The 50,618-nt window shown below is 40.3% G+C and overlaps 1 protein-coding gene across 2 annotated transcripts; it reads left to right on the top strand.

Annotated features, from left to right (window-relative positions):
• The first annotated feature begins 902 nt into the window (after window positions 1-902).
• Window positions 903-46,101, top strand: pnisr (PNN-interacting serine/arginine-rich protein). 2 transcript variants are annotated; one of them, XM_067984774.1, is made up of 12 exons: window positions 903-984; window positions 11,690-11,809; window positions 12,856-13,041; window positions 20,285-20,514; window positions 25,189-25,330; window positions 27,680-27,870; window positions 28,449-28,586; window positions 32,845-32,944; window positions 35,841-35,894; window positions 38,125-38,304; window positions 44,432-45,569; window positions 45,777-46,101. In XM_067984774.1, the coding sequence occupies exons 2-12, from the start codon at window positions 11,722-11,724 to the stop codon at window positions 45,805-45,807; spliced, it is 2,478 nt and encodes an 825-aa protein (XP_067840875.1). In that variant the 5' UTR covers window positions 903-984; window positions 11,690-11,721; the 3' UTR covers window positions 45,808-46,101. The 2 variants fall into 2 exon arrangements, with proteins under 2 accessions (XP_067840875.1, XP_067840876.1); XM_067984775.1 differs by lacking the exons at window positions 903-984; window positions 35,841-35,894; window positions 38,125-38,304; window positions 44,432-45,569; window positions 45,777-46,101 and adding exons at window positions 2,289-2,397; window positions 35,752-35,832.
• Window positions 46,102-50,618: the final 4,517 nt, after the last annotated feature.

The raw sequence follows: 50,618 nt of genomic DNA, 5'->3' as shown, positions 1-50,618 counted from the left end.
CATCCAGTGAGTCTGTTTACACTGCATTTTTGTACTCAAGGGTCATATAGGCTCAAAACAAGGAGTCAGAGGAATTCTGCCAGCAATCTTTTGCATCTGGACCAATAGAAATGATAAGGTAACAGTTATTGGGACCAAAATTCCTTAAACCCGTTCCCCACTATCATAAATGCAGTGCAGTGGGAATCACAATACACTCATGATCTATCCTCATGACTCTGTTGAAAACTAATGAGTGCCAGGTGCTATAACCATCACATGATCAAACCTCCAGGAATATATTCAACCAGAGATGGCAATCCTATCTGGACAGTAGAAATGGGGGAGAGAAGGGTTAGGCATAGAGAAATGGGAATGCAGCAGGGTGCATGCTCCCCCCAAGTGTTTTTTCTGCCTCACTGAGTGGGGGGTGGGAGGGGGAGTGAGTGAACAAAAAGTCTAGTCCTTAATGTGCAGTTTGCATTTGGGAATTGTTCTGTTGGCTAACTCAAAACACTTGACTCCAAACTTTCCGGTGGTAACCCAAAGTGAGAACCACGAGCCCGGAGAGTTGGAATAATGCAAGACCACCATTAACTTGAATTATTTGCACCGCTAAAGAGAATGGTTGTAAAAGTACAGTTGGACCAAATCTTTTTTAGATCTGCGTTTGCTGATGGAGCCCCTCCCCCCGCCCCTGTTGTTCCTCCGATGGGAGGGATCTCACGATTCTCGCGTTGTATCGCGAGACCATTTAGTTATATAAAATCCGCCTCAAAATGTTTATTTAACGCGTTGAAAACCGCGCAGCTTCGGTTCGAGTGACGGTCCCCGGGCCGGGTCGGGCCGCCCCCGCCCCTGTTTGCAGACACTCAGGCGGCTTCACCCCGAGCCGAGCCGAGCCGAGCGGGTCGTGTCGGGAGGTTTGTTTCCGGGTCGGGGGTGACGGCGCCATATTGTTCGGCTCGGGAGCTGGGAGCGGGCGGCCGGCCGGGCGGGCGGGAGGTGAGTGAAAAGAATCCGATTAACTCGGGGCCTGGCCCCAACCCGCGGGGACCGGCGGGGGCGGGGGCACCGAGCTCGGCCACGGCGGCACCCGTGCTCGGCTCCGCAGGAGGAGGCCGCCCCGAGCCTCGAACTGGATATGGCGTCAGGAGCCGGGGCCTCGCCTGGTCCCCGGAGGGAGGGAGGGAGGGAGAGGGGGGGGAATGTGTCTGGGAGTCGGGCTGAGACCCCGGGAGGGACCCGGACCCGGGTCCGGGCTCTCGGCGCCAGTCGGTTGCGATGTTTAAGCCTTTTGATCCCGGCGGGCGGGCGGGCGGGGGAGGTCCCTGTACCGGGTGCTGAGAGCTGGCGGCCGCCGTTGGGGGCGGCTCGGCTCGGCTCAGCTCCGGCTCCTGTTCGTGCCTCTCAATGGGTTTGATCTTCGGCGAGGGGCAGAGATCAGAAATGCGGCTCCCGCTTAAAAATAAACTTCCGCCGGGGAGAGTCGATTCTAATCGGTCTAAATATAAATCCCCGCATCCGTCGTGTCAAAGTAACCAGAGAATTAATCTTCGAAAATATAATCTCACTTGTGACATGGTATCTGAAATTGAAGAATTTATTATTAAATGCAATCCCATTACTTTATCTGTAGTAAAAATCCTGATCTAAACATTCGTCCAGAAGTACATTGACGGTGAAATTATTAGTTTAATAAATGAGCAGTTGTTGAGATTAGGAACCATTGAAATAGTTGATTTTTTAAAAAAAAATCTTTGGGTATATCTATATTGTAAGTGCACCTCAATATACCATTTGATAATTGTCAATTAATGAATGAGAGGAAGCTGCAAATGTGGTATTTTACCATATTTGAATTTGTTAAAACTATATTGTATCAATTGGATATTGTACCTTATACTGAGTTGGCCTTTTTTTTGTCAGCTCAAGTGTCTGATGTGTGGAAAACCATCATCTTGTTTGGGAGTCCCCAAATCAAGTTTCTGAAAAATCCACTTGGGTAGAGTTTCTGTTTTTCCAATGCAGAATGTGGTCCATGTAGTTATTAAAACTGGTTATTTCACCTAGTCAACGATCAATAAATAAACTACTTTTTGCAAGAAACCTGTACTCCCAGTAACTCTGTTCATAGAGCTTACTGCTACTTGCATTTGTATAAATGTAAGTTGGCAGAAGCCCAGGTTTAGGTACCTCCAAGTGTACACAGGACTACTGCTGGAGTTTAAAGAGCAACAACGAAGCAGCTTACCAGCACAGCGCTTATATACTTTCTGTCACTCGCCCTTTTAGGATCACTCTGCCTGTTCAGATGTTGACTTGCAGGGTTATTTGGAGCTGACTGGAAAGAATCCCTGGCCCCAGTGATGGGTTTAACCTTCCAGGCCCCATTAACAAACTTGGCAGATACTACAGGTATGCGTGGCTCAGGTTACAGATTAGAGTTTATCACACAAGGTTGACTCTGTTCCAATTCCATGTCACTTTGGAGTCATCTTGACTTACAAGACCCTGCTTTCCACCATTGAGTTCCCTTTTTGCCACAAATCCATCTTGCAACTTGGCCCTGGGCACTTTACATTGGACAAAGAAAGCCCTTCTAGGATGTGCCTTAAACGTCATTGGAAGTTTGCTATTGAAGAAAAATAAGAAGCACTAAAGTGCCTTTTTCCCCTGCACACAGTCCCAACAAATTGTGTTGGAACCTATTATAATTTCCAGGTACTGATGTGCATCAACAATTGTGACAGATGTCTCTTGTATTTTCTGATCAATACCTCTTGAGGTTCCCCTCTTGAGCTGTGAATACATAATACACTTGGGGCCACCCAGCACTATATCCCAAAACAGTATCAACTGCAACTTAAGAATACTACCCAACACATCATGGAAAACTTTAAATGAGTGTCAGTAGCAAATGTGAACAAGTTAACCTTAAATCCAAAGATTTGTTTTGCTGTTAATGACCTGAAATATCTGCATTCAAATTGGCATCTGGGTCTGCATGGTCCACAGCAAAAGTAGGTCTAATCCTGGGACTCATTTGGATGCAGACTGTAAAGTGAAGTGACTGTCACTCCTGTTGTATTCATTGAGTTATATTTATTGGTTCTTTTATGCCAACTACACTCAAATTAAAAATAAGATACAAAGTACTTAAATTTGCATAAGTGCCTCCTTTCATTTACTTCAAATTTTTAACTTGCAGAAGCAACATAAAGATATGGGGTGGGGGAGGTGATAAGTTAGTGTTTTTTGGGAATAACATACCTCTTTCCAAATGGCAGTGCTCTATAGCTAAATCAAGAGGTAATTGATTTAAAGTTCAGCTATAATGTTTTAACAAAAAACAATGCAAGCTATATGTATTTCATTAAAGCTGCTCAAATGGTTAACATTTTCTGAGGTAGTTTAGTCTCTACTTGATATTTGTACATAAGTAATTTTCAGTTTCCATCAACTTCACTTTGCCTCTGATTAGGCTGCACCATTAAGAATATAGTTTTGTACCTTACGTTTCTTCAGTTTTAAAAGAAATGAAAAATACTTGCTTTTTGATTGTTATACATTGTTACTTGAACGGCTGACCAGAAGACATCCACTTTAATCCCGAAGAACTCCAGCAGACCGCCTGACGACTTCATGAGATGTAGTGAAGGGAATCCTTAAAGGGTTTTTTTTTGTCCTCCAGACTAATCAGGCAACTTCTTGCAATAAAATAATAGGAACTGAAATTTGAAAATAAAAATGTCCCAAAACAACTTTGAAATCGTCAGTGTTGAGATATAAGTTCTGCAGGGTTTCCCATTGATGTCACTGGAGCATGTCTCTGATTTTATGAATATCTTTTATGAGAACTTATTGCAAAGTGTAAACACACCGTTCAGAGTTAAGGCCTACCTGTTTCACTTACCAGATGATGGTACTTGTGCTTAAAATTGGTGTTATTGGAAAGCGTTATTAAAACTAGTTCTAATAAATGGACTAACACAGCTCAAACATAGATGAAATAAATGTATATTTTAGGTGACATGGAGGGATTCCACAATTTTGTCAACTTATTCTGTTTTAACATAAAATAGAAAATGTTGAAAAAATAGCCAATCAGTATCACAGACAGTTGCTGTTTTGGATTTGATTCTTTCATAAGTGAAAAATAAAAGAGTCTAAACATACAGGAGTGGGATAACAGGGAGGGGAAGAAGACATATATTTTTAAAAAGAGTATTATGGAAATGAGTGCTCGGTGATGTCACAGACCATCTCAGTCAAGTAACAAAGAAGCATTAAAGAAACAATGGATGTGTTAAAATTGTTTACAATTGTCAACCCCAGTCCATCACCGGCATCTCCACATCATGTGTTAATAGTGAGAGACCAATGGAATGTATGGGAAAGTGGGAGAGGTGGAAAATGCAGAAAATTTGGGGAACAGGTTTGAAATTTAAATAGAAGATGCTGGCAAAGTACAGTGTATCCACCAGCTCCAAAAAGAGAAAAAGAACAGGTCAACAAGGAGGTACAGACTCCCTGCTAGCGCCATGTTTTGACAACCAGTCTCTCTCTATTCAAAACAGCCTCCAATCTCCCCCACCCCCTTCCTGGACACTGACAGACTCTCCCCACACCACTAGCAACCTCTGCTGTAAAGCAAATGGGAGGCTAAGCTCTCAAGTCACTGATCAAACAGAGGCTACAGCATGCCAAGGAGAAAGATGAGATAATCTTGAAACTTGCTTTGAGCTTTGTTGGAGCAGAAGCCAAGAACAGAGAGTGCAGAGGGAATGGTAGGGGGAGTTAGGTGGGTCTCAGGACTTCAGCTATATACTTCATTTCCTTTACAATGGACTTTTCTGGTAATGTGGGAGGTGGATCATTCTCTGGGGCAGTGGGAGGGAAATGGATTGTTGTTTTCAGTAGGGGTGAGATGCTTTTTTTAGAACACAGTGCTGGTGGGAGAGGAGGAAACTGGCCAGCCAGATAATTTTTTTGGAACTGGTGGACCTACACTATACTTTGCCAGCATCTTCTGTTTAAATTTCAAGCCTGTGTCAATTTCAAACCTGAGCCCCAGTTTTTCTGTTTTACAGATTCCACTTGTATTTTCCGTAGGCCTCCCACTTACTATAGCCAGTCATACATCATTTGTTCCTTTAATACCTCTAATACTTGACTGAAATTATTTGTTACATCATCTCACTGATACTTTTTTAAAATACTTTTCCCTTGTATCCCTCTTCTGATCATAATATGCCCATTTCTTATTTTTCAGTGCAGAAGAAAGGCATGAACCTGAAATATTCCGTTCTCCCCACAGATACGGATTGATCTGTGTGTTTTTAGCTGCTTCTGTTTTTGTATTACATTTGCCATATTTTGCTTTTTAACTCCTAAATTCACACTTGTGCCTGGATAAGATCACAGTTTGAGTATTTTACAACCTCTGAGATTATGAAGAGTTTGGGCCATGATGATGCCTGTTGTTTTCCAGTTCTGGTGTTTAAGGTGAATGCTATCTTTATTCCATGCAACTGGAGATCTTAAACTGCTATGTGTTTTGGCTTTTGAATTACAATTAATCTGCTGAAGATTCATTTTTAGCCCAAAGCTGAACTCCCGTTTTCCAGCTTCAAACAACACAAATTGTTGTGAATTTTTACTTGCTTTTTTTGAACATGGTAGTGGAAACACTGACCACCAAGACTGAAACCAAAATCTCTAAAATAACACTTTTCCTATAACTATTAATCCTGTGTTGATTGTGCAAATAAGTTTTATCAGATGCATAGTGCCTTTCGTGTCATGAGGATGTCCTAAAGTACTTTATAGCCAATGAATTACATTTGAAATGCAGTAACTTTTACTTTGTGGACAGAATTCTCCTGGCTCTGCTTTAGAACTATATTATACAATGCAGCCATATTCTACCCAGTAAAGGGGAGGAGACTAAATACGTGTTTGTGGTAGAGTTTTGTCAATGCATTTTAAGCTTAATGCAGATGTTGGTGGTTTTTCTTCAGGCAAAACATGTTTACAACAGATTCATATCAGATCTTGCACCCAAGAGTACAGAGGGAGTAAATAATGCCATGTTTCTTGCAATTCCAAAAGAAGATAAAGAATGGAATGAGAAACGGTCATTTGATCAATTTAAGACTTCCCTCTGCAGACCATGGACAATTCATACCATGAACTTTCTCCAATTTATTGAGAGAAAGTTGTGCAAAGTTGCTTCCTGCTCCCCAGAGAAAAATTTAGTAAAACTCCAGAATACCTAATCTTACAACCTCTACAATTCATCTTTCTGTCATAAGAATGACTGTTGATTTGTGCTTTTCATGGAGAAATGGATGAACAATCCCCAAACTACCACTAACACTCTAATACATATAATAAAAATGGAATTTGACTTATTTAGTCAATGTAAAGCAGTGCCCTCATTATAATGTGGAGATGCCGGTGATGGACTGGGGTTGACAATTGTAAACAATTTTACAACACCAAGTTATAGTCCAGCAATTTTATTTTAAATCCCTCATTATAATGCATTGAACATGAATGGGGGAGATCAAGCTAACTGCTACAGACCACGTTCAGTCTACCTCACTGGAGACGCAATCTCACCTGCATATCGCCTCAATTCTGCATAAATACTCCATGATCAAATGTAATGGAGCTAAATTGCAGAGTATCATCCATCTCTGATGTTTAACCCTGGTCTGTTGCCTTTTGTGGATAACCATCCTCCTCCCACCATTCCCTCCTTGGAAAAAGTTGAATTCTGTTTTTATTAATTTGATTCCAGGATTGTATTGGTGATATTCTATAATTGTCCATTTTTCTGCGGTAAACACAAATTGGTGGCTTTGATCATGTCCGGTTCATCATCTTAGTCTATACCTAGCCCTAAAATTTTCAATCCCATTCTCAATCAGGTATTTATCCAGTTCCTTTTTGAAAGAGTTAATTGGCATAGCATCAATGTTTTGCTTGGAGTCTGATCCCAATATCCACTACTTTGTAGTGCAAAAAAGTTTATCATCCTTAGTCTTCCTTGAGAAATGCCCGTTTTAAACTTGCAACACCAAGTTCTGAAGTCACAAGTGAAGTAGCCTTTTAAAATCTATGTAATCTGTTGCCTTTTGAGTAATTTGGTGATCTGAATAATGTCCTTCCTCCCCTCCACCATCTTCTCTTGTGAAATTATAACTTAAGAGCCGTAAGTCCTGCTACCATCTTGTCGTACTTTTCTGAATCCCCTCCAATACATCAGTTGTTCTGCAGGTAGGGTGCCTAAGATTGAATATAGTATTCCAAATGTGGCTTCACCAATTACTCATCTAATATCACAATTTTTTTTCCATTTACAATACAATTCCCTGGATGTATCCTAGTATTTAATTAGTTTGAGTAATGTATTCATGGTGTTAAAGTTGTGTAAGTGAGTTTTCAAATTACACTAGACAAAGCATCACCATTTTTGATAGTATGGAAGAAAAAACAATTGTTGGACTATTGTAAGTAGGGACCATCCTCGAACCCATCCTGCCCCCTTAAACTCTGCCAGCCAATCAACAATCACCGCTCCTCTTGCATTTTCCTCCAGAATGTCTGTTCATTTACAAACAAGGTTCTTGCCATCCACAACCTAATTGTGGATGTTTGCATGGCTTTGACTGAAACTTGGCTCACAGATGCTGACACCTTGCTGCTTACCAAAACCTCCTTACCTACCCCACCCAAATAGCTGCTATGGTGGTGTGGCCTTTATCACCAAATTGCATCTTGTTCTCTTCCCCCTATTCCTAAGTCACCGTTTCCTCCTTTTCCACCCTTTTACCTCCTTTAAATTCCTTGTCTATCATCTCCACCAGTCCCACACCAAGTTTATTCCTGAGATATCTTAGCTCAGCTTCTGCAGGGAATGACTCCTCATCCTCAGCAATTTCAATCTCCATTTCTGCTCTCTTTACTCTCGTCTCTGAATTTGCTGTCCTCTCTAAACCTCTCCTACCATATAAACTCTCTTACCCATATTCGTGGCCACCCTTCGACTTTGCCATCTCCCATGGCCTGTCTACTCCCATTGGCTCGAGGCCATGATGGGGCCATGTCCCATCACCCCCTTGCATCCCTCACTGCTCACTTCCCTGCCCTATGTTGCTTAGAACTACGCTTTCAAATTCCCAACTGCCTAGCCTTGAACGTATCTGGTAGACAACTGGCTTAGGCATCCATCACCAGATCTGGCTGGACCTCATCAAGTTCTACTAGTTCTTGCTCTCTGATAAAATCACTACTCTAGGATCATCCTGGAGGGCAAAGATAGCAACCAACTTTATTCCACTATCAACCACTTCCTTAAACCCCTTGCCACCGTTGGCTGTACAATTAGTGTAAGGAGCTTATGGATTTCTTTTGTCATCAAAATAGAGAACATTTCTTCAGCTGCCGGATGAGGGACTTCAGTTATGTGGAGAGGCTGGGGCTGTTCTCCTTAGAACAGAGAAGGTTAAGAGGAAATTTGATAGAAGTGTTCAAAATCATGACTGGTTTAGATAAAGTAAATAAAGAGAAACTGTACCCATTAGTGGAAGGGTCGAGACCCAGAGGCACAGATTTAGGGTGATTGGCAAAAGAATCAACGGCGACATGCGGAGAAACTTTTTTACACAGCAAGTGGTGATCTGGATTGCACTGGAAGGTTGGTGGAAGCACATTCAATTGTGGCTTTAAAAGGGGAATTGGATAAATACTTGAAGGGAAAAAATGTATAGGGTTTCAGGGAAAGAGCAGGGGGATGGGACTAATTCAGTTGCTCTTACAAGGGGCTCGATGGGCCAAATGGCTGCCATCTGTGCTGTAACAATTCTATGATTTCCACCACCTCTCTCCCCCTTGCCCAACAAGTGAAACCTCCAGCTACCCTAAGCCTGAATCCCCACACGTCTCATGCCTCGTCTATGGCTGGTCCAGTTAAGTTTCTGGTCAATGGTGATCCCCAGGATGTTGATGATGGGGGATTCGGCGATGATAATGCCGTTGAATGTCAAGGGGAGGTGGTTAGACTCTCTCTTGTTGGAGATGGTCATTGCCTGGCACTTGTCTGGTGCGAATGTTACTTGCCACTTACGAGCCCAAGCCTGGCTGTTGTCCAGGTCTTGCTGCATGCGGCACGGACTGCTTCATTATCTGAGGGGTTACGAATGGAACTGAACACTGTGCAGTCATCAGCGAACATCCCCATTTCTGACCTTATGATGGAGGGAAGGTCATTGATAAAGCAGCTGAAGATGGTTGGGCCTAGGACACTGCCCTGAGGAACTCCTGCAGTAATGTCCTGGGGCTGAGATGATTGGCTTCCAACAACCCCAACCATCTTCCTTTGTGCTAGATATGACTCCAGCCACTGGAGAGTTTTCCCCCTGATTCCCATTGACTTCAATTTTACTAGGGCTTCTTGGTGCCACACTCTGTCAAATGCTGCCTTGATGTAAAGGCAGTCACTCTCTCCTCACCTCTGGAATTCAGCTCTTTTGTCCATGTTTGGACCAAGGTTGTAATGAGGTCTGGAGCCGAGTGGTCCTGGCGGAACCCAAACTGAGCATCGGTGAGCAGGTTATTGGTGAGTAAGTGCCGCTTGATAGCACTGTTGACGACATCTTCCATCACTTTGTTGATGATTGAGAGTAGACTGATGGGGCGGTAATTGGCTGTATTGGATTTGTCCTGCTTTTTGTGGACAGGACATACCTGGGCAATTTTCCACATTGTCGGTTAGATGCCAGTGTTGTAGCTGTACTGGAACAGTTTGGCTAGAGGCGCGGCTAGTTCATCAACCCCATTCCCACTAGACTGCTAACAACACACCTTCCCTTCCTGGCCCTCATGCTAGCTAACATTGTAAATGGTTCCCTCTCCTCAGCAACGGTGCTGCCCAACTTTCAAAAATGCTCTAGTCACTTTCTCTTCAAAAATCCACCTCGGCTCCTCAGTCCTTGCAAATTATTGCCCCATCTTCAACCACTGCTTCCTCTCCAAAGCCCTTGAATGTGTTTTGCCTCCCAAGTCCATGCCTATCTCTACCACAACTCCCTGTTCAACTCCCTCAGGTTTCCAACTTTCCCATAGCATTAAAATGGGCCTAGCCGAAGTCACAAACGGCGTTCTCTGTGGCCCTGGTGCCTTTCTCCTCCTCATCTTCGATTTCTCTATCCTTTGATGTAGTCGACTACACCATCCTTCAGTACCTCTTCTCCCTTGTTCAGCTAAGTGTAACTGCCCTTAGTCTTGACTATCCTGCTGTAGCCAGATCATCTCTAGCAATTTGCTTCTCTTCCCAGCCCCACACTGTCACTTCATGAGCACCCCAAGGATCTATCCTTGGCCCTCTCTTTTCATCTAGATGCTGTCCCTCATTGACATCATCTGCAAAGATGGGGTCAACTTGCACGTGTATGTTGACGAAACCCAGCTCTGTCTCTCCACTACCTCTCTTGACCTCGCTGCTGCCTCTGTGCCATCGCACTGCTTGTCTAACATGTAGTCTTGAATTAAACTCATTTTCCTTCAGCTAAACATTGGTAAGACTGAAGCCATTGTCTTTAGCCCTGGCACAAACTCTGTGCTCATGTCATCAACTCCATCCCCATTCTCAGCAACTATCTCATGCTGAACCAGACTGTTTGCAACATCAGCGCCCGATTTGACCCTATGCTGAGTTATGACCCTATTCCTATATACTCTCCATCACAAAGACTGCCTAATTCCACCATTGCAACATCTCCTGACAACCTCAGCCCATCTGTTGCTGAAACCTTCATCCACGTCTTTGTCACCTCCAAACTTGACTGACCAGGCCAGCCTTCCTCCTCCACCCTCTGCAAACTTCATCTCATCCAAAACTCAGCTGCCCATATCCAATCCTGCACTATATCCCACTGGCCCATCACCCCTGTCATCGCTAACCAACATTGGCTTCTAGTTCCCCAAAACCATAAATTTAAAATTCTCTCCCTTTATTTAAATCTTGCCATGACCTTGCACTCCCTATCTTTGTAACCATCTCCAATGCTACAACCCCCTTAGCTATCTTCCTCTGACTTCAGCCTTTTTTACATTCCCTCTCCCTTCACCCCATCATTGGCAGCTGTGCCTTCAGTGCCCTGGGCCCCATTTTTTATAGAATTCCTTCCCTAATCCCTGCCATCTCTCCACCTCCCCATTTTCCTTTAAGACGACTTGAAACCCATCTCATTGACCAAACTTTTGATCGCCCCTTCGAATATATCCTCATTTGGCTCAGTGTCTATTGTTTTCCCCTTGCGCCTCTGAAGTATTTTGGGACATTTTCCCACATTAAAGGTAACAAGTTATTATTAAAATTGATGGTCACAGGTTGGGTATCCATTTCATCCTCCTGTATTGTAATTGTCTTCACAACTATTTTATAGAAATGTAAGTTTTAAAAAAAATACACTGCTGCTGAACAATACTTCACTTATGTTAGTATTTTTAACAGGTGCCCCTTGCCAGTGTACTTTTAAGAAGTGTCGCTTAGTCAGTTGAAAACACTAAGGAATTATACCTTTTTTATATTCCAAGTTATATTTTTTAAACTGATCAGCTTTATGCATCTGCTCATCTGTTGAGGCAGTGTGGAAAATGTTACAAACACAGCCTAGCATGTATTTTTTTCTGTTTGTAGTTTTTAAAACATTTGAAGTTGAACAGTTGAAGATGTGGGATCAAGGTGGCCAACCTTGGCAGCAGTGGCCTTTAAGCCAGCAACAGTGGATGCAGTCATTTCAGCAGCAACAGGATCCAAGTAAGTTTCCATAACTGAAATTGGCACAATACTTAAAATATTTAATTTGTAAAAAAATGCATACAGATATTACTGATGTGGGTATAACATTGTCGAGAACAAATAAATTATATAATTCTGTTGAATTGCTTCCTGAAATTAATTTTGAAGGAGTTCAGTAGTTGCTATATTTTCCTAGTAAACTAATATGCTTTAAAGCTCTGCCAATATGATACTGTTACTTTGTCACCAGTATTTCAGGATGCTTTATTGAAATTCTAGTGACAGCACTTGAGAGATTCTCAGTCCTAACCACTTCTTCTGAATTGCTTACCAAATGTGATAAATAGTAATTTTTTTTTAATTCATTCATGGGATATGGGCGTCGCTGGCAAGGCCAGCATTTATTGCCCATCCCTAATTGCCCTCGAGAAGGTGGTGGTGAGCCGCCGCCTTGAACCGCTGCAGTCCGTGTGATGAAGGTACTCCATCACTGCTGTTAGGTAGGGAGTTCCAGGTTTTTGACCCAGTGACGATGGAGGAACGGCGATATGATGTGTGACTTGGAGGGGAACGTGCAGGTGATGGTGTTCCCATGCGCCTGCTACCCTTGTCCTTCTAGGTGGTAGAGGTCGCGGGTTTGGGAGGTGCTGTCGAAGAAGCCTTTGCGAGTTGCTGCAGTGCATCCTGTAGATGGTACACACTGCAGCCATGATGTGCCGGTGGTGAAGGGAGTGAATGTTTAGGGTGGTGGATGGGGTGCCAATCAAGCGGGCTGCTTTGTCCTGGATGGTGTCGAGCTTCATGAGTGTTGTTGGAGCTGCACTCATCCAGGCAAGTGGAGAGTATTCCATCACACACCTGAGTTGTGCCTTGTAGATGGTGGAAAGGCTTTGGGGAGTCAGGAGGTGAGTCACGCACCACAGAATACTCAGCCTCTGATCTGCTCTTGTAGCCACTGTAATATACAGATGCAAAATTACAGCAGTTCTGCATACCAATGCAGCATTACGAATGTAACGAGTACTGTTTTATTGAATTGTCTTTGGATTGAAAACTGTTTTCAGGTCAGATTGACTGGGCAGCATTAGCACAGGCATGGATTGCACAAAGAGAGGCCTCTGAGGAATCTGTAACAGCACAACAGCCAGTCATGATACCCAATGGGCAGGCAGTACATGGCATCGAAAATAGTCAAGACAATCATGGAAATTTTCCAGGAGATCCTAATTTCAACAGAATGTGGGAACAAGGTTCGTATTTATTATTTTGCAGAGATATGTTTGTCAACTTGGAGTCAATTGGAAATATAATTGCAAATAAGGGCGATTGAAGAATTTCCTTCTGTATTGATGGTTATGTAAGTAGATAACTGTATTCCCACGTTGTCATATGATTTAGCTTTATGTAAAATACCACCAGTAAATAATATCATAGCTCTTTACTAATCCTTCTCATGCATTATATTAGTTTCTGCCCCTATAAATAAGAGCATAGAGAAGTGTGGAATGAGAATAAGCAGTTTGTACTTAAGCCATTTCTTTCCACAGACCATATACTGTCTGTCCTTTCATGGACTTTAACACATCTATTATCAGGGAAAATTCTGCAAAATTTTTCCTTCTTTCTCCAAAGGTAAATTGAGAGAAACTCCAGAATTCTTCTAACCTTACCTTTTACATTATTCATCTTGATTAGCCGCCTCCTATGATATGATCCTCTAGTCCCAGCAGGTCAGAAGCCATTATGTGTCATACAGGATTCTTTATCTGTACCTACAAGCCTCAGTCCAGTTCTTAAATAATTAGTTATGCAGATTTTTTTTTTAAAGCTGTATTAATGATCCAGAACTTGCGTGAAAAACATTGGGGTCATATCCAGGGGCTGTGGGAAAACTGCAGAAGATTGTGACAAAAAAAGTGCGGCTACTTTTCCTTATTTCTTGTGAAGAAGTTGCAAGCTATCGTGGACAATTCATGGGTACTCTCTTTTACCAAAGTTGTATTGTTTTATTGAAAGTTAAATTGCTTCAAGATTATTTAATTAAATATTAAATTGTTTCTTAAAACTTCCCATTCTTCTCCCCTCCCTCCTGGTCATGCTAGCACTTTTTTCCCCCAATCCCAGTTCTTGTTGACACTCTTCCTTCCCTCAAAGTGTCAGCCTTGCTCAGTGATAGCACTTTCGCTGGCACTTTCCCCCCCCCTCTCCCTTCCCAGTTCACGCCAGTACTCCTCTCCCCTGGGGGCCAAGAAAGGAGCTAAGTCTAAAAAAGATGTATGTACATGAACACCGGAAGCATTCAGGACAAGATGCCTCAACAGGAGGCCTTTTGTAGCACTAGTGAACAATGAGATTAAAGGTGTAACAGAAAGAATGTTGACACCAGAAGATGTTGAGTACAAAATAGAGGTACAAAGTGTTCAAAAAAGATGAGAGTAGACAGGAGAGGAGAGAGTTTAGGCCTATATACTAGGGCTTCAGCCCTATATGTTAGGGCCACCTGATTGAGTGTCATTCTCGAGGGATTGTTATCGGGGCCACTGCAGTTTCTAATTTACATTAACAACTTGGATTCAGAAACTTTAAGCAAATTGGTTAGATTTGCTGATGATATCAAACTAAGACTGACAGTTGATTCTGAGGGGACAGCATGGGAACTAAAAGATGAGGAGGAAAAAGAAGTAAAAGGGCAGACCACGAGATGAAACTTAATGCAGACAAGTGTAAATTACTGCACATTAGAAGAAAGAAAGGTTGACATAAGTATTCCAGTAATAATATCAAAATAGCTAATAGTTGAATGAAATGTAGAGGTGTTAGTTGATGCAACACTCAACATCTAGAACTAATGTGAAGCAGCAGTCAACAAAGCAAATAGAATGCTGAACTATACTGCCAAAACAGTAGAGTACAAGTCAGAGGAAGTCATCCTCAGAACTACAGTGTTCTGGTCATACTATACCCTTGTATGTGTGCTCAGCTCGCACCCGTGATATGCTCCTCCTGCACTATGTGGGAAGTCATGGACACTACCAGTGTCCCTGGCGACCATGTGTGCAGGAAGTGTGTCCAGCTGCAGCTACTAGCTAACCGTCTTTCGGAGCTGGAGCTGCGGGTGGATTCACTGTGGAGCATCCGCGATGCTGAGACTGTCATGGATAGCACGTTCAGTGAGGTGGTCACACCGCAGGTAAAGATTACGCAGGCAGAAAGGAAATGGATGACCGCCAGGCAGAGTAAAAGGACTAGGCAGGTAGAGCAGGAGTCCCCTGGGGCCATCTCCCTCTCAAACAGATATTCTGCTTTAGATACTGTTGGGGGAGATGGCTTATCAGGGGAATGCAGCAAGAGCCAGGTTCGGGGCACCACGGGTGCTTCTGCTGCACAGGAGGGGAGGAAGAAGAGTGGCAGGGCTATAGTGATAGGGGATTCAATTGTAAGGGGAACAGATAGGCGTTTCTGCGGCCGCAAACGTGACTCCAGGATGGTATGTTGCCTCCCTCGTGCTAGGGTCAAGGATGTCACGGGGCGGCTGCAGGGCATTCTGGAGGGGGAGGGTGAACAGCCAGTAGTCGTGGTCCATATTGGTACCAACGACATAGGTTAAAAAGAGGGATGAGGTCCTGCAAGGTGAATTTAAGGAGTTAGGAGATAAATTAAAAAGCAGGACTTCAAAGGTAGTGATCTCAGGATTACTAACGGTGCCACGTGCTAGTGAGTATAGGAACAGGAGAATAGACCAGATGAATGCGTGGCTGCAGGGATGGTGTAGGAGGGAGGGATTTAGATTCCTGGGACATTGGGACCAGTTCTGGGGAACGTGGGACCTGTACAAGCGTGACGGGTTACACCCGAGCAGGACCGGGACCAATGTCCTCGTGGGGGTGTTTGCGAGTGCTGTTGGGGAAGGTTTAAACTAGAGTGGCAGGGGGATGGGAACCTGAGCGGGGAGTCAGAAGGGAATAAAATTGAGAGCAGCAAGAGAGGGGAAGACCCAGGGGAAATCTACAATACAAATATTACAAACAGTTGTTCAAGAACAAGTGAGAGGGAAAAGCGTAGAGCAGCGGAAAGAAAGTGTACTTTAGGCACGACAGATTAAAATAAAAACTAGAAGGCGTAAGGCGATTAACCCAGCATCAAAGCTGTGGCAGGGGGTTGGGAACCTGAGCACGGAGGCAGAGGAAAGCGTGTCAGGAAGGGATAGAAGGTATGGAGTAAAAGGTAAAATGTTAAAAAAGGAAAAAGCAGAAACTGTCACAAAACATATTTGAAAGTTCTTTATCTGAATGCATGTAGCATTCGTAACAAAATGGACGAGTTAATGGCTCAAATAACTACGTATGGGTATGATCTTGTGGCCATTACAGAAACATGGCTGCAGAGTGACAACGACTGGGAATTAAATATGCCAGGGTATTTAACAATCAGGAAGGACAGGCAGGAAGGAAGGGGAGGTGGGGGTGGCTGTTAATAAAGGAAGGAATCACTGTAATACAGAGAAATGATATTGGGACAAAGGATCAGGACAATGAAACAGTTTGGGTAGAGATAAGGAATAATAAGGGGAAAAAAACACTCGTGGGCGTAGTATATAGGCCTCCTAATAGTTGCAACTCTGCTGGAAGAAGTATTAATCAGGAAATAGTCGGGGCCTGTAATAAGGGAACAGCTATAATTATGGGGGATTTTAACTATCATATTAACTGGACAAATCAAATTGGGCAGGGCAGCCTTGAGGAAGAGTTTATGGAATGTATTAGGGATGGATTTCTTGAGCAGTATGTAACTGATCCTACAAGGGGGCAAGCAACCTTGGACCTGGTCCTGTGTAATGAGCCAGGATTAATTAATAATGTCCTAGTTAAGGATCCCCTTGGAATGAGTGACCATAACATGGTTAAATTCCATATCCAATTGTAGGGTGAGAAGGATGGTTCTCAAACAAGCTTACTGAGCTTGAATAAAGGAGACTATGATGGTATGAGAGCGGAATTGATTAAAGTGGACTGGGAAAATAGATTAAAGGGTAAGACGATACATGAGCAGTGGTGTTCATTTAAAGAGTTATTTTACAACTTTCAAAAAAAAAATATTCCCCTGAGGAAAAAAGGGTGTAAAAGAAATGACAGCCATCCGTGGCTAAGTAAAGAAATTAAGGATAGTATCCGACTAAAAACAAGGACATCTAAGGTCGCCAAACTTAGTGGGAGGATAGAAGATTGAGAAGTCTTCAAAAGACAGCAAAAAGTAACTAAAGGATTGATTAAGAAAAGGAAGATAGATTATGAAAATAAATTAGCAAAAAATATAAAAACAGATAGCAAGAGTTTCTACAGTTATATAAAAAGTAAAAGGGTGGCTATGGCAAACGTAGGTCCCTTAGAGGATGAGACCAGGAAATTAATGGTGGGAAACATGGAGATGGCAAAAATGCTGAACAAATATTTTGTTTCAGTCTTTACGGTAGAGGACACTAAGAATATCCCAACACTGGACAAACGGGGCTCTAGTGGGGGAGGAGCTAAATACGATTAAAATCACTAAGGAATTGGTACTCAGTAAATTAATGGGACTCAAGGCGGATAAATCCCCTGGACCTGATGGCTTACATCCGAGGGTCTTGAGGGAAGTGGCAGTAGGGATTGTGGATGCTTTGGTAATAATTTTCCAAAATTCTCTGGACTCAGCAAAGGTCCTGGCAGATTGGAAAACTGCTACTGTAACACCCTTATTTAAAAAGGGTAGTGGGCAGAAGGCTGGAAATTATAGACCAGTTAGCCTAACATCTGTGGTGGGTAAAATTTTGGAGTCTATTATTAAGGAGACAGTAGCAGAACATTTGGATAAACATAATTTAGGACAAAGTCAGCGTGGCTTTACGAAGGTGAAGTCATGTCTGACAAATTTGCTTGAGTTCTTTGAGGACATAACGTACAGGGTGGATAAAGGGGAACCAGTAGATGTAGTGTATTTAGACTTCCATAAGGCATTCGACAAGGTGCCACATAAAAGATTATTGCTCAAGATAAAGAATCACTGGATTGGGGGTAATATTCTGGCATGGGTGGAGGATTGGTTATCTAACAGGAAGCAGAGAGTTGGGATAAATGGTTCATTCTCGGACTGGCAACCAGTAGCCAGTGGTGTTCCGCAGGGGTCGGTGCTGGGTCCCCAACTCTTCACAATCTATATTAACGATTTGGAGGAGGGGACTGAGTGTAACATATCAAAGTTTGCAGATGATACAAAGATGGGAGGGAAAGTGGAGAGTGAGGAGGACATAAAAAACCTATAGGGGGATATAGATAGGCTGGGTGAGTGGGCGGAGATTTGGCAGATGCAATACAATATTGGAAAATGTGAGGTTATGCACTTTGGCAGGAAAAATCAGAGAGCAAGTTATTATCTTAATGGCGAGAAACTGGAAAGTACTGCAGTACAAAGGGATCTGGGGGTCCTAGTGCAAGAAAATCAAGAAGTTAGTATGCAGGTGCAGCAGGTGATCAAGAAGGCCAACGGAATGTTGGCTTTTATTGCTAGGGAGATAGAATATAAAAACAAGGAGGTATTGCTGCAGTTATATAAGGTATTGGTGAGACCGCACCTGGAATACTGCATACAGTTTTGGTGCCCATACTTAAGAAAAGACATACTTGCTCTCGAGGCAGTATAAAGAAGGTTCACTCGGTTAATCCCGGGGATGAGGGGGCGGACATATGAGGAGAGGTTGAGTAGATTGGGACTCTACTCATTGGAGTTCAGAAGAATGAGAGGCGATCTTATTGAAACATATAAGATTGTGAAGGGGCTTGATCGGGTGGATGCGGTAAGGATGTTCCCAAGGATGGGTGAAACTAGAACTAGGGGGCATAATCTTAGAATAAGGGGCTGCTGTTTCAAAACTGAGATGAGGAGAAACTGCTTCACTCAGAGGGTAGTAGGTCTGTGGAATTTGCTGCCCCAGGAAGCTGTGGAAGCTGCATCATTAAATAAATTTAAAACAGAAATAGACAGTTTCCTAGAAGTAAAGGGAATTAGGGGTTACGGGGAGCGGGCAGGAAATTGGACATGAATTTAGATTTGAGGTTAGGATCAGATCAGCCATGATCTTATTGAATGGCGGAGCAGGCTCGAGGGGCCGATTGGCCTACTCCTGCTCCTATTTCTTATGTTCTTATGTTCTTCTCGTCACCCACATACAAGGGAGATATTCAGGTCCAGGAAGCAGTTTACAGAAGAGCCACAAGGCTGATTCCTAGTGTCAAAGATCAGACTTATGTTCAGCCTTAAGGTGGCGAATGAGATGACTTTACAGATATATCTAACAGTAACCTGTTATGGAAGGGGTAGATCCAGTAAATCACTTCTCCTTTCCCACGCCGTTCCCCACACCACCTCTGCACACACTTTCTACTAAAGACCCTTCCTAACATTTCCACCTTTGCATCGGTGTTAATTTTTTTTCTAATTATGCTTTTTGAAGCACATTGGGGCTTTTTCTTCTGTTAAAAATGCTATATCAGTGCATGTTGTTATGGTATTTACCTGGAACTGCAAATAGCTTTGCCCCTTCTAGTGTATCCTGTCTTTTTTTTAAAAAAGATAAGAAATAAACATTTGATATCTATGTTAAGGAACATATAATAACCCAAATCTCTCAAAATGGTTTTCACAGAAAAATGGTCAGTTTCTCAATTTGGTTCCAAAACATTGTTCCAGTCCCAGAACACCATGCAATAAAAAAAGACTTCACAGCTTCTCTGATGATACCTCGTCCATAACATGGCATAACCGCTCTATTGTTATAAAACAGCCTTTCTTCCTACTCGTAAACAATGCCATATGAGATCTGCTAGCTCCTGCTTCCTATACTTAGAGTTACAATTGCTTTCTCCCATCACACAGTTCCATCATGATTGGTTGTCCCCCTAAAGCATAGTATTTTTAATGCTAATCAGCCTCCTGCCGTTGACGGGCCACTCTGTGAAGTTCAGAGAGTAATGTTGTTATCACCCGTCAATGTGCCTGCCTCCAGGTTTCCAGCCAAGAGTCAGGAACAACACAACCCTCAGAATTTATCTTTGACCATCTATGGGCCTCCCTTTGCATTCCCCTCTGCAGAGGTTTGAAAGCTACAATGTTCCCAGCTCATGGCCAGGAAGAGGCTCATTTTGCCAGCTATAAGTTCAGCATTCTGTGGTTGGTAAAATATGCAGTGGAGAGAAAAATTACAATAAATTCCCAAAATTGTGTGTTTAAAAAAAAACACATTCAGTTTAAAAACATGACATTACGCTTGTAACTAAATCTAGAATGTGCTTGATCTAGAGAAGTGTACTTGGTGAGCAGTAAATATTAATACTTTCAAATAAACATCCAGATAGAAATTCAAAGTAGCAAAAATATGGTACACAATATCAACTCTTTAAGTCCATCTTGTGTAGGTTTTGAAAATCATTTGTGCTGAATTTCAATTTGTGTATTTACTAGACTGGGGAATGCAACACCATCGACCACCTCAACCACCACCAGATCAGCAGTGGATACCAACCCCAGCTCCCATGGACATAGTCCCTCCATCGGAGGACAGTAGCCAGGACAGTGGTGAGTTTGCACCAGACTCTAGGCGTATGTTCAATCAAGTCAATAACAACAATTTTGGAGGAGCACCAGAAAACTTTGGAATGGGATCTGTGCCGGTCAGCCAGTTTGATTATCAGGTAAATTTGTTTAATGCAGTTTCATTTTTGGTGTTTATTTTGTGACACTTCTATTGCAGCTGTAAGAATGCTGCATTATATTGGAGGGGGCATTAAAAATTGCAGGAATTTTAATTTTCTAATGAGTAAACTCTGATTACAATTAGCTCTGCAGTTAGGGACATCTCTCAAAACAGTGAAGAGTCCTATCCAATACATGGTCTATTTAATTTCTGCCCACTGTATTTTGTCGGTTTTTTTCTATTCCTCTTTTTATAAAAGTAGAAGGTGACGGTACTATTTAATGCATAAATTATTATGTTAATGTTATTAATTCTTCCACATAGTTTTTTAAAATAGATTTTTTTCAAATATAAGTTTACAGGTCTTGCTGTGTGAAACATGTATGCCCATTTATTTCGAAGGCCAGAGAGAATATTATGGGGTGGAATCCACCAACGATATCTCCTTGGAACATGTCCATTTTTTAATCAGTATCCATGGGAGTTGTCTTTTTTTGGTTGTCTTTCAGTTTCTGACAGATAGCTGCTAAAATGTAGCAAATGCTTAGCAAAAATTCTTGAAAATGGCCCACAATCCATTTCAACAGGCTGACGAGGTGATTTTGCTTGGAGACTTACATGATTCCCATTATATCCACTCCATTGATTGTTCCGAGGACAAAATGTCGGGTATGCACAATATTGTGATTTGGGAGACTTCTGCTTTTTAGTATTTATGACCGTAGATATACAAGGTAAATGTGATTCAGAAATAACCAGAGTTAAGATGGCTGTTAGTGTCTGCAAGTTGAAGGCAAGTTCTTTGATCTGTATATTAGCTAGGATATAGAAGCTTGGTTCTGTGTGCTGATTATATTGTTGGTCCTTTAAAGAACGATAAATATTTTATTTGTAGATTCCAAACCATACCAATCAGATGGAAATCAATTGGATAATTTCAGTTGCTGGCAAATATCAAAGTCTGTGAAGAAATAATTGCATGGTAAATGGCCAAACCATCAAGGTGGCTTTTGATCAAGAAGAGTTCAAAATATACATTTAAAGCATCAGGTCCTGAGAAACAGCTGACATGCTCATGAGAAAGAAATTGGAACATCTATCATTAACTGTCGGTAACCAAAGGACACCGATTTAAGATAATTGGCAAAAAAGCCAGAGAGGAGATGAGAATTTTTTTTTTACGCAGCGAGTTATGATCTGGAATGAACTGTCTGAAAGGGTGTTGGAAGCAGATTCAGTAGTAACTTTCAAAGGGGAATTGGATATATACTTGTAAAGGAGAAATTGCAAGGCTATGGAGAAAGAGCAAGGGAGTGGGACTAATTAGATCACTCTTCAAAGAGCCGGCACAGACACATTGGGCCAAATGACCTCCTGTGCTGTGTGATTCTATATACCATTATGTCATTGAGCTTGATTGATTGACAGCTCTTTATTTCGAAGCCCTTTCATCCGAGATATAAACTGCAGACTTTTCGTTATCTTTAGTTCAGTTTAGTTTCTGGATTCACGCTTGGTCTTCGTGGGTCAACTTAAAAATCACAACATCAATGTGCAGTATTGTGCTGAAATTCTGCAAAATTCTGTTTTATCCATGTAACAAATAATGAACTGTAAAAAGTATGTACCGTAAAAGGCCATTTCAACTCCCCGGGGACTGATTACGTCTTTATTTTTCAGTATTTATGGCTCCAAATTCCGCAACCGTTCTAGAGGGCACCTGCCATAACTTCAGGTGTCTGCTGGAATGCCTGGAATTAGTCCGGCGGCTGTAACGCTAGGTTCCAACCTTGCACCCAAACTTCCAGTCTTGCACCTGACCTTCCAGGATGGCCTTCTGGGTGGGCAGGATTGTGGGCAGCCCATCGGATAGTCAGAATTCCCACGTCCTGCATCGTCTTTGTGATTATTAAGACCAGGTCTACTGGCTGAACTATTGGTGGTGGGGCCCTAATCTAGCACCAAAGATCTAGCGCTGAATTTTATATTTTTTGCAAGGGGCCCGTGGGGACACACTTAGCCCAGCAGTCCGTTGTTGGATTTTGTGGCTTCAGCAGAGCATTTAAACTACGACTTCTCCCCGACTCAATGAACTTTGGCGTGGTTGGTAGCTGGCATGGGCATATCTTGGCACTTTGCCAAAATGCATTGGTCCGTCAATTTTCAGGGCCTGTATGCTGATTTTGTGTATGATTTTTGCAAATAATTCTGTTAGTTTTGCCCTGAACATAATGGTTTGACCCACCTGACTATTACTGTCCCTTGGGACTATTCAGGCAAATGTGATGTTCGCTGTTGCGATATAGTGATTAGGTCCGTGGTACACATAAAAGAATGCAGATTTTGGTTTACAGGAGACTGTATGTTTATAGAAACTTTTTTAGCTGTGAGGACAGGTGAAAAGTGTAGAGAGAAAACATGAATTGTGATTCAGGGGCTTCATGGTGGATGAGGTCAAGAAACATTAATATTTTAAAAGACATGTCATTTTTTTGGCTTTTCGTGCTTGATGATTTTTCTGGTTCAATGTTATTGGTCAATCCCGCGAGCGGATCTCACGTCCCCTACGATCCGGAGTGCAACTTTTTCTGCCTAATATCTATCTAAATAATAACATAACCAAGGATTATAATAGAGAACCCTTACTCCATACACCAGCTACTAGAATATACAACGTTCTGCCGTACGAATTTTCCTTTCTGTATGAATGACTGACTGGATAAATATTCTTGCCAACGTGAGACACAGGCTTCAAACCAATAAATGGTTTTGTTTATATAAGATAGATAATGAACAGTTCGTAGTTTGACTCAGTGAGATACATAGTTCCCCACATTCCTCGGTTTATATAAAACAACAAAGACGCAACTTGCTTTCTCTCTAAATATGGTTACTTACCATAGCCTCAGACTAGCCTGACTGCTTGTCTGACTGGTACAGAACTTCAAAACCAGAAAACCTGGCAGCTGGTTGTGAGCTGCAGGCTTGTTCTGACGGCCCCATGTCTTTTATTGAGAACTGCTGTTATCAATCTATTCGATGAAGTCTCTGCCCACAGAGGGCTCCAGCTAATGAAGGATGCTGCCATCTTCAAAGGAATCAGAATAACTGTCAAAGGCACAATGCCCAGGTTGGGAACCTATCCTTTTATGTGTGACTGGGGGCCTCCAGAAGTTACCTGGCTGTATGGCACGCTGCAAATTGAATAGAATGATACCTTAAATAGCAAGGTGTCACAGTGGTACTTTTTGTGGGACAGTAGGCCCATCTTTGATAGTGCAAGACATTTGAGATCCTAAATACAACTCCCTGGGTTGTGCAAGCAATTAAAATTTCAAACTATCATTGTGTGGACCATGGCAAAATTACTCCTTCCCTGGGACATTGTTGCAGGAGTTCCTCAGGGCAGTGTCCTAGGCCCAACCATCTTCAGCTGCTTCATCAATGACCTTCCCTCCATCATAAGGTCAGAAATGGGGATGTTCGCTGATGACTGCACAGTGTTCAGTTCCATTCGCAACCCCTCAGATAATGAAGCAGTCCGTGCCCGCATGCAACAAGACCTGGACATCATCCAGGCTTGGGCTGATAAGTGGCAAATAACATTCGTGCCAGGCAATGACCATCTCCAACAAGAGAGAGTCTAACCACCTCCCCTTGACATTCAATGGCATTACCATCGCCGAATACCCCACCATCAACATCCTGGGGGTCACCATTGACCAGAAATTAAACTGGACCAGCCACATAAATACTGTGGCTACAAGAGCAGGTCAGAGGCTGGGTATTCTGCGGTGAGTGACTCACCTGGCACCCCAAAGCCTTTCCACCATCTACAAGGCACAAGTCAGGAGTGTGATGGAATACTCTCCACTTGCCTGGATGAGTGCAGCTTCACCAACACTCAAGAAGCTCGACACCATCCAGGACAAAGCAGCCTGCTTGATTTGTACCCCATCCACCACCCTAAACATTCACAATCCCCTCACCACCGGTGCACCGTGGTTGCAGTGTGTACCATCCACAGGATGCACTGCAGCAACTCGCCAAGGCTTCTTCGACAGTACGTCCCAAACCCGCGACTTCTACCACCTAGAAGGACAAGGGCAGCAGGCACATGGGAACATCACCACCTGTACGTTCCCCTCCAATTCACACACCATCCCGAATAGAAATATATTGCTGTTCCTTCATTGTCGCTGGGTCAACATCCTGGAACTCCACTGGGAGATCCTTCACCACACGGACTGCAGCAGTTCAAGAAGACTGCTCACCACCACCTTCTCGAGGGCAATTAGGGATGGGCAATAAATGCTGGCCTTGCCAGCGATGCCCACATCCCATGAACGAATACAAAAAAAAAATGAGGATACTTCGTGTGATCTTAGGAGTAAACCCTTTGAGTGCTGATTCTAGCAATGCAGAAATACAAGTTTAAAAATCCCAACACGATTTTAAAAAATATATTTTGCCACAGTACCTTTTTTATTTAAAAAAAAATGCAGGTGATCTGTGTATTTACTGTTAACATTGCTTAATAGTTAAGAGTCATGGTTTCTGTGTAAGAAAGTTGGTACATTCAGTAAGAAATTAAGATGTATTAATAATAATCTGTTCAGTCAAGTCTCAGTTCAGGTAACCTTTTAAATGCATAATATTTTATACTTTACAGCATGGAGCAGCTTTTGGTCCTCCCGGAGGATTTCATCCACCTTATTGGCAACCTGGGCCACCACCTAATCGTAGAGACAGGCCCTCTTACAGAGATCGCCCACGCTCACCAATAACAGTAAAACAGGACCCTCCTGCACTCGGTGAGTTGTATTTTCTGCCAGTTTGAGCCTTTGTGACATAGTTGTCTTTTTTTCTTTTTGACTTAAGTAAAGCTTATCTTGTAATTCATTCTTATAGTTACTATTGAAATTTACTAATTATATATTACAATCTATAAATAAGCAATCTTGTTTGAGTGTTTACAAATTATTTTTTAAAACTAGCTAAGAATTGTGGACATAGATTACTTGTAGATTGTGATACTGGTGTTTTCTGGAAATTTTAACCTCTGGTATCTGGTATCTTGTTGATCATTTAACAATTGTAAACAATTTTACAACACCAACTTGGTGTTGTAAAATTGTTTACAATTGTCAACCCCAGTCCATCACCGGCATCTCCACATCATGACGATCATTTAACAGGCAGAGTGCTACCTTTTGAGAAGCTCCATGAACTTAAACCCCAGGCTTCTCTAAGAAACACAGGCTTCCAACAGGAAACATTTGTTAGAGATATTTCAAACACAAAATATTTATTGCTTTGGTAATTTTAATCTTTTTGTGTTTATTATATTACAAATCTTATTTCCAGTATTAAGTTTGTCAGCGTCGTGAGAATCCAACATAGCAATCAAAAATATTTTCAAAAGTATTTGGAGTGACTTCATTTGATCCTTCTCTGCTGCTATATGCTGACTGCCCACCTTATTAGTTTTGAACTTCATGGTAATGTTTGTTCCTGCTGTCTGTTCACTTATTGGTATGTTCTCAACCTCCTCACAAATGGGAAGTTTAGGCCAATTAGATGCAAGTGTAACACATAGTTTGCTTAACAAGTGCGCACTAAAAACAATTACATATACAGGTGCCAACTCTCCATGATTGTCCTGGAGCCTCCAGAAATTGAAGATTAATCTTCCAGACACTGCTGCAAGCAACCTGGGAGAAAAATCATGGGGATATTAAAGAAAATTGTGTATTTTTTTCATTTTCTTTGAACACTTTCTTTTATTAGTTATAAAAATATTGGAGATGGTGGGGAGGAAAGGCTGTGTGACTGGGCAGATGGTTGGAGGCAGGAGGTCATGTGATTAAAACCTTCAGAAATATGTCCAACCAGAATTGGCAACCCTAATTACGTAGAATCTACAGCACAGAAACAGACCGTTTGGCTCAACTGGTCTTTGCCCGTGTTTATATGCCACACGAGCCTCATCCTACCCTGCCTCCATATCCCTCTATTCCCTTCTCCTTCATGTATGCATCAAGGTTTCCTTAAATGTGTCAGTGCTATCTGCTTCAACCAGTCCATGTGGCAGTGAGTTCCACATTCTCACTTCTCTCTGTATAAAGAAATTCTTCCTAAATTCTTTATTTGATCTCTTGGTGGCTAGCTTATATTTATGCCCCTCCTGGCCCACCCTAACAAACTCCTTCCTAATTTTAAAGACCTCTGTCAGGTCTCTCTGTCTTTTTTTCCTGAGAAAAGAGCCCCAACCTGATCACAAGTCAGGTTTAGCACATGTTAACATATAATAATGACCCCTGACACTTTTTCATTACCCCGCCGCCCCCACCACCTTCCCAAAACACACACACAACCTAGTAAGAGCCTTAACTACTTTATCTGTGACATTTACACATCCTATACGAGCAATATTTCTGGCTTCTCAGAGTGAGACTAGCATTAGTGCTGCATTTCACGTAGTTTTGTGCTGTGAATTTGCACCCACACTGAACTGAGTTGAGAGTACCCTAAACTAATTTCACTTAGGCCCTTACAGACGGCAGAGATGTTTTTCGTCCACAAACAGCTTATTACCTGCCTAAGATGGGAATTAGCTATCCACTTCCCAGACCTCTGCCATTTTTGCTCTTTAACTTGTAGCTACAAAATATAGTAATGCTGCTTCTGGTATTTTTCCCTTTGGTTTCCCTCACTTCCTGTGGGGAAATAACTAACCTACATATTGTGCATCTCCCCTTCACATGACTGAGATTGGGAACGCTGGTCTAGAAATCACTGTTATGATATTGTGATTAAAATTACAAAATTGACTCTCCCGTGCAAGTCTGCTGGTGTTAAATGCTTACAATGCTCTTGTAACATTCCATTGTCTGCTATTTTAATAAAGGTATTAACCCATTTATAAGAATCTCGCATTAAGATTTCAAATGCTAATTTCACAAACTGTAATTTTTATAAGATTGTGGTGTGAAATATTTTCATCTATAATCCATTGAAGAAAATAAGTATGTTAAATAGTTTGTCCATAGTTTTTGTAGTGAAATCTACTAAGAGAACATGAGATTGACTGTTAAGCTTTGGACCAGGATCGTACAAGTTGTTAAATACTCCCGTCAAAACATAATACCTCAATGTTGCAGATGCAGTGAAACGCAGAACTCTGCCAGCCTGGATTCGTGAGGGTCTGGAAAAGATGGAGCGGGAAAAGCAGAAAAAACTTGAGAAAGAAAGGTTAGAAAAAGAGCGAGCTCAATCGTCAAAGCACAAAAAAGATCCAGAAGAGGTGCCTGAAGAAACTGATGGACCACGATTGCCTCACAAAAGCAAATTTGTAAGTACATGCTCATGGCATATCTCAAAATGCAGTAACTAAAGTGCTCTTAACCATGTTTTCCATTTGGGAATGTTTACAGGTATTCAGGAAAATCTGTCTAAGTAGGACTGACTTCCACTAACAAGTCTGCTAGTGAATTACAGTATCTGTGTGTAAAATCTGCATAAGCAAAAAGGCTTTTTGGGTAATGTGCTTTTTGCAGCTCAACATCTTTATCCTTTCCATTTAAAAAAAAACTTACCAGATACTGTTGTTTGTAGGACATGCTGATACATTTTATGGAGCATTCAGCTGTTTATATAGCCCAGTAGTTACATTTAGGGGAATTGAGATGTGTGTGTTTGTTTTTGTTCAGATAATAATGTACTCCTCTGTTAAGCACAAAATACATGCTTGTTTTGAGACTGTTGGTTTTCATGTTCAGCTGCTTGGTTTGGTGAGTACATATTTACAGAAATGCTTTTGAAAGGGATTGTGAAATTTAAAAAAAATCAATGGTAGTTGTTAATTGGATTCTTGCTAAACTCCATTCTGAAAATTGGGGATTGATATTATTCTGGGTTGTGCTGTTTTAGGACAGTGATGATGAAGATGAGGAGTATGAAACCACTGAAACCAAAATTAGTGACAAACCAAGTAGGAGTCCCTCGCCAGTTGCTCAGGAAGAACAGAGCGAACCAGAAATGACTGAAGAAGAAAAAGAATTTCAGATGGCATGTCACTCTATTGACCTTCTTTCACTTTGGGTTTGGAACTAAAGTTTACAAACTAGAAAACAAAATTAATCAGAAGTGTGTGAATTGTATATGTACAAAATTCTGGTAAGCATTAAGGAACAGTGCAAGTACAGAGAACTCTAGTTTGAATGTGAGTAAATGATAGCTTTTGTACAAATTTCTTACTTTTATGGACCAAGCAAAATTAATTTGTACACTTAAAGAATTTATATGTTGCCACACAACAGCTGTAAAACCATAGATGGTAAATTCTTTAAATCGTACATTAATATCTGCACCGATTGTAACGGTTACCCTATTTCTGTCACTGCTATTGCATTTCTTTTGATTTTACTTACCTCCAATCAAGTCCTTCACACTTGGTCCCCAAAGTAGGTGACGCTGTTGCCTACTTACCTTTGATATCTTCTGGGTCTGTCTCCAATGTAGGTGGCACTGTGAGCAATTATCTAAAGCTTTCACAATCTTCAAGTACATTTTTGTGCATCCAGACACCAAAGTTCCTCTACTACATTTGAAATCTTACCCCATGAGGTGTATTCCTGTACCTATTCTTCCAAAATATATTACTTAACATTTTCTTCATCGAACTGTATTGGCCGCCTATATGTCTATCCTACCTATGTCCTGCTGTGTTTTTCATAATCCTCGATGCAATTTTCTATACTCTTACCTAGTTTTATTAGCCTTTCTAAGCTCTCTTTTTGTAACTTTCCTAGGTTCTTTATAGTCCTGGCTTTCATTTTTATTTACCCTCTCAGCGCTAAATGTATTTTTTAGTTTCAAATTTAATTTCCCTATTCATCCACTGAAGTTTACAGCACAGAAAGAGGTCATTTGGTCCATTGTGTCTGTGCTTTCATAATTTAAAGAATGTCTGTAAAATCTCTTGGCCTTCTCTGCTCCTGTGAAATAGTTGCAGCAATTTTGCATCCCTGGCAACATCTTTGTGAATCCACTCTGCACACTATGGCTTTAATGTTGTTTCATTAGTGGAATACCCAAAGCTATACACCTATCTCTGACTGTAGCCTAACCAAAGTTTTGTATATGGAACACTGACCTTCAATACAACTCCTTTTTTTCATAAATTGAACATGCTTGATTTGTACCTTTTCCATCTCTTGTTTAAATATTTCCTATTCTCAATGTACCAATTTTGATAGATTTTCCTTCCTCTCCTTATCTCACTATAATTTGCTTTGTTTCTTAGTCAACTATCCTTGTCTTTGACATTTTTTCTTTTCCATTCTTTCAGTGTATCTCATTATGCTGTGGTCACTGCTTCCAATATGTTTCCCTGCTTTTAGGTCGCCTGATTGTTCTGCTTCATTACTCATAACCAAGTCAAGTAGTGCATCTGTTCGTATTTGAGTAACAACATATTGATTAAGAAATATCTTGAACATTGTGTATTCCCTCCCAAACCTTTCTTGCCACAAACATTTCCCAAAAATTAATTATTTTACATAATTAAAACCTCAATTATAACTATTGTTAACACATTTCTTTCTAACATGTGTATCAGTTTTACCCTTAAGTAGGAAAGGTTCTCCTGAAGTTGAGGTCGAGGAAAATTGTTGGACAGAATAGAGAGCGCCTTATTCTACAAGTGGCTTTGTCATATTTGAAATGGGAATGCTGAAGGTGGGTGCCGAAAGTGTTCCATTTCCCAGCACTGAAACAGTCACATTAATGAGCACAAAAATGTAATTCTAAAGACCATAGTTGCCAAAAACAATGTATTACCCAAAGGAGTTTGTAGTATAGCAATTAATTTAAAATTAAAATACATACCAAGTAGAGGTAAGAGAAAATGACTGATCACAAACTGTAAGCAACATTTTTACAGTTATTCTGGCCATATATATATAATATAAAGAACACATTAATAAAATAGAAACAGATTCAGGTGAACATAAGAAATAGGAGCAGGAGTAGGCCATACGGCCCCTCGAGCCTGCTCCGCCATTCAGTAAGATCGTGGCTGATCTTCGACCTCAACTCCAATTTCCAGCCCGATCCCCATATCCCGTGATTCTCCTAGAGTCCAAAAATCTATCTAACTCAGCCGTGAATATACTCAAGGACTGAGCATCCACAGCCCTCTGGGGTAGAGAATTCCAAAGATTCACAACCTTCTAAGTGAAGAAATCTTTCCTCATCTCAGTCTTAAATGGCCCACCCCTTATCCTGCGACTATGCCCCTGGTTCTATACTCTCCAGCCAGGGGAAACAACCTCTGTGTCCACCCTGTTAAGCCCCCTCAGAATCTTACATGTTTCAATTAGATCACCTCTCATTCTTCTAAACTCCAGAGAGTATAGGCCCATTCTAATCAATCTTTCCTCATAAGTCAACCCTGTCATCCTAGAAATCAATCTAGTGACCCTTTGTTGCACCGCCTCTAAGGCAAGTATATCCTTCCTTAGATAAGGAGACCAAAACTGTACACAGTACACCAGGTGAGGTTTCACCAAAGCCCTGTACAATTGTAGTAAGACTTCCTTACTTTTGTACTCCAACCCCCTTGCATTAAAGGCTAGCATGCCATTTGCCTTCCTAATTGATGCTGTACCTGCATGCTAACTTTTTGTGTTTCTTGTACGATGACACCCAAATCTCTGAACACCAACATTTAATAGTTTCTCGTCATTTAAAAAATATTCTGTCTTCCTACAAAGTGAATGACCGCACATTTCCCCACATTATACTCCATCTGCCACCTTCTTGCCCACTCACTTAACCTGTCCATATCCCTTTGTAGACTCTTTGTGTCCTCCTCACAGCTCACTTTCCCACCTAGCTTTGTATCGTCACCAAACTTGGATACATTGCACTTGGTCCCTTCACCTAAGTCATTAATATAGATTGTAAATAGCTGAAGCCCATGCTCCGATCCTTGTGGCACCCCACTAGTCACAGCCTGCCAACCTGAAAATGACCCGTTTATACCTACACTCTGTTTTCTGTCTGTTAACCAACCCTCTATCCCCAGTTACCCCCTATATTACCCCCAACCCCATGAGCCCTTATCTTGTGTAACAACCTTTTATCTGGCACCTTATCGAATGCCTTTTGAAAATCTAAACATACCGCATCCACTGGTTCCCCTTTATCTACCCTGCTAGTTGCATCCTCAAAAAACTCTAATAGGTTTGTCTAGCACAATTTCCCTTTCATAAAATCATGTTGACTCTGCCTAATCATATTACGGTGTTGTAAGTGCCCTGTTACCACTTCCTTAATAATGGATTCCAGCATTTTCCTGATGACTCATGTCATGTTAACTGGTCTGTAGTTCCCTGTTTTCTCTCTCCTTCCTTTCTTGAATAGCGGGGTTACATTTGCTACCTTCCAATCCGCTGGGACCATTCTAGAATCTAGGGAATTTTGGAAGATCACAACCAATGCATTCAGTATCTCAGCAGCCACCTCTTTTAGAACCCTAGGATGTAGGCCATCAGGTCTAGGGAATTTATTGGCTTTTAGTCCCATCATTTTCTCCAGTACTTTTTCCCTACTGATATTAATTACTTTAAGTTCCTCACTCTCATTATCCCTTTGGTTCCCTTCCATTTCTGGTATGCTTTTTGTGTCTTCTACTATGAAAACAGATACAAAATATTTGTTGAACATCTCTGCCATTTCCTTATTCCCCATTATAATTTCTCCTGTCTCAACCTCTAAGGGACCAACGTTTACTTTTGCTACTCTCTTCCTTTTTACATACTTGTAGAAGCTCTTACAATCTGTTTTTATATTTCTTGCAATTTACTTTCATATTCTATTTTCTCCCTTTTTTTAATCAGTTTTTTGGACATCCTTTACTGGTTTCTAAAACTCTCCCAATCCTCAGGCTTACTACTCTTCTTGGCAGCATTTTAGGCCTCTTCTTTTAATCTAGTACTGTCCTTAACTTCTTTAGTTAGCCACGGATGAATCACTTTTCCCATGGAGTTTTTATTTCTCAATGGAATGTATAGTCGTTGAGAATGTTGAAATATTTCTTTAAATCTTTGCCATTGCTTATCTACCATCATATCCTTTTAATCTAATTTCCCAGTCCCAGACTTTGTAAAACAAAAGCACTGTATTACAGTAACTGGTCAATGCTGTAAAAGTGGATATTAACTTCTAAATTATGCACGTAATTCCATTATAGTCTCCCTTTCCAAATGGTGATCACTTAAAGCTGATATTAAAATGTTTGCTGTTCTGTTCTTGATCGCAGATGATAATGATGAAAATGCTGCTTACAGAAGTCCTGTTAGAAGTGACAAATGAAGAGATCTATTATGTTGCCAGAGAAGTTCACCGTAAAGCCACTAAAGGTACAAAAGATGTTTGTGTCTTTTTTTAATTAAATAATTTGTACAGTGTAACTAAAATTGAAGCATAAAATATGGAATAGGTTTTTAATTCCTTCAGACTCAACATATTTTGGAATTTCCGATGTCTTAAAATGCCTGATAGTAAATTTAAAATGTCTATACTTTCATAAAGAAAATTGCATTTATTCCTAAGGAGAAATGGAAAAGTAAGCTACACTTGAATTTAACATTTCTCACTTGTATTGCACACTCGACAGAAAAAAGATTTTACACTTCTTGAGAGAAAAGTAATTTTGAGTAGATGGTACAGTAAAACCTCATTAAATCAAATTTTTGTGGGATATGAAAATAAGTCAAACGAGATCAGGTGAATGAATTTCACCGTGCAGTAGCAGTGACAAGCTTTCACAGACATAAAACAACTTAATTACAACTGCTCCCCAGATGAAGATAAGAGACCTACAGAATGCGTCAGGCGAGTATTTGGGAAATTGGGGAGAAGTGAGCCTGCAGATCAGTTGATGAATCACCTGTTGCAGCGTGAGCTAATCTTGCTGGCAGGAGAGTGGAGAGGGAGTTTGCAGCCAGGTGCGTTGGCAGGTTTTTTTTTGGCTTGACTGTCCCAATCTTACTTTAGAGATTATATAGGATTTACAGCAGAGAAACAGGCCATTGGGCTCCATAGATTTATGCTCCATGTGAGCCTCCTCCCACCTTACTTCATCTCACCCTATCAACATATCCTTCTATTCCTTTCTCCATGTACTTATCTAGCTTCCCTTGGAGATTAATAGTTAGTCTTAAATTGTTTTGCCATCTGATAACAGTACAGTACTCATTTCATAATATAGCTGAAATCAGAGCTTATGTCTGAAATTGACACGAGTGGAATTTTTTCAGGGGCACTTATGTAAATGTTTAAACTGTAGCTTTTCAATTATCTTTTGAAGGTGACCTACATAGCTGGCATATATTTGATATTTGCCCTTGTAGGTGGTCATCAACAGTTGAGGAGCTGCAGTTTGGGAACTGGATGGTACAGTGGGTTCAAATCCAGTCGAGACCGATAGGGTGGAAGTCACTCTTCAGTCTGCTGACTGAAAGGGTCTTGTATGAAATGAGTGAACAGTCTCATTCCAGTTCCTGGTGAGTACGGGCCTACAGCACAAAATTGTTCCTAATTTGGCTCTAATTGGTAAAATTACTTAGACAGGCCTGAGGATGGTTGCTGCTGAGAAATGTAAAAATGTAACATTGCTGCAGTAGGGAGTGCTGTTTTGAGATTAGGCAGAATATAGAGAGAGCTTTGTTCCACATCTAGCTGTGCTGTACCAGGCCCTGGGATTGCTCCAAACTGAGACCGGGTACCTCAAAGTGAAAGAGCTCCATTTGCCAGCAAGACCGGGAGAAAAAAAGAACTGCAGTTTGACAATCTATACAAATGCCTGTGTACTATACCTTTTTATATCAGATTGCAAAATTATTTGGGATTAACCACTGATCTATCTTCAATTGGTGAAGACGATAACCCGACTTTCAGGGTCCATATTAGTAAAACAGGATTTGGTGACTGACCTGTTGTGAGGTACCTGTCTCCCTTTTGATTAATTGAGAGTTTTGTATGTGAGGGGTTTGGTTGAATGGGATTTTACTGTATGCAAAATTGAAATGAAGTGTAATTCAGTTAAGAAAACTTTGATTTAATGTTTTCTCCCACAATATTTCAAATTACCAAAAACTCCCAAAATACATTTTTAAAACATCATTGACATTTTTTCTCCAAAATGGAAGTGACTGCTGAACAGGATTTCAGAAGAAAGTTGTGTTCTGGAAATTGTAGTCCACAGTAGGAATATGTGGGATCTTTGATACTTAATGACAGTTATTAAGGGTAGCCATTGTAAAAATGGGCACGGATATGTTGTGAAATCCTTCTAGTAAATGATTAATTTGAGAGCAGGTGCCATATTCTAATATAGAACATAAAGCTATGGGTAGCTATACAGGCAGCTCAGGAATTAATGCAATTTCTTTTTATTATACATTTTTTTTTCATAATGGCAATAAGAACAAAAGTGAGGGTTACATTATTTCCCTATACTTGTGAATTTAACAAATTTAGGGAGTGCAGCTTTAATATCCATTAATAGTTAGTTGGTTTTCAGTCATCACAATCATTAACGTGGACTTATGCTAGCAGTGTTCCGCAATAGTGTAATGCATTTATTGTGATCTGTCTCTACTAGTGCACAATCAAAGTGCAACAATTCAATTTTCAGCCTCACATTTGCAGCAGTCTCTGAAATCTGTGTGTTCCTTGGATTATAAATGCAGTGCACATTATTTAGATATGTACACTTAATACCTGAACTTAAGGATCAAAAATTGGGCTAAATTTGATTTAATGTAAACTCTAAAATTGATAGAATCAGCCTACCTTTTCAGATTTTACATTCGCTGCCCAGCCAGTATTAATATTTCCTGCTGAATACATACCGAGAGGTATCTCTCTAATTTTTTTTTTTAAATGTCAGCATTTCACCACAGGTTTTACTTCCCTAAATGCAGGAAAATTAGCAGAGAAGATTTTTTTTTTATAAAATGTCATATGAAACCTAAATCCTTTGCTTCTTAGTTGATAGTGCATTATTAGAGAAGGACACCTTGACATTTCATGTTAGAAGATGCTAACTGATTTTGTTTTAGGTGATATAAAGTTGTAAACAAAATGTGCCTGTTATGTGAAGCACTGTGCTCTTGAATGGATCTTTTTGTTTATAATGTTTCTTCTCTCCCTTGCAAAGCAGCTGTAGTAGTACAGTTTTGCAATGCCATAGAAACTCATGACTTTGAAAAAGTGTTAACATGTTGTTCCTGTTGTTGATGTGATACAAAGCTCCTGCAAAGCAGCTGGCACAGTCCAGTGCACTGGCTTCTCTAACTGGACTTGGTAAGTAACTTCCTTTGTAAGAAAAAAGGGGTAATGGGAGATAGGGGAATTGTTCAAAATTTAAGCTTGTACATGTGCTGTACCTATGTACTTTTTAACCGTCAACGTGTACTTTTTAAGTCAACAGGTGATAATTATGTATTTTCAGCTCACTCTTGTTTTCTTATCCAGTTGTAGATTACTACATAAACTTTATGGAAAACATTGCTTGTATAGTACTAGTGACCAAGCTATCCTGCAGACATTGCAGAACTTCATCCTTTCCCAGCCTGAACTTTCACCTCTCTGCACAGTGCAAAGTCCTCAAAAGCATTTGTTACAGTGATACAATAATGCCCGTTTCAGTGTCAAGTCAATTTTCTATTTCCAACTGGAAACTGGTGAAAGAAAATGACATCTGAGGGAACCCAGTAATTAGAAACTTACTGTCACTGTATCAGATTGAAGCAAATAATCCTCTTGTACAGACAGTTGGGAACTAATAAGCTTTGCCTCTTTTGGAAGCTGACTGCTGCATTTTTTTTTTACTTTTGGTAGCAGTGCCACTTTAATTGTAAATGCTGTCGTACCAGTGTCACTTCCACACTGTTGCTTTCATAGAACAAAGTTGTTGAGACTACTCAGTTGCTGGCTCATGTCATGGTTATCGTTTTAAATATTTGTTAAAAAAGTCAAAAAGCCTTTACCAAAGAAATGAAGCGTTTTAAGACCCAAAAATGAGATTCGGGAATCTGTTCCTGCAGTAAATCTTGCATGCTCCATTGTTGGAGATAATGAACAACAGCTGATTCACCTTGCCTGTAAACAATGTCATTTCCTACAAATATTGATTTGTTATTTTGCTTTTTATGTATGCTGTATTATGATTCTTGCCTGCAATTTCTTAGTATTTACTAAGAATGTTAGCAGGAGGGTTTCAGGTGCAGTAACTTTTCAGTATTGCAAAATGTGAAGTCTTTTGTCGTGTTGCTGAGTGGTGGTTTGTATTTGCCTTTTCTCCCTATGATTAGCAGCCATTGCCCATCTCCTCAAACTAGAGAAATTACTTGCACAAATAAAATACAGCCAGAACTTCATATCAGAAAATTTATAAATGCTGTAATAAAGTTTAAACCTATTCTACATTTAAATACAAAGCTTTAAATGCCCATTTAAGGTTTTAAAATAATTTGTTATGCTGCATTCACTTAAGTTTGTCAATAATAATATTCATCGAACCATTTCCTACTGAAATTGTTTCTCCCCAAAAACCCATCACCAATGGTAAGCTTAAAGGATCCATAACGCCACAAAGGATTACCGAAGCTATGAAGAAAAAACAGCAGTCATTTAAATGAGAAGTTGAAGTCAAACATGATTTTAAATAATTTGAAAATATTGCTTTTGGGGTTGCTGCTATGATAGCATTTTATTTTTTCAGTTGTCTTCCTTCAGGGCAGTGACTCATGCCTGGGTACAGTTCCCCAGTGACAGTCAGCCCTTTGGTACCTTGCCCAAGTTACTGTTCTCCGCGGAGCCTAAAGAGTGATCTTGGCCTCGCTTAATGCCCACATGTGCATTTTTTTCAGTTATGGGTAGTGATGGAAAGCAAAAATCTTAGCAGATCTCTTTCCACACACCCCCCCCCCCCACACCCAGGCTTGCTCCCCATCACAAAATATTGTCCAGGGACCACTGCTGCAGCTGAGGTCAGCAAACTGTATACAGACTAGGTATTGAACATGTGACTTTCCTGGTCTGTGTGGCTCAGAACCACAATATGTTGGTGAATTTACCCATCAAGCCATCAGCAATGCCCATGATAGCATATTTTAAATGTCTTCAATAAAGTCAATAAAAATACAAAACTTTCTCAATGTCAGAACTTGTTGCGCTCACAAAGAGGTCACTGTACTTTTGTTGTTTTTATTTGTCATATAGGGTTAATTTGAGAAATTTGAGTGAAATTGTCTTCAATTTAAGCTGCAATTGCACAGATTTAAATTGCTGTCAGTAGCATCGTACTGGAAGTTTATGTTCTTGAGTCCTACCTGGATAATGCTGCAGAAAGATTTTAATTTTAACATTGATATTAAAATGTTTGATATTGCAGTATGCAAATAGTTTCAGCTCTTCAAGAGTTTGGATAAACTAAAGCAAATTATCAAGTATATAATGAACTAAATTGAAAATATGCTAGAAAGCAGCATGTTCTTTCCACTGTGAAAGAAACTGGGGTTTTTATGTGCAGGTGGACTGGGCGGATATGGCTCCGACAGTGAAGATGAGAGAAGTGAGAGAGCCTCCGAATCCTCTGACACAGATGATGAAGAACTACATCGTAGAATCAGACAAAAACAGGATGCCTTTAGACGCAAAGAAAGGGAATTGCAGCTACTGCTACAACAGCAGCAGGAGAAACAAATGGAAGGTATGACTGCTGTCTGAGAGGTTATATTTTTCATTCAAATCTGGTCAATGGGGTGTTCTCCAATATTTACCTTTACCCTCCCTTTTTCCTTTCCTCCCCTGAAGATGTTTACCAATATTGGTCCATAGATGATAACACTCTGCAGTATCTGACTCATGTAGTCATTCATCTCTACTCCGTGAGCCTCAGGACACTGAGGACAGTTGTAGCACCACTGCTACCACCTGGTCGAGATCCAGCTATTTCTGGAATTGAACCTGAGACTTTCCAGGTCTGTGTGGTTCACCTGAGCCATTCACTGAGCCAAGATTTTCATCTGTCAAGATTTAAGCTTCTCCATTATCTTTAATGGACATTCTACTAGAACTACTGGAAAGGTTTTATAATATACATGCTACATATTTGGGTGGCAAATTTAATGGCCACTCTAAAGCGGAATTCTTTGCATTCCATACTTCACAGATAATTGTTTATCATAAAATAATTTGAAAATCTAAAGATTACAAACTTTCTGAGCCAGTGCTTTTTACATACTGCTAAGAAGCATTCTCGATTTCATAAATGTTTGCAATTTAAGAACATAAGAAATAGGATCAGGAATAGGCCATATGGCCCCTCGAACTTGCTCTGCCATTCAATATGATCATGGCTGATCTTTGACCTCAACTCCACTTTCCTGCCCAATCCCCATATCCCTTGATTTCCCCTAGACCCCAAAAATCTATCTATGTCAGCCTTGAATGTACTAAACGACTCAGCCCTCTGGGGTAGAGAATTCCAAAGATTCACAACCCTCTAAGTGAAGAAATGCTTCCTCATCTCAATGACCGACCCCATATCCTGCGACTATGCCCCCTACTTCTAGACTCTCCAGCCAGGGGAAACAACCTCTCAGCATCTACCCTGTCAAGCTCCCTCAGAATCTTTTATGTTTCAATGAGATCACCTCTCATTCTTCTAAACTCCAGAGAGTATAGGCCAATCCTACTCAACCTCTCCTCGTCGGACAACCCTCTCATCCTAGAAATTAATCTAGTGAACCTTCAGTGCACCATCTCTAAGGCAAATATATCCTTCCTTAGATAAGGAGACCAAGACTGTACGCAGTACTCCAGGTGAGGTCTCGCCAAAGCCCTGTACAATTGTAGTAAGACTTCCTTACTCTTGTACTCCAACCCCCTTGCAATAAAGACCAACATGCCATTTGCTTTCCTAATTGCTTGCTGTACCTGCATGCTAACTTTTTGTTTTTCTTATACGAGGACACCCAAGCCCCTCTGAACGCCAACATTTAATAGTTTCTCACCATTTTAAAAAATATTCTGTTTTTCTATTCTTCCGACCAAAGTGAATAACCTCACATTTCCCTACATTATACTCCATCTGCCACCTTCTTGCCACTCACTTAACCTGTCTATATGCCTTTGCAGACTCTTTGCGTCCTTCTCACAGCTTACTCTCCCACCTAGCTTTGTATCGTCAGCCAACTTGGATACATTACACTCGGTCCCTTCATCTAAGTCATTATAGATTGTAAATAGTTGAGGCCCAAGTACTGATCCTTGCGGCACCCCACTAGTTACAGCCTGCCAACCTGAAAATGACCCGTTCATCACTACTCTCTGTCAGTTAACCAATCCTCTATCCATGCTAATATATTTCCCCCAACCCCATGAGCCCTTATCTTCCGTAACAACCTTTTATCTGGCACCTTATGGAATGCCTTTTGAAAATCTAAATATACTACATCCACTGGTTCCCCTTTATCTACCCTGCTAGTTACATCCTCAAAAAAAACTCTAATAAATTTGTTAAACCATGTTGACTCTGCCTAATCATTTTATGATGTTCTAAGCGCCTAGTTACCACTTCCTGAATAATGGATTCCAGCATTTTGCGGACGACTGATGTCAGGCTAACTGGCCTGTAGTTCCCTGTAGTTTCTTTATCAATCCATATATTTATGTACTAATATACCTATCACATTTTAAAAATCTCATTTGGGCTCACGACCCGTCTACAAGACCTTACTTCTGTCGTCACGCTTTTGTCAACTTTTTCCATTATAAGTTTTTATGTCCATAATGGAAACTGCTGATGTAAACTTGTCACACAGTAATTGTAACATCTCGTTAGTGGAGATGCTGTATTGCCTGAGTTTTGCCTTTCCCTGCTCCTTCGCCTGTACCGCAGAGAAATTCCTATCCTCCAACCAACTCTTAATTCTATGCTTCCCATATTGTTGTAAGTTTTGCTATTTAGCTACAAAAATAATAAAGCAAAATATTACATAAAATAAAGATAGAATATGTGACTTTAAAATGAGGACTGAATTATGTCTGCATGCCATGGTCCAACTTTCTCCCCTGCCTCCATGCTTCACCTGAAGACTACCCTTGGTCTCACCTTCCTATTTACAATGCCATAAGAGGTCAACTAGCATATTATTAAAAATATTGTGTAAAGCACATGCCTCTTGATATATTAACCTTCCTTCCTTTGTCACGATTTTTGAGTCACGCTTTCATTGTCATCACTAAGGTGTCAATTTCCTGTCACACTTCTGTAATGTAAAGCTTTGGCCACTAGCTGGCACAGGTCCAATCAGACCTGCCTGCCATTTTGTTTTCTTTATTGATTTTTGACTCTCTTATTGGGTTTTGCCCATTCGCCTGCAGAAACTCTAGTCAGATTCCAAGCACCCCCTCCACCTGTCCAACTCATTTTTCATTTTTATGCCAGAACCTACCGCTCCCCATCCGCCTGGTTTCCTTTCCTTGGTAAGAGCTGTTGGGCCTCAAAACTAGCACTTGAGGGCCTAGCCACCCAACCCATTTATGTTTTAGAGCCTCTCCTTCGTGGGGTGTGTCCCCTGGTATCATGGCCTCTCAAGTAGGGCTGGTTGGGCCTCAAGCCTTCCACCTCTGGCCTATCAACCCCCAATCACCCACTTACCTTCAGCCCTCTTTGGTCATTGGACCTCCCGTCCCCTTCCTGCTGAATTCCTAACACTAAGCTGACAAAAAGCATAAAATCTTTACAAAAATGTAGTGATTTTAAGATAAAAATACATAGAATTAGCTCATAGTGTCTTTGCAACTAAAAATTTCTTTTCAGTTTAATACTCTTAAGCATTTAGTTTTTAAACATTTTATTCCCCCGTTTCTTCCTGTGTCTATTTAAATGTTTTCATCACTTTTTTCATATTTACTGAGTCAGTAGCAAATATATACGGCTCTTACTGGATTAGAGTCACTCTTGCCAAAAGCAACCTTCTCAGGTCACCCAATCCGATACAGCACCAGTGCTGGTCTTAAAGCCATGGGCCAACGTGAATCATTTTTTAAACTACAACTGGTGTCAAAACTGCAAACCAACAGGCTCACATCGCACATCCCATCAATGAATGAGTCAATCACATAAAGGCCCAGCAGCTGTCACAGTAAGTAACTGTCTCACAGGTTCGAGCCCAGTCCTGACAACGGCACGTATCTGAGACTACCCAATCCGACATGCCTGTTACTCAGCAAATTAGGTTAGATCAACATTTCAGATCAATGACCCTTTATCAGAACGGTTCTGAAATGTTAAACTAGCCTTTTTAAATTCTCCACAGATGCTACCTGACTTGCTGAGTGTTTTCAGCATTTTCTGTTCTTATTTCAGCAAATAAACATCTCGCTTAAGTTAACTTTTGCATGTCGTGAGTATTTTAAACCTCTCTCACTTTAACAATACTTTAGTGCATTCTCTCTGCAGGTCTCTTCCACACATTTGATGCATTCTATTTTACTTGTTAAAATCATGGTATTCTTATTTCACAATGCACGTTTCCTAGATTGTATCTCTCAATCAGAATTCTTCTATCTCCAGTCAATTCACAATATTACAGCAGCTTTTATAAGAGATAAAATTTTTAACTTCCATTTCTAATATCAATCCACCTGATTACCAGTCCAAATAAAAATCACATTTCAATTAGTATTATCGAAATAACAAACTGACTTGAATGAACGACATTCAACTATTTTTCTTCATCTACAAATTTAAAAAAATATATATTTTCATTTAAATACTGATTACAATTTTTGGTTATCACTGCTACAGCTAGTGATATTTATCTATAATAAAAATTATATGTCCCACTCTGTCTAACATAAATTTCCATATCACTCATCTTGGTTAATCTTCGCACAAGCAGTGCTCTGCATTCATTGCAAGAATGCAGAGCATTTATACCTTGTGACCTTAAAAGGGCCCACACCTCCACTTCACCATCAGAATAATATATTTTATGATGTTCCTGAACTTATAAAACAGCAAATCCTCTGACATACAATGAGCAGCGCTATGGGAGATTTGCAAGTATATAACAAACCGCAAAAGGTACATGCCTTTTCAAAAATTATGTCCATGAGTAATACCACAGTAGATTAACAAGCGTGTGTGTATATATAATAGGCGCAGATATTTTGAGGCACCATTGCCAGCATGCAGCCTCACAAAACACGAGTGCAGGTGAGAGCCCTAATTCTGCACAGTCGTCGATCAAGGCTATGTGGAAGGCTTTTACAACACCAAGTTATAGTCATTCACCTGAGGAAGGAGGAAGCCTCCGAAAGCTTGTGGAATTTAAAATAAATTTGTTGGACTATAACTTGGTGTTGTAAAATTGTTTACAATTGTCAACCCCAGTCCATCACCGGCATCTCCACATCATGTGGAAGGCTAGCAGTGGAACCTTTCATTTTGTGCCTAATGTATTTTGAAATACAAAGTAAACAGTTTTTTCTAACCAGGAGGAACCTGGGATTTATAGCCACCTCTCAATCTACAGAGAAACAATAGGGCTGATTTTTATAATGTCACACTCCTGGTGGGTCAGATTCTGGAAGATAGGAACAGGAGTAGGCCATTTAGCCCCTCAAGTCTATTGCACCATTCAGTGAGATCATGGCTGATCTGTGACCTAACTCCATATACCCACCTTAGCTTCATAACCCTGAATACCTTTGTTTAACAAAAATCTATCAATCTCAGATTTAAAATTAACAATCGAACTAGCATCAACTGCCGTTTGTGGAAGAGTTCCAAACTTCTACCACCCTTTGCGTGTAGAAGTGTTTCCTATCTTCACTGCTGAAAGCCCTGGCTCTAATTTTTAGGCTCTGTCCTCTAGTCCTAGACTCCCCAACCAGCGGAAATAGTTACTCTCTATCTATCCTATCAGTTCCCCTTAATACCTTGAAAACTTCCATCAAATCACCCTTAATCTTCTAAATTCCAGGGAATACAACCCTAGTTTGTGTAATCTCTCCTTTAATTTAACCCTTGGAGTCCAGGTATCATTCTAGTAAATCTATGTTGCACTATGTCGATGGCCAATATATCGTTCCTAAGGTGTGGTGCCCAGAACTGAACGCAGTACTCGGGTGTGGTCTAACCAGGGCTTTGTATAGCTGTAGCATAACTTCTACCCCCTTGTATTCTAGCCCTCTAGATATAAAAGCCAGCATTCCATTTGCCTTTTTGATTATTTTCTGTTCCTGTCCATGATATTTTAATGATCTAAGTACATAGACCCCTAAGTCTCTTTGGACCTCCAGCGTTTCGAGCTTTTCACTATTTGGATAGATCAGATTACTTTCTAATCAGACAAGTTGCATGGCATTTAAAAAAAAAGTAATGCTTTTAATGTGTGAATTTCACTTCAAGTTCTACCTGCCCTGAATTCCCATGTTCATTTTTAATACAGTTGTGTTTACACATAGCTAAAACACAAACCTCTCATTGAAACTCGTTAGTAACTTCTCAAATAAAAGCAGAAAATGCTGGAAATACTTAGCAAGTCAGGCAGCATCTGTGGAGAAAGAAACAGTTAACGTTTCAGGTCGATGACCCTTCGTCAGAATGAAAGAACATGGCGGCGGTGCAGTTCTGATGAAAGGTCATTGACCTGAAATGTTAACTCTGTTTCTTTCTCCACAGATGCTGCTTGACCTGTTGAGTATCTCTAGCATTTTCTGTTATTTCAGATTTCCAGCATCTGCAATATTTTGCTTTTGATTTAGTAATGTCTCAAGATCGTTTTCAGTTCAGTTTCATTTTTTTTTCTTTTTTTTTCCAGATGCAAAACATCAACTAGAGGGCAAAATTTTCAGGGAGGTGGATATTAAAGAACAGAGTAAAGAACATGGTGGCAGTGCAGTAAAACAGGAAGGGAAAGAAAAAGAGTGTGAAACTGTTACTGAAAAGAAAAGAACTCACAGTGAAACTGAACCCAATCCAGAAATAAGCAAAAGCTCTAGTGAGAAAAATTCAAAGGAAAAAGCTGCAAGAAACAGAAGTTCCTCAAGCAGTAGTAGTGGGAGTAGCAGCACCAGTGGCACCACTAGCAGCAGCAGTAGGTCAAGGAGCTCTACATCCAGCAGCAGTACAGAAAGCAGTAGTAGCTCTTCCTATTCCTTTTCGCCTAAGAGAAAGAAAAAGTGGAGCCATAGCAGATCCCCTTCCCGTAAAACTAGACGTAGTAGCAGAAGCCAGAGTTACTCCCGCAGGCACAGGAGGGAGAGGAGCAGAAGTCGGGATCGACTTAGGAGAAACAGTAGAAATGGCAGTTGGGAGAGGGAAAGGCGTAGACACCGCAGTGGGTCCCGGAACAGGAGAAGCGGGGACAGGCACAGGAGTAGAAGCAAAAGTGATGTCAAGCGTGTCAGTCGCAGTAGGAGCAAGGATAGACGTCGGAGTACTGAAAGGCGTAGGAGCCATAGCAGGGGTAGAATAAGACAACGGGGAAATAGTAAAGACAGGGACAGGAAAAAAGTTAGGAGTAGAAGTGCAGAGAGGGTTAAAAAGAGAGAGGAAAAGAAAAGGGACAAAGAAAAGGATCAGGAGAGAAAGAAAGACAAGCAGAGAAGTAAGGATAAACAAAAGGAGGATAAAGACAGCAGTAAGTCAAGCAGTCAGGATGAGAGTAAACTGAAGCGAAAGAGGGAATCAGAGCGGACTTACTCACGCAGTAGCTCCAGTAAACTTCCACAACAATATTCCAGGCAGGATAGCAAGTCCAGCAAGAAAGGATCTGCAAAGGATGGTAAAAAGCATTCAGACACAGAATCTAGTGCAAGGAGCAGCTCACGTTCTCCAGATAGCAGCAGAGAAAAGAAGGCAAAGAAATCGAAACGCAGTCGCTCAAGATCAGTGGAAAAATCTCAAAGGTCTGGTAAGAAGGCAAGCCGCAAACACAAGTCTAAGTCACGATCAAGGTAGTACACATTTTATACAATTATTCTTTATTTATATGTAAAGTTATAAGGCCAGTAATGTTAAAATGCAAGGACATATTGGTCTCTTCTGCATTTTGTTACATATATGATTAATTTGAAATGCTGTATTTTCAGTTAGTTTAGCTAGTGATTAGAGTGCAGTCTTGCACGTTATTGATTTGTTTCTTTTTCTTCTTTCTTCTGCAGGTCGAGGACACCCAATAATCGTAAGCATTAAGGGGGAAATATGTCTGGCATCCTTGCCATGATCAGAAATTCCATGAGTTTTGGAGGCTTGTCTCATTATAGAGGCATACGTGACAACTGTGTAGGTGTTTATATGTATATAGGTGTAAATTTTTTCCAAGTGCTGTCTATAGTTCAGTACTTGCTTAAGGTTTTATTTGTATTGCATTCTTCTGAGATTATTCACACTGTAAACACAGTTTGCTTTCAGTTGTAACATTTTAATATAAAACTTACACTAACTGTAGTTTGCTGTCAATAAACTTTTCAGATTGGTTTTGTTAAACATTTCCCATTGTTTACTGCTGATATTTATGACCTTTAAGAAAAGGTATGGGTATAAACAGTAGAGAAGATCAACACCTGGAGAATAGTGAATGAAGAGCAGTCGATTACACCGCAGTAATGTCCACTTGAAAGGTCTAGTTTACATAAAGCACAAAAACAAATCTAAAAGCAGTCATCTAGACCCTGAGATTGAGTTACTGCCTCTAACGAATTACCACCTGTAATCATCTGTGCATATTTGTTTAATACCTGTATATTAAATTTCTTAAAATTTCCTCCAGTACAAATTAATGTGGAGCTTGCTTATATAATGTAAAGTCAATTGTGGGGGGTGGGAGGAACTACATAAGGCTACGATTTACTATAGAAATGTTCAAAATTAAGGGATGGTGTGCATTTTCATCAGAAAAAAAATCATACTTCAAATTCTGTACTCCACAATAATATAATAGTCACATTTAAGTGTATTTTTGCAGGTCAGGTTTTGCCATGCAAATTTTATTTGAACACAATAATTAGTGCAGTATTTTCAATAAAGCAAATTTAGACTCTTCAGTGCAAGTTCAGCTTTACTGCAAAACAATTTCCACTTACCAGCAAAACTGAGTTGTATTACAGCTCTGAAAGAAGCAGTGTGAGACTACCTGGAAGACAAAGTCTTGCACCACTTGTGGTTTGTACTATATGGAGTACAACTTGTGTCAAACTTGGTTTTAAAAAGTGCTCAGAGGGTCCTTTGGGCTTCCTAGGCACTTGGTTACATGGACGTGATTTAAATGTTTAAACAGTGCACATGTGCATTTGCATTTAAATTTGAAACATACATGTAGGAGAATATCAGGTGGAGTCAAGCAGTATAAGCAAGGCACTGATTGGTTGAAATTGGTGGCTGCAGGATAAATGCACCAATAAAGTGGATGTTGTATGTTATTTAAATGCATTATAGTATGATAATTCAAAGATGTGAGAGGTAGGGAAGAAAAAGTATACATTTCTGTAATTTACTCTTTGAAATACGGTGAAATAATTTCAAATGCTGATGAGAACATCAGTATCTTTGATCATTGTATTAGTACACTGTGGAGGAAGGAATGTTCTACAAATTGTTGAGTGAATGAAGCATCTGTTCGTATCAATTTCAGCAAGATGTAAGGGTGAAAGATGAATTATCCATTGTCACGAATTTCAGACCACTCCCTTAATTTTACTGTACTTTGTCTTGCAATGTATTTTCATGGAAGAAGACTACACTTCTGGAACTTTACCAATTTTCCTGAAACTTCACCAATTTTGCCCAGCACCTCTTCTACCCTCCCTCAGCCTTGCCAGGATGTGATGGTAAAGTTATCTCTGATCACTTCTTCTTCTCCAATACTCCTACCTCTCTGCCTGACACCAACCCCTCTACCATCACCACCTTCTGCCCCATGAAAGAAAAAACACTTGCTCCGGAATGTGAGGGGGGGAGGAGGAGATGAGAGAAATTACCTTCTTGCCCTTGGGGATTAAAAAAAATACCTGCTTGCCCCTCTCCTCCCCCTAAGTCAAAATTTCCCTTCCTGTGGTACGCCACTCAACATCACAATCTCCATCAACTTACTCAACAGCTTCCTTGTTTCTGTTTTCAATATCCTCACCTCCACCAAATATCTCATGGGGTCTTCAGACCTGCCATTTTCCTGGTACAACACCCACCTCCACATCCTCAAATCCAAGGGCCTTAGACTTGGGCATACATGGTGCACGACTGGCCTGATCGTCATCTGACAATATTGCCTCTGCCAGAACAAAAACTTATGGAATTGCAGATTGTTCAGTATCAAAGTGAAAGAAAGCTTAATGTTTCGGGTGGGACTGTTCATCGGAACATTTAAACATTGCACTTGTTGCAAATGATAAATATAAATCTAACTCTGCACCTGATACAGTAATGAGAAATGATTGCTCCTTTAAAAGTAGACACTTCTCATTACCATGAAGACCCTTTCCATCGAAACTGTTTTCAAAAATACAAATTGAAAATCAGTTACTTAAGATAAGAATCTTTTTTGGTGAATTGTCCAACCGGTTTACTTGGGACATTGCAGGTAGGTGCTTCTAAGGCTTTTGAGAAAAAAGTTAATTTTTAGTATGTTTGTCAGGCTAGTATTCACGTTTGACTGAAATTTTAAGCTTCAATCACATCTCGATTTCAGTGTATTCCACTATAAGAGCGATCGTCTCCCATGGCATTGCTTATGGTGAGTTGAAGGATAGACTGTTTTATAATAACGTGTTATCCACAAAATAAAAAAGGCAAAATAAGATTTGTTAATACATGCAACCTGATGCCATTAACCGTTTGCCAGCAATTGAGGTAATGGCATGGCTCATCAACTTAAATTGCAAGCAGATGTACTTTGAGCAATGCTTTGAATTTAAATAGAAAATTTAAATTTAAATTGAAAATCACATAGAACCTCTAGAGATCTGAATAAACATTTACTTTGTGCATAATATTTGTGTATATGTTAATTTAACTGATCATACAGTATTACTAAGGCTATTAGTTTGTATTTTTCATATGAAAAAGTGCATTTGCGAATGCAATCAACAAAACATGGAATCTGATACAAAAAAAACAATTTTATTAATTCAGTCTCCATGAACCTGTAAGCATTAACCATTTAAAAGCAGTAAGCATTTTCTGACATACATGATGGAAGATCTGCAACTAATAGGGTGTTATGAGCAGATTACATAGAGATTCAACAGATGGCTGGGAGTGTTATAAAGGTTTCAAATAGCATTATAAATCATGAATCTCAGTTTATGAACATCATCTAAATTTACAAATTCTGATTTTACTTTCATTAAGTTCACATTTTCCATGATTTTTTCCCCGTAATTTGGTATTTTGGCTTTTGACTTTCCATCACATAAATGGGAGCTGTTTTGCAAGGCTGAGATTAAAATACAATCTGTTAACATGTTTTTTTTTGGACCGTAATACTCATGTATGTATTGGTTTATCTTGTATCTTTTATATATTGCAGCTTAGACGGTACAAAATCTTGTTTAGTAGTAGTGGATAGAAAATTTGAATCTTCTGACTAGTTTATCTAGTATAAAATATACAAATGTGCTGCACGATTGCTTAATGCGAGAAGAATGCATTGTATAGAAGAAAGCCTCTCTTTAAAAAGAGTGAGTGAGTATAATTTCACGGCAGTCGGTTACTAAAAGGCTTGTAAATGCTCGTCAGGATCTCTCCCCTCTGGCTTTTCCATTGCTTGAAGCCATGACCCTGTGAGGAACGGGGGAGGGGCATGATACAGAGATCAGAACCTGATTGGCATGGAGGATATCCAAATGGCATCATATCACTTCATGCTGCTATCCTATGGATTGCCTTTTTGTGAAATCTATAGTAACATTCTAGCCAAGTTCCATTAATAATTCAGACATAAACCTGCATTAAGTAACCACTTGGTCAATCCCAAAGGCAATCAAAGATCATTATAAATAGGTTTTCCTGTGTTCTGTTAAAGGATAAGTTCATCTGTCCCAACTGTAGTATGAAAATAAGAATCAGTTACAGTGATGTAGGAATTATAAAAGTAATTGTCTAATTTCCAATAATTTTACATGTAAGGTGTATATGTAGCATTAATGGTCCTGTATGCGGTTATGGAAATGATGCACTATAACTAACCAAAATGGTGAAACTTCATGTAAATTTGACTTGTTAGTAGACTTTATACACAAAAGACTAGTTTGATTAACCCATCCTTTTTACATTATATATGTGTATGCTATATCCATTAAAAGTATACATACTCTTAGGTGATTGCCAAAGATTTCATCATGTGAGATGTTTTCATTGTTGCCTGCTAACATCACTAAGCACTCGTGACCCAGAACTGTGAAAACAATCAACGTTTTTTGTACTTAAAGGGTTTAAATACAAATATTGATTTCAGTTTTCAGACCATAATTGGTGAACTATTTTCCTATGGATTGCAGTGCCTTTAGAAGGTAGTTTTGGCTTATAAAGGCTTTCTGTTGGGAACTGGGAAATACAGTGGTTTTATCCTGGTTTTAAATCCAACCCAAACGTAAAAATGAAAATTATCTCTTGGTTAAAAGTTATGGACACCTTGGGAATAACGTGTGTCTGTAACTGAAATAGGTGTAGCCGATAAGAATGGCAAAGAACAGTACTTAGTAAAATGTTTCATATTTTGCCAAAATAGAGCAAGATCTGGCTTTTTTTTTCTCATCAGGGGCTGATGCATTGGCATGTCAGAATTGCTGAGGCAAACTAGAGAGCTTGACTCTACATCTGGTTATAACATACCTGACCTGAGAATGCTTGAAACTGACAAGTGATTAAATTAGACCATTCCCCAGCACCTACATCTTGCCTCAGTATCAGCTTAAAGCATCATCAAAAACAACCACCATTCAGTTGTTGCTGTAGGTTTCATGTCAATAGATTACCAATCCAGCTCCCAACTTCAGTTATTACTTATA

Source organism: Heptranchias perlo, chromosome 5 (assembly GCF_035084215.1).
Source record: "Heptranchias perlo isolate sHepPer1 chromosome 5, sHepPer1.hap1, whole genome shotgun sequence".
NCBI classification, from domain to species: domain Eukaryota; kingdom Metazoa; phylum Chordata; class Chondrichthyes; order Hexanchiformes; family Hexanchidae; genus Heptranchias; species Heptranchias perlo.
The sequence above is the reverse complement of the archived record's forward strand: the minus strand, read 5'-3'. Positions and strand labels throughout refer to the sequence as shown.

Excerpts from the sequence above, each read along its gene's own strand:
- pnisr (XM_067984774.1), top strand. The coding sequence starts at position 11,722 with ATGTGGGATCAAGGTGGCCAACCTTGGCAGCAGTGGCCTTTAAGCCAG. Across the intron at positions 13,042-20,284 it reads CAACAGAATGTGGGAACAAG|ACTGGGGAATGCAACACCAT; the intron begins GTTCGTATTTAT and ends TGTATTTACTAG. Across the intron at positions 27,871-28,448 it reads TGCCTCACAAAAGCAAATTT|GACAGTGATGATGAAGATGA; the intron begins GTAAGTACATGC and ends GTGCTGTTTTAG.